The sequence below is a fragment of the Zalophus californianus genome, chromosome 12 (genome assembly GCF_009762305.2).
Source record: "Zalophus californianus isolate mZalCal1 chromosome 12, mZalCal1.pri.v2, whole genome shotgun sequence".
Taxonomy (NCBI): Eukaryota; Metazoa; Chordata; class Mammalia; order Carnivora; family Otariidae; genus Zalophus; species Zalophus californianus.
In genome coordinates, this window is record NC_045606.1 from 102,097,477 (window position 1) to 102,157,489 (window position 60,013).

The 60,013-nt window shown below is 40.7% G+C and overlaps 1 protein-coding gene across 2 annotated transcripts; it reads right to left on the reverse strand.

Annotated features, from left to right (window-relative positions):
• Window positions 1–14,959: 14,959 nt before the first annotated feature.
• XRCC2 (X-ray repair cross complementing 2) lies at window positions 14,960–40,783 on the reverse strand. Of its 2 annotated transcripts, none has more exons than XM_027573884.2 (3): window positions 40,649–40,783; window positions 27,130–27,211; window positions 14,960–16,953 (listed from the first exon to the last, which is right to left on the reverse strand). In XM_027573884.2, the coding sequence occupies exons 1-3, from the start codon at window positions 40,685–40,687 to the stop codon at window positions 16,232–16,234; spliced, it is 843 nt and encodes a 280-aa protein (XP_027429685.1). In that variant the 5' UTR covers window positions 40,688–40,783; the 3' UTR covers window positions 14,960–16,231. The 2 variants fall into 2 exon arrangements, with proteins under 2 accessions (XP_027429685.1, XP_027429686.1); XM_027573885.2 differs by having other exon boundaries at window positions 40,296–40,768.
• Window positions 40,784–60,013: the final 19,230 nt, after the last annotated feature.

Below are 60,013 nucleotides of genomic sequence, written 5' to 3' on the forward strand. Positions count from 1 at the left end.
TCCCGCATCGGGCTCCTTGCTCAGTGGGGAGCCTGCTTCTCCCTCTGCCTCTCTCTCTCTCTCTCTGTCTCTCATAAATAAATAAATAAAATCTAAAAACAACAACAACAACAAAAAAAAACAGAACCACGTTATGGACAATTCACAAAAGAAACAGAAATGGCCAATGAATGTCTGAAACTGTATTTGATCCTCTAAATAATCAAAGAAATGCAAAGTAAAATGAGATGCCATTTTGCACAGAGCAGCATAGCAAAGATTAGAGAGAAGATAATACTCTGGGTCAGCAAGTGCATAAAGAAACAAGTGCTCTCGGGGCGCCTGGGTGGCTCAGTCGGTTAAGCATCTGCCTTCAGCTCAGATCCTGATCCCAGGGTCCTGGGATCAAGTCCCACATCAGGCTCCTTGCTCAGTGGGAATCTGCTTCTCCCTCTCCCTCTGCCCCTCTCCCTGCTTGTGCTCTCTCTCAAATAAATAAATAAATGAATGAATAAATAAATAAATAAATAAAATCTTTAAAAAATAAATTAAAAAAAGAAACGAGTGTTTTCATATACTGTTACTAGTTAAACTGGAACACTTCCTTTAGAAATGAATTTCCACTCTGAAAACCCTATCACAAAAGTAGACAGCAATACGAAGATTGCATCTATATGAATGTCTTCGAAACACTGAAATAATCTTTAAAAGGACAAAGCAAAGAAAGAAACATCCAACAATTGAAAATGACAATCTCTGGAATCAACCAGTAAATAATTGTTTTTAACTATTATAATGCTTAAGAAAATCTGAAAGATGTGCAGTATACCGATAAAGTTTAATATAGCTTTTAATTTTCTTTATAAAATGTCTGCAATAAACATTACTTTAAAATCAGAATATCAATTATTTACAAACTTATTTTTATTTATTTTTTAAAAAGATTTTATTTCTTTCTTTCTTTATTTATTTGAGGGGGGGCATGAGAGTGGGGTGAGGGGCAGAGGGAGAAGCAGACTCCCCGCTGAGCAGGGAGCCCAACGCAGGGCTCGATCCCAGGACTCCAGGATCTTGACCTGAGCCAACGGCAGACACTTAACTGACTGAGCCACCCCAAAATAGTCTTATTTGATATTTTTAATTTAATTTTTTAAAAAAGATTTTATTTATTTGACAGAGAGAGACACAGTGAGACAGGGAACACAAGCAGGGGGAGTGGGAGAGGGAGAAGCAGGTTCCTCGCTGAGCAAGGAGCCCGATGCGGGGCTCGATCCCAGGACCCTGGGATCATGACCTGAGCCGAAGGCAGACAATGACTGAGCCACCCAGGTGCCCCCAAATGGTCTTATTTTAAATAGCAATAACACTTTTATGAATTTAGTCTAAAGAATTAACCACAGATAACACAGAAAAATCTATGTGCTGGCACTATGTTAGCCCATGTCTATGAGATAAAGCTTACAGGCTAACACTTTATTAGAGAGGGGAACGGGAAGTCCGAAGAGTATATACAAGGGTGCACCCCAAGCCTGGTCTCACAGGATATCTTCAGTGCATTCACAGGAAGTCCTGTACCGAGGAGCAGTCCATTTTTGGGGAGAAGGAGAAAATAAGTTCTATGCTAGTCCCCTTCCCTTCGTGAACTATCATCAGAGTCAGCCCCAGAAGGCATTAAAGCCTAAATTTCCAGACTGTATTACCTGGCCTCTTTAGGCAGTTAGTGGGGAAGCCAGTAGGCAGGCACAGTAGATGGTCTTTCACGGTAGGTCGGTGCTGGGGGCTCCTTCATTTGTACGGCTATGGTAGCAGCAGCTATGAGCTGGGTCTACAAACACAGGAGTAATATGAGCCATTGCTAGTGATGCTCCTGTCTAGAAGGTAAGTGGCCAAGGGGTGTGTGTGTGGGGGGGGTGAAGTAGGCATGGCCATGTGGATTGTGGTATCGTGGACGATACAAAACGGCATGGCACAGCCAACCCCTTGCAACATGTGGATCTACTCATATCCTCTTATGATAGCCAGATCTCATATGAAAATAAGATGCCCTCACTTCTCCACAGGAAGAAATGAAAATTAATCTAGTTTAAAGATTTTATTTATTTGACACAGAGAGAGAGAGAGAGAGAGAGCACAAGCAGGGGGAGCGGCAGGCAGAGGGAGAATCAGGCTCCCGCTGAGCAGGAAGCCCGATGCGGGGCTTGATCCCAGGACCCTGGGATCATGACCTGAGCTGATGGCAGCGCTTAACCGACTGAGTCACCCAGGCGCCCACAGTTACTTCTATTTCAAACGCACTATTCACATATAATCCTATGTATGAATATTCTTGTATAGTCAAGAATCCTCTGTAATAAAAAAATACCTGTATCTCTGGCATCAGTTAGATTTTCATACAATGAACTTGAACAGACAAATCTGTATTTGGTAATGTAGTTAGAATTTTAAGTGAGATGAGGCGTATCACCCTATAAATAATTAGTACACTAAGATGGACTTAGAGGTAGGAGAGACCTCAGAGGTCAACTGGTCAGAAAAAACCAAAAGAATAAACTAAGTCACAGTGAAGAAAACTGTCCCCAAACAGACTTCAGGAAATTCTGGGCCATATTTGAGATGTAAAGACATGAATTATGTGACTATCCGTAAATATTTCTTAATCTTTTAAAAGAGATCCTTTAAGAAACTTGAAAATAAATTAATGGAATCTAATAATTTAAAACTCAAGTGCTGTTATTTCTACAAGATCTTGGATTATACATTCATTTGTTCATTGGAAGAAAAATCACATTTTCATTTCTTATATTTTATTTATATTAGCAAGCACTTCAATATTAATTCAAATATCTATCCATTAAATGCAAAAATGTTAATGCAATATTAAAAATGAAATTTAAATGGAAGCAAGGGACTATCACATTAAGGTTCCCATGGCAACTCTCACTACACTTTCCAGCTTCTGAATTGTAATATGGTCATTTATTACAGGCTCATATCAAATATAATTTTGCAAATATTTAAAGATGTATAGGTTAATTCATGTTGATTCAAGACTTCAGATGCAATGTAATATATCAGGCTACAGCTACTCTAAATATTAACCCATATTCTCAATTTAGACATAGCTACATAAAATAGGTGCAAACTTCCTAAATTTTGAGTGATTTGTTAGCACTCACAGGAAGCACAGCATTTTGCTATCCCCATCACAGTTGAAATCTGAACTTTGTGTTACTTAAATACTAATATAGGTATGGTCAAGTGCCTTCCTCTTTAGCTTAGCAAGAGTTTGAAATTACAGATTAATAATCTTGCTGTACTAGGCAAAATGTAAGTTCATTAGTTCACACAAATTAGAAGTCCAGGAACCAAATAATGCAGATCAAATGATACTGCCAAAGCCTCACCTTTATGATCAGCTCTACTGTTTCCCACAACCTTCAGCAGGACATGTTAATACACTGAAAACTCAAAAAAGTAAACATCCTTTAACCTAGCAATATCTCTTTATTTACCTAAAGGAAAGAACTGGACCCCTACAAAGCTAGTATGTATAAGGATTTAGAAAAACATATAAACAATCTAAATGTCCATCAATAGGAGTGGGTTAAGCAAGCAATGACACACAGAGCTTTGGAAATGATTAGATCAATATGTACTGATGTGGAAAGGTGTCCACAGCATGCTGTTAACAAGTATAAAATCCTATATGTACAGCAAAGAAAAAAAAATGAACAAAGCAAAAACAAGAGCCAAAACACTATCTCAAAAACAATGTGAATACATGCATAGAGACCGGTCCAGGATAGTCCAGAATATTAATAATAGAGATCATTGGATGGTGGGATTATGACTGATTTCTTGTTCAGATGAATATAATCAGAAAATAACATATAAAATGTAAATACATATTGCCTGTTGTTATGGTGTGAGATGCCTAGATCGTCCTCCACCCAAGGCAGGAGTATAAATTGGTATATACCTTCTTGAGACATTTGATAACATGATAACATTGTGGCAAATACATTTCTATGTTGTTTTAAAAAAATAACTGGAGGGCGCCTGGGTGGCTCAGTTGGTTAAGCGACTGCCTTCGGCTCAGGTCATGATCCTGGAGTCCTGGGATCGAGTCCCACATCGGGCTCCCTGCTTGGCAGGGAGTCTGCTTCTCCCTCTGACCCTCCCCCCTCTCATGTGCTCTCTCTCTCTCTCTCTCAAATAAATAAATAAAATCTTAAAAAAAAAATAAAAAAATAACTGGAAAGTGTCTAGGTGGCTCAGTCGGTTGAGCATCTGACTCTTGCACTCAGCTCAGGTCTTGCTCTCAGGGTTGTGAGTTCAAGTACCATGCTGGGCTCCTCACTGGGTGTAGAGCCTACTTAAAAATAAATAAATAATTGGCACATTGGAAACCTACCAATTCAAGAATGATTAGTAAACATCTGCAAAAGGGAACGCCATGTAGCCTTTACATCTCATACCGTAGAATATTGTTATGGGAAAATACTATTGATAACATGTCAGATCAAGATACTCTTAGCTACAAATAGTAAACCTCGACTCAGTTTAAATTATAAAATTTCTGGATAATCACGGCTGTTGAACCTATCTATTCACCTCTTAATTCCTCCTGAAATGTGGCTGAACTGTCAGAAAAGGCGGTGAAGTCAAAACCCGGAAGGATAAAGCAAGGAGAAAAGACAACAGGAACGTGATCTCCGATCCCCGAAGCTAGAAGGCTGGTGACTGGGGGAGGTCTGTGGACCCAATAAACAGAGGACATGGAAGCCTCAGCAGGCAGCCCACAGACATGCTGATTTTCCCATCAGAACTCAAAAACTGCTCAAGAATGGACACGTTTGGAAAGTGGGAGTACAGTGGAAGAATTCAGTGCGAAATGAGAACCCAGGTCTCCCTAAGAATTGAAACCTACTTGCAGATTTTAGAGGCCAGAGACCCTCCCACAATCACCAAACTTTTACAAAACGTGGAGGCCAAAGCACTCTTTCCAGCTGCGCCTTTGTGTGTATGTTATGATTACTGTAATGTACAATAATGAGCTGAGGCATATTAAAAATGAACCTTAATGAACTGGATAGAACATCAACAAATCTCATTCTGCTGCTTCCTTCCTTTTCTTTCTAATCTTAGCATATACTGTTTAGGTTTGCTTATCTTTGAACCTTATTTTAAAAAGAATGTCCACATTAAAACTTTTGAGTGTTCACAGCAGCATCATTCATAATAGCCCCAAACTGGAAGCAACCCAAATGTCCATACTGATGAATGGATTTTTAAAAAGTGGCATATTCTCACAACGGAATACTATAAGGCAATACAAAGTAACAGAGTACTGACTCATGTTGCAACATGGTTGAATCCTGAAAACATGATGCTTTGTGAAAGAAGCCCACAAAAGACTACATATTGTGTGATTCTATTTATATGAGAGGCCCAGAATAGGGAAATGCATGGAGACAGAAAAGTAGATTAGTGGTTGCTAGGGGCTGAGGAGAGAGGGTACGAGTTTTTTTGGGGGCAGTGATGAAAATTTTCTAAAATTAAACAGTTGCACAACTCTGGATCTCTGGATATACTAAAAACCACCAAAGTGCAAATTATATTTCAATAAAGCTATAAAAAAACAGGTATTATAGTGAATATGTTCTTTGGTAGTATTTTAAGAAAATTCAACGTTATACTTAAAAATTTATCCAGGGGCGCCTGAGTGGCTCAGTCTGCTGAATGGCCAACTCTTGGTTTTGGCTTAGGTTGTGACCTCATGGTCTTGGGATCAAGCCATGTTAGGCTCAGTGTTCAGCGGGGAGTTTGCTTAAAGACTCTCTCCCTCTGCCCCTCTCGCACCCACATGTGTGTGTTTATGTGACCAAAATAAATAAATCTTTAAAAAACATATTTATCTAATGTGTATGTACTTCGCAGTAGTGCATTCAATTTTAACACTGCTGAGTGCTGCACGGTACGAATAAACTATCACCTGTTTATCCATACTATGGTGAATGGATGTTTTAGTGGATTCTGGCTTTTGCTGTTAAAAACAATGCTAAGTATTTATACATCTTTCCTGATGCATATAAACAAGAACTTCTCCAGGACATATACCAGAATAAAGGGTGTAGGTGTTTAGCTTGATGAAATAATGGCAAATTAGTTTCCCAAGTGCTGCACCATCACAGGCTCACATTGCCACCAGCACTTAAGTCTGCTGCACACCTTCACTGCTTCCTACTGTCGGCCTTTTAAATTTCTGTCCTCCAACTAGGGAAGAAATGACATCTGACTGAGATCTTCATTTGTATTCCAAATGCACAATGAGACTGAACCTCATTTTATGTTTTTTGATCATTCCCATTTCTTCTGTGAAATGCCCTCAAATCAGTTTTGCCCATTTTTCTTTTCATTAAATTTTCCTTATTGATTTGTGTGTATACCATATATTCATACAGTATCATACACATGTAAAACAAATTAGAAAAGTTAATGAGTAGAAAAATATATATAACGTATTTGTATATATTCATATGATGCATATATGCAGTTTGTTTTGGATACTGAGCATGTTCACATGGATTGCAAATATACTTTGTAGCTTGTTACTTTATCTTTTGACGCATAAAAAGTTTTAATGTCAAATTTATTTATTTATTTTTAAGATTTTACTTATTTTTTGACAGAGACGATGAAAGAGGGAACACAAGCAGGGGGAATGGGAGAGGGAGAAGCAGGCTTCCCACCGAGCAGGGCGCCCGATATGGGACTCGATCCCAGGACCCTGGGATCATGACCTGAGCTGAAGGCAGATGCCTAATGACTGAGCCACCCAGGCGCCCCTCAAATTTATTTTTTTGCATTAGTTATTTTTTTGTCTGTTTGAAGTACTTCCCTACAATATCACAAATATATTCTCATAGTCTCCTGTGGTTTTTAATCTTATTTTTTTTTTAAAGATTTTATTTATTTGAGAGAGAGAATGAGAGACAGAGAGCACGAGAGGGAGGAGGGTCAGAGGGAGAAGCAGACTCTCTGCCGAGCAGGGAGCCCGATGTGGGACTCGATCCTGGGACTCCAGGATCATGACCTGAGCCGAAGGCAGTCGCTCAACCAACTGAGCCACCCAGGCGCCCGGTGTTTAATCTTTTGCCTTTACATTTATGTCTTTAATCACTGAAATGGATTCTTTTAATATTATATAAGGATCCAGGTTTTTTCCATATGTATCATCTATTCGTGCTACAATTTGAATAGTCCATCTTTTCCACAATGATTTGCTCCTTTTGATATGTATCAAGCTCCATTCCTGGGTGGGTTTGTTCGGGAGCTCTTTCTGGTCTACTTGTTTATCTCCGTACCAATAACATTACTTCAATTAATTTAGCTATAGAATATCTTTCCATATAATAGGGTAAGTCTCCCTACCTCAGTCTTAGTTTGGAACACAGAGCAGCCTTGGAAGGGCAGTGTTCAGACCCCCCTTTGAGAGGGGATATGCCACCACTGGTGGAGTTGACAGCCTCCAGCTAAAGCACCTTCTGGATCTGCTGCAGCATTTGAGCTGAGGTAATGCTCTTCCCAGGCAAGTAGCCAAGGCCTGGCCATTTCTGCCCGACAAGGGACTCCTCTACCATCTCTGTACTGGGGCTCCCTGTTGATCAGGCCAAGACTTTCTCAGAGCTCTGCTGCCAGGCTGAAGTTCCTGCCGCCAATTCTCCTTCCTTCCCCCGTCTGCCCACCAGTGTCATACCTGCATCGCAGCCTGACGACTTTCCCCACCTAATCCTCCTCTCTTCCGTCTTTCTTTCACATTTTATACTTCTAACCACATTTTGGCCTCTGTCTCCTTAAGACCTGAACTGATACAAGGGTCTTGACTAGTTTTGATGCCTTGCTCTATTCGATTCAAGAATCAGATTGCCAAGTTCCAAAATGAAGACAAAAACAAAAATACTTTGTTGGGATTTTGACAGGAATAACACAGGATGGCTTTATCCACTGCAGAACTGATATCTCAAAAATACGGAGTCTATGTATGAACCTGGTCTCTCTCGCCACTTATTTAGGTTTTCTTTAAAGCTTCTTTAAATATAGCATTATAATTTTCTCAGGGTCTTGTGAATTTCTGTGAGATTTTTAGGGATCTCATATTTCTAGTTATGACTGAAATTGTGTATTTTTAAACTATTTTTCTAATTCTGCTGCTATTTAGAAAAAATTAATTTTTTTTTTTTTTTTTTTTTTTTGAGAGAGAGAGAGAGAGAGAGTGAGTGCTGGGGCCGGGGGGCTGGGTAGGAAGAGAGGGAGAAACAGAATCCTGAGCAGGCTCCTTGCCCAGCGCTGAGCCCGACATGGGGCCCAGTCTCACAACCCTGAGATCATGACCTAAGGTGAAACCAAGAGTTTGATCCTCAACCAAATGAGCCATCCAGGTGCCCAGAAAAATTTAATCCTTTAACTAGCAAATTTGCTAAACTATTAATTCTAACAGGTTTATAGACAATTTTAGGTTTCCATATTACACAATTGTACAATTGAGTTTTGTTTCTCCCTTACGCCTTTTATTCATTTTCCTTGCCTTGCTGTGCTGACACTTTCAGTACAATGTTGAGTATGAGTGATAGCAGGCACTCTTGTTTTGTTGATTTTAAAGGGAATCCTCTATTTCACTATTTAATAATGTTTACTATGGGATTTTTGCAGACACTTTTTATCTGCTCAAGGAAATGATCTTCTATTCTATGGTCAGAATATCATGAAAAGATGTTGTATTTTATTAAAAGTTTTTTTTTAAGATTTTATTTATTTGACAGACAAGCGACAGCGAGAGAGGGAACACAAGCAGGGGGAGTGGGAGAGGGAGAAGCAGGCCTCCCGCCGAGCAGGGAGCCCGATGCGGGGCTCGATCCCAGGACCCTGGGATCACGACCTGAGCCGAAGGCAGACGTGTAGCGACTGAGCCACCCAGGCGCCCTATTAAAAGCTTTTTGTGTCTGAAATAATCACACTGTTTTTTTACTTTTAATCTGTGAAATTTACATTGATATATTACCACGAAGATACTGAATCCTATAAAATACTTTTCTACATTGTTTGAGATCTTGTTTTTCCCTTTAATCCAGTTTATGTGGTAAATTATACTAATTGATTTTCAAATGCTAAACCAATCTGTGTTTCTGGGATAAATCCAACTTGGTCATGATGTAGTATCCGATTTCTATTTCACTGAATTGTTTGTTGATTGTCTTCAGTATTTTTGCATATACGTCCTTCAGTAAGAAGGGCTTGTAATTTCCCCCTCATATGTCTGTCCAGTTTTGGCATCAAAGTGTTGGGAGCCTGATTAAATGAATTGGAATCTGACCCTGACCCTTTTTTCTTCTATTCTCTGAAAGAGTTCACAAAAAATTGATACCATTCTCCCTTCAAATGCTTGATAACTCATTGGAAAAACCGTCAAAGCCTGGAGTTTCCTTAGGTCTTTTATTTCCGATCCAATTTCTTTAATAGTTAAAGACTAGTCAGGCTTTTACAATGTCTCCTGTGTAGGCTTTAATAAGCTGTATTTTTCTATTAATTTGCCCATTTTACCACTTATCAAAAATCTTGAACACAAAATAATTACTAATAACTTATCTTTTGAAGGTCAGTAGAATCTGCAGAGTGTCTCCTTTTTCATTTCTGGTAACTGGTTATTTGTGCCTAGCCAGGGGGTTACCAATTTGATTAGCCATTTCAAAGAAATAACCATTGCCTTTGTTGATCCTTTATTACATTTCCCATTTTATTAATTCCTGCTTTTATTATTACATTTCTTCTACACAGGGAAGGGGATTTAATTTGCTGTTCATTTTCAAGTAAACTGTTTTTTACTTTTAATCTGTGAAATTTACATTGATATATTACCATGAAGATACTGAATCCTATAAAATACTTTTCTACATTTCTAAATGCTTATTTAGCTCATTTTTTAGACTTTCTTCTGATCTAACATAAGGATTTAAGGCTGTAAATCTCCCCCTAAATATTGTCAATGGGAGAACTTACTCTGTGATTTCAATCCTGTGAGCTCTGTTGACAGATTTATGGCCAGTATAAGGTCACTAAAAAATGTTATAAGCATGCTAGAAAATAATGTATTCTGCACTTGGTGGGTGGTACATGTGTTGACTGTGCTGTTCAGTATTCAGTATGCTTATTGCTTTTGTTTGCTCCTTGTATCAAACACTAGGGTGTTAAAATCTACCCATGATTCTGAATGGACTCCTTTACACTTCTGTAAACTTCTTATTATCCTGGTGAACTAAAAGATTTATCAATTTTGTTACTAATCTTTAGCTCTAGTAAAGATACTTTCCAGCTTAATATCTTTTGATATTAATATACATAGATCAGTCTTCCCTTGACTCATGTTTGAGGATCTTTTTTCCATTCCCTTAATATCATTTCTTGTATTCTTATGTCTAGAGGTCTCTTTAAAATAGCAAATACGTATTTTTAAAATCCAGTCTGAAAATGTATGTTAAACCAGTGGACTTAGTCAGTTTAAATATAACTATTGGCATACATGGACCCAGAGTCTGAGCACTAACTCCACTGGCCCCCACTCCCACACCCCATGTTGCTCTTCCTGAGTGCTCTCGGTCTGTACGGGTCGTGCACGTGTGCGTTTTGGATAGTGCACTTGAGAATATGCACTTTTAGAAATAATCTGAAGCCTCAGATGATATTATCAACCTCCTCAGAAAACTTGTGTTTTGGTTGGGAAATGGGGGCACTAAAAATCTGAGACCACTTTAACCTACCCTCCACCCAGACTTGTTACCAACACTGTGCCATTCTTGGTTCTTCTATACCCCCTGGTTCAAATTTTTTAAAACAGATTTTGAGAAATTATCTTTCAAGGCTTGTGATTTTTCAAACCACCCAGATGATGAGAGGCCAAGATGTGGCCTGTGCAAGGCTGGTCTACTTCAATTTCACCCTTAATCCTCGGGCTCCACCAAGCAGGGTTCCTAGTGAGGGAAGTGCTTTACTAAGGTTCCCCGGCAAAGTGACACCAAGGAAGTACAGTGCACTCTCAGACCCTTCAACTGACATCGGGATGTCCTTCCTCTTCTGAATCTTCATCTGGTAATTCCTCACTAACTGGTTGGCTCTTTGATACCTTAAATATAAATGTGTATTTTATCCAGTTGTTTTTGTTTGGTTTGTTTTACATGTTCTGCTAGTACTGGAAGTAACTCTAACTGGGAGAGTTCAAATTACTATTCAAGTCTTACAATGATTATGGTATTTTTCAGTTTCTCTTTTTTTTTTTTGAGTGTTTTGGTAAGAGGTGTCCATTGTCTGTTTTCAAATTTATTGATACAAAGTTGTTAATATGCTAAAAAAAAATCTCTGCTCTATTGTTATGTTCTTATTCATTCCTAAAAACTGAGCTCTTGCTCATTTGACTTTGTTGTTTCTATTTCATTAATTTCTACTGTTTTCGTCTGTCCTTTGAGTTTACCCTGTTTTTTTTTTTTAAGGTTTTATTTCTTTGACAGACACAGCGAGAGAGGGAACACAAGCAGGGGGAGTGGGAGAGGGAAAAGCAGGCCTTCCGAGGAGCAGGGAGCCTGATGTGGGGCTCGACCCCAGGACCCTGGGATCATGACTTAAGCCAAAGGCAGACACCTAACGACTGAGCCACCCAGGCGCCCCATCCTGTTTTTCTAACTTAAGCTGTATGTTAGTAGTTTCTAATTGGGATATGACCTTTTATTTGACCTACTGATTTAGAAATTTAAACATTCTTTTCCTCTATTTGGAGACTTCTAGCATCCTTCTGTTAACTTCTGACAATTCCATTATAATCAAGAAAAATAATCTCCATGATATGGATTCTTCGAAATTTGATGTCTTCTCACAGCACAAGATCACTTTATTCATAAATTTCCCTTTTGCGTTTAAAATATACATTATTGGGGCGCCTGGGTGGATCAGTCATTAAGCGTCTGCTTTCAGCTCAGGTCATGATCCTGGGGTCCTGGGATCGAGCCCCGTGTGGCATCAGGCTCCCTGCTCAGCGGGGAGTGTTTCTCCCTCTGCCTCTCTCTCAAATAAATAAATAAATCTTTAATAAAAAATAACGATTTTTACTTATTTGACAGAGAGAAAAGAGTACAAGCAGGGGGAGCGGCAGACACTTAACCAACTGAGCCACCCAGGCGCCCCTTCAACCGATTTTAATTGCTTGATCTCCCAGGTATATTAAAACAACTACCGAGATGGTGACTTTGCCAATTTCTCCTTGTAGTTCTATAAATTTTGCTTTATAGTTTTGTTAGTTATCTTACTGAAGACACATAAACTTAAAGGATAAATCAAACCTTCTATCTTCATGTAATGATCTTCATTAAAACAAAATGTTACCATAGTTAGAGTCTACTTACACAGCTACAGAGCTTCCTTTGATCTTTCTTAGGCCTTTTTTATCTTTTGGCTCTGGGTATTTCAGTATCTTTGTTTTAGATGCATTTCTTTAAAAAGCATATTGCAGATTATTGAAAATCTAATGACCAAGATTTTTTGCAGAAGCGCTCAATCCATTTACAATTGGATTTCTCTCTACCAATTATTTGGTGCTTATTTGTCCTAACCAATTTTCCTATGTGTATTTATTTGTTTCTTGTTTTTCTCCTTTCCCTTTGCCTCCTCAACAGATACCGCTGGAGCATATACTGATCTGTTTCTTCCAGAGGCAGCTCTTCATCTTGTCAAGTTCATACCTAAGTCTAAAGTGGGTCCATATCTTTACTCTCCTTAACAATAACACCAGATATTTAGATTGATATAATTTCAATTACCAACTTCACATGAATTAGGCTTACAAGCAACAAGATACCTAGACTTTTTACTTGATATCACTTTTTCCTCCGACAAATTTGATATTACTTACACTATCAATATTTCTTTAGATTTACTCAAGTGCTTACTATTTTTTTTTTAAGATTTTATTTATTTATTTGACAGACACAGCGAGAGAGGGAACACAAGCAGGGGGAGTGGGAGAGGGAGAAGCAGGCTTCCCGCTGAGCAGGGAGCCCGACGCGGGGCTCGATCCCAGGACCCCGGGATCATGACCTGAGCCGAAGGCAGACGCTTAACGACTGAGCCACCCGGGCGTCCCTCAAGTGCTTACTATTTTCTTTACTCACTATTACTTCTTACGTCTCAGACCTTCTGTGATAATATTCCTCCTCCTTGAAGTTTATCTTTTAGAAGTTCCTTTACTGAAGCAATTTTGGTGGAAAATTCTGTTTTTGTTCATCTGAAAATGTCGGTCTTTTACCCTCATTCTTAATCCATAAAGCAGAGTGTCTGCATCAAAATTTCCTGGAATGGTATTAATACTACAGCATTTGATCGTCGAAGGCTGAAAACTGTATACAAAGGAAGCAATAAGGTAAGGACGATCTTAGTTTTGTATTGCATTTATCACAGGAATGTCTGGAATACCTTTCATATGCAATTTTCTTTCACTAGATTCTCACAATGATTCCAAGAAGTTCACCCCCCTTTTTTACAGGTAAATGGAACACTCTTTAGATTTGTAACCCCTCACTCCACTATTCTGGTTCTAATCAGCACCCCTGTATCTGCTATCTGTATACCTTAGGATATGCCATTTCTCTTTCCCTGTAAGTCTCATTCTTTTTATAAGTATTAAATTTTCTGTAGTGTTCAAGAAATCCTATTGGTATAAGTTTTAGTTTAAAAGAATTTTTTATTAACCAGGATTCTTAATTCCTTCCAACATGTCAGATAACAAATCTTTTTAAGATAACGAAGTCTTCGGTCTGACACATTAATATATAATTGATAATTTAAGTTAATATAAAAGTTCATTATTTTTAATCATGTTCCCTAAGAATAAGTTATAAATCTGTGAATAACAGTCCATTAAGTTAATATTTCATTTATATAGATGAGAAATGGAAACAAGGATAGAATTCTAAGAGTTGCTTAGTTTTTCATATATGCGTGTTAACGCATATACCCAGAGCTAGACCAGGGAAGGTAATGGAATTTTCTTATCTTTTCCAAACAGCTAAAAAGAGATGGAACTTAGAGCAGACCAAGAGATTTATCTTATTTTTTAAGATTTTATTTATTTGAGTGTGTGTGCATATACACACTCCAACTGAGCAGGGAGCCTAGGGGGTGGGGGTGAATCCCAGACCCCAGGATAATGACCTGAGCCCACGGCAGACGCTCAACTGAGCGAGCCCCCCAGGCGCCCGAGAGAGTCTCAATCTTACTGATCACACACTTATCCAGGGGGAAACCAGCCTATTCCTCCAACATACAAATATTTATACATTACTTACACGTAACGTAATAAAAACCACAAAATACAAAGTGAAAAAGGATGAACTAGGGATAAAATAGGTCATATTCTTAAATATTTTAAAGTTTATCAGTGGCAAAATAAAATTTGTTGAGGGCATATGGGTGTGAGAGTGTGAATGACAGAAATGTGATCTAGCGTAACTTGACTTGATTGCCCTTGGGACCACCATTGTTCTAAATTTCACGATGTGGCCAAAAAGCAAACACTGGGCCTAGGAGGGCTGTTTGACAATTTCTTATTGTCTACTGACAGTCTGGCTCCCCCTGGACCCACAACAGAAGTAGCTCCTACCCCAGGACTTGTCCTTCATTAGGGTGACAATCCCAGGAGGCCCCATGAGGGTGAAGTGAGACAGAAGGACAGAAGACAGTATGCAGTGTGTTAATAAATGGATTGCTGCTGTTAAGCAATGGGAACCAATCCTCCTGGGGCCACTCTTGAGAGAACCTCAGTGTCCTCTGAGCTGAGGGGTAAGGAAGCTGGAGTGTTTACACACCAAATCCTGCCCTTCACTGGTTAAGGACTGCCCGGCCTGGCCCACATGCAGCCCAGCAGACTCGGGCAGCCAGCCAGCAGACACCTCCAGAAGCCCGTGGGTTTTGGAAACTGCAGGTAAGCTAGAGGCGGCACAGGGTCCGTGAGCAGGGCACAGATAGCATATGCCACCTCTGCTGTCCCTGCATTATGAAGAATATTAACTTCAATCTTAATTTCTTTGCAGGATCCTTTCTAAGCCCTTAAAAAGAATCTTTGTTAGGTAGGTTAATACAGTTAGTTTTAACTAAATTGGTAATATATGAATGAACATATGAACACAAAAACATCACAGTCAATTCTTTCCACTTTCCCCACAGGATACTTCAGATATGAATGCGACAGATGACGACCCGACACACGGATCAACGAGTGCACCAGAGTCAACTGAATATCAAATACTGATGCAATTTCATCTTTTCTTAGATTAAAATGTATAAATAGAAGTTCTGAGATTTTCTTCCTCTCCACAATACATTACCTTGCGTACCTCTCGAGGTGCATGCTCCCCATCCGGGCCACCCCTTGGCCAAAGTACACAGAGCCTTGCCCAGCTCTCAGCTGGAAATAATTTGATTCATTTCATGGTATGGCTGGACTATTCTAAATGGCTAAGAACATACTAGTAACTTACAGTTCTAATACAGTTTTAGCATGTGTCTATCACTTAATGAGGAGACGAAAATTTCAAAATAATCTTCACAGAATTCCTTGAACGGGTATATTACTTCCCTGTGTTAAAAAAATGATACAAAGACCCAACCAGAATGCAACTCCATCTTGGACTCATTCTAACTCAGATCAGAATGCTCTGACTTTCCAGTCTTTCGTGTGAAAGGCAGATGGGCAGGCTCCTTGTTTTCATCCCCTCTGCAGAAACAACCGCTCTACAGAACACTTTCCAAAGTCACAGCTTCCTAAAGGAGTTACATATGAGAAAACGGAAATTCATTTAAACTTTCCTAAACAATTAAGTACTTAACCAAATTCCAGAAATGTGACACAAAGTTATAAAAAAGTTCGTTTTATTTAGGCTGCAATGTGTAGATTATTTAGTTTTAAAACAAGCTTAATATACAGTTTAATTATTACCACCAGTTTGATTTATCTTCAACAACCTAAGAAGAGAATAAAGTTCTACTGTACTAGTGTAAGAAATCTGTTCTGGAAAAAAAAAAAAAATCCATTCTGTGTAGAAACATTTATATTAATTCTCCCAGAGTTTAAAGCTTTATAATCAAATCATTTTAGCCCATTAAGGACTTTTAAAATTTTGCATAATATCCTGAAAAACACTATTTTATGATACTATCAACAAAACTCAATGCCACTTTCTCCAATAATAAAAATATGCTTTTGTAAACTGTTACTTTTTAAATGACGTGAAACCAAAGAAAACTGGTTGCTGGTTTTAAAATCCTCTTGTTTGGAGAAAAATATTCTATGCCTTACTACTTGTTGCCATGCCTTACAGAGATAGGGTCTATAGTCCGCATCTGCCTCACTCGGATGGTTCAAGGCAGAAGAAGGCCCTTCTGTCCAGTTTGAGGTTTTCTGCATTATACTTTGTGTTGTTGCAAAAAGAACCAAGCGATACTCATTTACGAGCTTCTCTAAGAACTGAGCACATTTCTTCAGGGTATACTCCTGTAGGTTAACACTTTCTCCTCCACTGACGCGGTCTATCCAGTAAAAAGCGGACAGGCTATCCAAGATCAGAAGGCAGAGGGAAGGGCGGCTGCAAACCATGCTTTCTAGTGAGTACAGCGTGAGGAGCAGCTGGGTGTTACTACTGCAGTTCACCAGAAGCAACCTTCCGAGGCAGCATTTTACCATTTCTTCAGAACTCTGGGATAGTCTATGTTCGAGAATTGTAACCAGCCGAAGCATATCAAAGTGATAATCTGTGTCAATAAATAAGACTTCTACTTCCAGTCCCCCTTCCGATTTTGGGAGTATACATCGTGCTGTTAAATGATAAAGCATTTCTGTTTTTCCTGTTCCCTCTGGACCATGAAATTCAAGAATATCACCTGCGTAAAATGTAAAAATGTCAGTCAAAATGGAGCAGCACAGTAACGGCAGGCTACAAAACGAGAAGTCTGCAACAATGTGTAAAAACACATTTACCGGAATGTCAAAGAAAAATCTAAATCCATTTGCCAAAATGGATCCATATAAGCAAATACAAATAAATAAGGAAATTAAACCATTAAGTTTCACCTCTGAGCAAGGAGCTGGCTATTAATTAGCATCAAGAAAATGTGAAAAACAGAATGGCAAGGTTGAAAGGCACCCAAGGAAGTCTCCTGGGGAGGGGTCCACATGCACTCACACTGAAACTGGCGATAAGCTAAGAATAAAGTGCCAGACCTCTGGTCTTCCAAAAATCTACTGATTACTATGGTACACAGCATTTCTGGTACCTGATTACCCACTATACATTCTCTCCTTTTCCTTAAGTATAAAACCTCAATTTGGGGGTGGGGGAAAGCAGTGCATCCAGCTGAAAAACTATTTTTCTCCGTATCCCTTGCAGAGAGGGGTCAGCAGGTATCATGGTTGTAGCCAATGAGACACGAGTAGATTTCTGTTGGGGGTTGCTAAGTTTCGCTTTCCTGGTACAGGGGCCACTTCTGCTCTGCCACGCCCCACTCTGGAGTGAGTATAAGAAGGACACCCTAAGTAGGGTGGGCCCTAAGAATGTGGAGCAGGAAGACAAGAGGTGCCCAGGACTTTGATGACACTATGGGAACCCCACACAGTTATGCGGGGCCTGCCTCTATACACTTGTGAGGTGAGGAAAATAAGTCTCTATCAGGAAAGCCCCTAGGCTGGACTTCCGCGACATGCAGTTGAAACAATCCCTAATTAGGGTTTCTCGTGTTACTGGCATTACAGGCAGAACAATGCTTGGTTGTGCAGTTTCGTACGTACAGAGCCTCAGGAGTCCACAGCTCTCAGGCCTAAATGCCAACAGCATCCCTCAACTGAAAACACCCCTCCACATTTCCAATATGCTATCACTTATTCTTTGCTATAAAAATTTCTTGAAATTGTGCCCAGCTGGAATGACATCTGCACTGTAAGTTATTTTCCTAGCATTATAAGTGTAAGTAAACCACTCTGAACTTCAAAGACTCCAAATTTTTTTCTATAGATGACTCTCTTCCAGTGAGGACAACGCAAATTAAACACCTGGGTAAACTGTTCCGACTCCGGAGTTCTTCAAAATCCACTCTGGACAGTGGCTTTCCAATTCTTGCTAGTTTGTTTCCATTTAATTTATGGCTGAACCACATAATTGGAAACACTGTTAAAATGCAGATTCTTAGGCCCCAAGCAAATTACAGTCTGAGAATCCAGTTACTTTATTTCCTGTTACTACTAACAAACCATTGTAAACTGGAACGCTCACAAAGAATGTGTAAAAAATCTAGCATGTTACCACTATACCATATTTAAAGTACTGTAAAACTTCAGTTTCTACCATAATCTTACATGCAATTTGCAATTCAAAATTTAAATAAAAATGATCACCCCACACCCCTCCCCCAAAAGATTTGAGACTCAAGAAGTAAATCTATTTTCACAATAACAATTGTTCACTGATGCTCTTGCTGAAAGTTAACATAGTAACTAAAAAACTATTCAAGCCAGATGTTATTCTCTCCCACTACATGACTAAGGAGCTAAACTGAAATCAACCCTTTACCTACAAATAAGACTTTTACTTCCCTATATTAGAGAAGGAGAATAAACTACATGCATTAGATGAAACATTAACATAGAACAGATATCGATGGTAGTGAAGGAAAGCTGAAAACACAGTTTAGCAAGACTAATCTGAAGTTTGCAGGACAGTGAACCACGCAGAAACACAGTATCAACAGACTGCACCAGACCTCCCCTTTTTTCCCCAGAAAGAGGCCTATCAATAGCAACTAAGTTTTCTATTACACTTTACAAATGAAAAGGGACAACTTGATGATATCTCATTTGATCCTAATAACAACACTCTGAGGTAAGAAAGCAAACTTTATCATGTTCCATCATCACAGTTATCATGCTTTATATTTTTTTAAAGATTTTATTTATTTATTTATTTGACAGAGAGAGAGAGAGAGAGAGAGAGAGAACACAAGCAGGGGTAGCAGCAGAGGAAGAGGGAGAAGCAGGCTCACCAAGCAGGGAGCCCGATATGGGGCTCAATCCCAGGACCTTGGGATAATGACCTGAGCCGAAGGCAGACGCTTAACAACTGAGCCACCCAGGCGCCCTCATGCTATATAATTTTTTAAAGATTTTTTATTTTTAATTAATCTCTACACCCAACATGGGGCTCAAACTTACAACCTTAAGATCAAGAGCCACACACTCCACTGACCAAGCCAGCCGAGCGCCCCTCATGCTATATGATTTCTGACTATTTCATTATATTTCCTGTATGCTGCTTTCAGGTTGGCACTTTACTATTCTATCTCCAGCACAAAACACAGTATCTTTCGAATGCACTTCATCAGATTACTTTGAGAACTTCTTGAGAGACATCTAAAAAATGAAAATTAAGTCCTATCTGGTGAGGGGTAAAGGCCCCAAAGTGAACTCTGAACATCGCATTTCAAAGATTCTATTTATTTATTTATTTATTTGAGAGAGAGAGAGAGAGAGAGAATGAGAGAGAGAGAGAGCACACGAGAAGGGGGAGGGTCAGAGGGAGAAGCAGACTCCCTGCCGAGCAGAGAGCCAATGCGGGACTTGATCCCGGGACTCCAGGATCATGACCTGAGCCGAAGGCAGTCGCTTAACCAACTGAGCCACCCAGGCGCCCGTGAACATCTCATTTTGAAAGGAAGCAAGTCAGATAGGGGAATCACAGGTAGGGGGTGTGGCACTGGTCACAGAGTCCAGCAGGTGCAAAGGCCCAGGACCAAGGCTGGAAATAAGAGACTGACACAGGAGATAAGCCAGAACAGGAACAAAGTGCCCAGTGTGAGTCCAGTGCCCTGCCCACGGCCCCTGGCCCAAGGGGTGCTGACACTTCGGTTCTGTCAGCTCTTCAGTCCCTTCACATATTCAGAAGGTGAGGGTAAAGCTAAGGTAGTGATGTAAAGGTTCTATTCAGAGACAGGGTTGGAAGTACCCATGCAAATCATATACTTAAGGAAAGCAGGGATTTTTAATTCACATTATCACATAAATATCCTAACAAGAATTTAGCTTTCAAAATACTATGTTAGCTAGATGTCACAAAATAAAAATGTCTTATAACACTAGGATTTAAGATTCAAGACAGTTAATAAAAGTGCAGACATAATGATCTGAGAGTAAGCTACACAGAAACAGAGAACAGAAAGCTCAATTTGGTGAGTGAGAGTGAACAAAAAATTAAGAATAGAGGCCAAAAACTCACCTCTTGGAATGCATCCATGTTAGAGGAGTCGGCATGAAGACATATAAAAACAGAAATTTAATATAAAAATTAGGAGGAAAATGGCACAGAACATGAAAGGTTTCAAGAAAATGAAACAGGACTAAAAAACATTAAATGCAGCACAAAATTTCTAAAAGTAAAAAAATGGCCGGGGAGAGTTTGGGAACAGATCACTGAATTGGTCCTGGATAGTACCTTACAGCAGTAAATGTGTAGTTTGCAAAACCACCTTTTTCTTTTTTTTTAAAGATTTTATTTATTTCTTTGACAGAGAGCGACACAGCGAGAGAGGGAACACAAGCAGGGGGAGTGGGAGAGGGAGAAGCAGGCTTCCCACTGAGCAGGGAGCCTGATGCCGGGCTTGATCCCAGGACCCTGGGACCATGACCTGAGCCAAAGGCAGATGCTTAATGACTGAGCCACCCAGGCACCCCCAGCAAAAACCACATTTAATATAAATATTATTTTTATGAACCAAACTTCAAAATCAGATACTCGGAAAAGAGATGGAAGGGCTCTCCAGGGAGCCCTCAGCATTCTTCCAAGAATCAGGCTGCAGGGAAGGCAGGGGGCACACAAGGAATTAGGGGAAAAATATGATGGTCTACATTCATTTAAAAAGTAAAAATATTCAACAGCAGTTTTGTGAGGCTGGAGTCAAATGAAGACAACCAAAGGTAGGAGAAAGGCAACATATTCTGAAGTAAAAGGGAAGAGACTCCACAGGGAGACAGAAATACATGACACTGGCCAGAGTTAAGTGTGAGCTATCTCTGGATATTTCTGGAATCCTCAGAATAGGAAAAAAATGAAAACCTAGCCAAATATTTTCTTGGAGAGAAGGTGGTGCTCATAAACATCTTTCAGCATAACTCAAAAAAGTCTCGAGCACTTGCTTACATGGTTTAACAAGGTTTGCTAAATCCATACATTACTAAGAAATAGATTACGTAGTATATGGATTCCTCACATTCTTGGTTTGGCATGATTGAGATGAGGCAAAGCTTAAGGTGAAATCCCTGGTTAGGAGATGATTAAGGGGTATATAAAAATACTCTTTTCCTTTTACAGATTAATAGCAAAGCAGTAAAAAGGTCATTTGTAACAACTGGGGAAATAAAATATGCAAACTTGCAAATTACACATAAATATTATCATTAAGGTCCCAGATTCTCTACAAATATGTTTAATGATCAACTGAAGTCAGTTTTGCCGATTTTATAAACATTTACTGTTTAATCATCACGTCAAAAATCATATTCAAACATGATGTTCTACAGAGGGGCACAGTCCTTTTAGGGGTATTTGAAGTCACTATCTTAAATGTTTCTGAGAGCTGTTACAAAAGAAATCATACCCTTGTCCACTCAAAGTATTGGGTATGACAACTTGCAGTAAAAAAAACAACAACCCCCACCACCACCACTAAACACACATACACACGCACATACCCCAAAAAACACCTCTACAGTTTGGCACTTGACAAATTAAACTAAATCAGAAAATCTGGATGGTTTGGCCTTGATAGTTGCTCTCACAAATAGAATGCTGTAAGGGATCTGGGTAACAGATTGTCAGAGTGAGTTTATGAATCTGAAGATCCTTCAAAATAAGGATAAAAAAGAAAAGCCAAAAAATACATCATCTTGGTACCAACCTACTAATTGTGTAACAATATGTTGAATTTGCAGATTACAATCATTACAGTATGGAAGAGGTAATGAGTTGGTATATACTACTGAGTAACTACTACAAAAAAGCACTTAAGAGATGTTTACAATGGTGTTAGAGCTTTCTATAATCCCTGAATGTCGTACTGCTTCAGTGTGAGCTTCCCCAGTTTCTGATAAACTACTGTTGTTGATAAACAGTCCTTCTAATACCAGTCTTCAGTCTACTGCTCCCGGGAACACCCATCTAACTGGATTTACAGCTAAAATATCGACAGTATTTATTAAATATTGAAATTAAAATGGTGTTAATCCAAACTAAGTAAACTTTTTTGTTAGTGACTGAGCATGATGGTGTTTTTGCAGTTTCTACAAATGTAATATTCAAATGTATAAGTGGTGCTGTGAAACCATGTTTTTGTGTCAGTTTCATAAGGTCCAACTTAATAATATCCTTTCTGATAGAACAGAAAGTTCAATCTTTTGTCTAACATGTTTGGCAAAAGTTGTCTTTATTACTGATAGTTCAGAAAATTGTTTGCTAACAGATCTGCTTTATAAAAAATAGTACAGGGAATCTTCTAGGCTGCATGAAAGGATAGTAGAGAGTTACTTGAACCAAATGAGTTAATAAAAACCACAGGTAAATGCAACTACATAGGTAAATATGAAAGACCGTATATATTTATATTTGTAACTTTTTTCACTCATCTGACTTAAACAAATGAATTGAGTAATAATTTTTTGTTATAATACATTTTCTTTCCTGTAATGGCTTTTTAATTCTTGCATTAAGTCAATTTTAGAAGTGTTTATGGACATACAATGCATAGATACATAATTTGTAACAACACAAAGGAAGGGGGAGGAAATGGAGCTACCCAGTAGCCAAGTATTTAGAAAATATTGAAATTAAGATGGTATTAATCCAAATTAGATTATTTTAAATTAAGATATTAATTGTGTGGGGTGGCTGGGTGATAGACATTGGGGAGGGTACGTGCTATGGTGAGTGCTGTGAATTGTGCAAGACTGTTGAATCACAGATCTGTACCTCCGAAACAAATAATGCAATATATGTTAAGAAAAAAAAAAAGATAGCAGGAGGGGAAGAATGAAGGGGGGAAATAGGAGGGGGAAACGAACCATGAGAGACGATGGACTCTGAAAAACAAACTGAGGGTTCTAGAGGGAAGGGGGGTGGGGGGATGGGTTAGCCTGGTGATGGGTGTTGGGGAGGGCACGTTCTGCGTGGAGCACTGGGTGTTATGCACAAACAATGAATCATGGAACACTACATCAAGAACTAAGGATGTAATGTATGGTGATTAACTTAACAATAAAAATTAAAAAAACCTAATGATGTAATGTATGGTGATTAACATAATAAAAATTAACAAAAAAGATATTAATTGTGACCCTCAGAGCAACCATTAGGAAAATAACTCAAGGGTGCCTGGGTGGCTCAGCCGGTTAAGTGTTTGCCTTCAGCTCAGGTCATGATCTCAGGGTCCTGGGATAGAGCCCCGTATCGGGCTCCCTGCTCCATGCATGGAGCCTGCTTCTCCCTCTCCCTCTGCTGCTCCCCACTGCTTGTAGTCTCTCTCTCTCTGTCAAATAAATCCTTTTTTTTTTTTAAAGGAAAATAACTCAAAAAAATAAAGTAAAAGCAATGACCAGGAATAAAAACGGTACACTAGGAGCACCTGGGTGGCTCACTTGGTTAACTCTTGCCTCCTGATTTCAGCTCAGGTCAAGATATCAGTGTTGTGAGATCAAGCCCATGTCGGGTGGGGCTCCGTGCTGGGTGTGGAGTCTGCTTAAGATTCTCTCTCCTTCTCCTTCTGCCTTCCCCCAACCCTTTAACAAAATGGTACACTAGAAAATATTTATTTAACACAAAAGAAGACAGTAAAGGAGGAAGAGAGAAACAAAAAAGATATAAAATGTATATAAAAGAGCAAAAGACAGTCATAAACTCTATCTTATCAGTAATTTATTTAACTAGTAAGTGCCTTCAACAGTCCAAACAAAAGGCAGAGATTGGCAAAATGGAATAAAAACACATGCTTCAACTACAGGCCATCTACCATAGACACACTTTACCAAGCCACAAATAAGACTGGTAACAAAAGGATAGAAAAGATATGCCATGCAGACAGTAACCAAAATATAGCTGGTGTGGTTATACTATTACCAAAGTATACTTTAAGACAACAACTGTTATTAAGAGAGGAAGAAGGACATTTTTGTTTTCCATGGTGCTAACAGATGGCATAAAAGTTACCATTTTTAAGTGTACAGTTCAGTAGTGTTAAGTTACATTCACATTGTTGTAAAACATCTCCAGAACTTTTCTATCATGCAAAACTGAAACTCTATACCCATCAAACAACAACTCCCCTTTCACCTTTCTCCCCCAGCCCTGGCTACTACCATTCTACTTTCTGTTTCTATGAATTTGTCCGCTGTAGATTCCTCGTAAGTGCAATCACAGTATTTTCCTTTTTGTGACTGGTTCATTTCACTTAGCACGTCCTCCCAGTTTATCCATGTAGTAGCATGACAGGATTTCCTTCCTTTTTAAGGCTGAATAATATTCCCTTGTCTGCATATACCACATTTGGTTTATGCATTCATCTGTCGATGAACGTCTGGGTTGCCCCCATCTCTTAGCTATTGTGAGTACTGCTGCTATGAACATAGGAACGCAAATACCTCTTCAATACTCTCCTTTCAATTCTTCTGGAGATCTTCCCAGAAGTAGAATTGTTGGATCATACGGCAGTTTTTTTTTTTTTTTTAAGATTTTATTTATTTTGAGAGTGAGCGAGCAAGTGCACGCACGAGTAGGGGCAGGAACAGAGGGAGAAGGAAAGAATCTCAAGCAGACTCTGCACCAAACCCAGAGCCCAACCTGGGGCTCGATCTCATGACCCTGAGAGCATGACCTGAGCTGAAATCAAGAGTCAGATGCTAAACCGACTGCGCCATCCAGATGCCCCAATCATATGGTAGTTCTGTTTTTGATTTTTTGAGGAAACTTCATACTGTTTTTCATAGTGGCACCATTTTATATTCACATTAACAGTGCACAAGGGTTCTAATTTCTCTACAACCTCACCAACACTTGTTATTTTGTTTTTTACTGTTTCCATCCTAATGGGTGTTAGGTGACAAAGAAGGACATTTTATAATAATAAATCAATCAATCCATCAATAAGGTAAAATAATAAACTTGTACATGCCCAACAGTGCATGAAGCCCCAAAATATATGAAGCAAAACTGAGAAATAAAGGGAGAAATAAACAATTCAATAGTAATTGATGGAAACTTCAATACCCACTTTCAATACCAGATAGAACATTAGGTTAAAAGATCCAACAAGGACAGGAGACTTAATGCTAAAAATCAACCAGAACTACAAAACATCAAGAAAACACTCAATCCAACTAGAGCAGAATATACATTCTTCTCAAGTGCACATGGAACATTCTTCAAAATAGACCTTACATTCAGAAATAAAACAAATCTCAATCAATTAAAAAGGTTGAATCACAGAAGACTGCTCTCTGATCAGAAAAGAATGAAAGCCGTAAATCTTGACCTTGGATTAGCCAATGGCCTCCTAGCTATGATACCAAAAGCCCGAGCAATAAAAGATAAAACAGATAAATTGGACTTCATCAAAATTAATAACTTTGTGCTTCAAGGGACACTATCAAGATAATGAAAAGACAACCTATAGAACGGGAGAAAGTATTTTCAAATACTTTGAAAGAAAGTATTATCAAATATGTTTGATAAGGGACTTGTATCTAGAATATATAAAGGACTCTTACAACTCAGTAAGAAAAACACAACCCATTTTTTTAAATGGGCAAAAGATATGACATTTCTCCAAATTACATATACAAATTGCCAACAAGCACACGCAAAGATGCCTAATGTCATTAGCCATCAGGGAATGTAAATCAAAACCACAATGAGATATCATTTCATACTCACTAGGAAGGCTATAATCAAAAACACAGACAATGACATTTGTTTGCAGGATGTGGGAAAATTGGAACTATTCTACACTTCACCCCTGGTGGCAAGTAAAATGTGTAGCTGCTGAGGGAAACAGTCTAGCAGTTCCACAAAAGGTTAAACACAGTTGCCGAACAAACCTAACAGTCCCTCTCGTGGGTATTACCCATGAGAACTGAAAACATCTATCCACAGAAAAGCTTGTACACAAATAATCACAGCAGCGTTATCCGTAACAGCAAAAAGTAGAAACCCAAATGTCCATCAGCTGATGAATGGATAAACAAAAAAGAGAGTATTACTCAACAAGAAACAGAACTATGCCACAACAGAAAACTTGAAGATTATGCAAAGTAATAGAAGCCAGTCACAGAAGACCACATACTGTATAATTCAATTATATGAAATATACAGACAAGGCTATAGAGTCATCAAGTAGATTAGTGGCTGCCTAGAGCTGAGGGAGGTGGGAGCAAATGGGGAGTGACTGCTAATAGGCACGGCTTTCTTTTGGGGTGATGAAAATGTTCTAAAATCACTTGTGGTGATAGATGCATAAATGTGAATACTACAAATCATGAAATTGCACACTTAAATGGGTGAATTATATCCCTACAGAGCTCTTCCACTAAAGAATAGAAACACAATGCCAGCACAGTACCTTTCTTTAAGTTTTCCTTAGTGTAGAAGCACTGCGGGGAACAAGTGGGCATGTCCTCTCCCTTCTACGTAAGTATTAACAGACAACGGGATACCTAAGGACTTTCTTGTGATTCTCAAACTTCTAAAGAATTAAAAAATAAATTATAGTAACAAACTCCCTCAAAAATACTGTGTCAGGATAAGAGAGGTATTTAATCTATTTACTGCAGATGAGCCAAACTTTATCTCATCTGACACAGATAATGAAGACTTAAAAGTGTTATGATCTATTTCTCACTTTTTAATTTTACAGGTTAATCCATATAGCCGTTTGCTACGAGTATGTACATATAAATGAGTATGTCAGAAAAAAACGTGTTTTATAAGCCTTAATGTATGACACTGTATTTTGGTTTGAGATTGTTTTTACCATGTACAGATGAATCTTCATCAGCAAACAGATATGGTTCTATTTCTTTCAAGGAACTTCTACCTTCAAGTCGGCCAAGGAGCTTGCAAAAGAAAAAAAGAAGAAAAACTCATTACTTAAAAATATAAAATCTTAGAAATCTATATTTACACAATTTTCCAAAAGTCTATAAAAAAGACTAATTTAGTCTTGAGGATTTGGAGGAAATTATGAAACAGGAAAAATTATGTTCGTTTATTCAGAAAATATTTCCTTTTTTGTTTATGCGTCAAATACTGATGGCATAAAATGAGTTCCTGCCCTCAGAAGAATTGATAGTATAGTTTGGGAGATAGGACCAAACTGCTAATTACAAAGTATTTACCTTTCTTATGTGCCCCAATTTTCTCTCACTATACTTAATACACTTGTTATACATATACCAGCTTTTAATCTGTCTGCTTATTATATTGTCAATTCCTTATCTAGTAGTGGGAGGGGACAAAGGAAGAGTGGAGAAAAACTGCCCTTGAAGAGCTCCCGCCGGGATTTGTTCGGTGAACAGAGCACAGGTGTGACCATAGCCAGGGTGCAGAGGCTGTTACGCCGCATGTAGGTGAACCGTAAGCAGATTCACCTGCTAGAGCTTCTAGCACAAAACAGGAGATACAGAAGTGCTAAGAGCGGAAGTCAGATCACAGAAGGCCCTACATGCCATGTTTAGGGGTTTATTCTCTGGTTTGTAGACAAAAGCAAGGGATTGTAAGCTATGTAGTGAGAAGCAGTCTAGAATAGTTACAGTAGACAGTTGGGACTTCAGAACCAGACCTACTAGCTCCCTCCTCTGGGCCTCAGGTCTCTCATCATTCAAGTGATAACAAACAGAATCTCCCCTCCCGCAGTTGTTGAGGATTCAGGGTATTAAAAAAAGTGCTTGACATAGAGTAAGCACTGTTAAGTACAGCACAAGCTAGCATCATCTGCATTTCAAACAGATTATCTTGGTGGCTAGCAGGGAATGTATCTGAAAGTAAAACCAGATATGCAGAGTAAGCTGGAGTCTGTCACACTAATCTGGAGGATGAATGCCCGCACCTAGACAAAAGTAGTTAGGATGACAGCGAGCAGAACTGCATGACTGATTTAAATGTCAATGAGGGACATGTAATCAAAGATATCAAAGCTGATTCTCAAGTGTCTGAGAAATCAGCACAGATTTGACCACTCTTCCATACAACAAAAGAGAAAAGAGGGAACAAAAGCAGTCACTCTACTGTTTTTTTTTTTCTAACTGAAGCGAAGGTTTTGAAAAGATTTCCTGAAGTGATGAAAGGGTACTATACATTAATTTAGCAAATGTTTATCGAGTTTCTGTTACATACAATGCACCATGGCAGGTAAAATGCAGACTACAAAAGATGAAGACAACCTACCCTCAAAGAACTTGCTGTAACCGTCCTCTGGGAGATGATATTTTATTACAAAAGAATGTAAAGCACTGCTCACTACACCAGAGACACAGCGCGCCGAGTTAGCGCAGATTGGGCAGGCATATCCGAGGTTAAAACTCTCCTCCTAAGTATTCAGACACGATCGTTCTCGCTGAGTTGACACCTGCACTGACCGTGGACCAGTGGAGGCGGGTGAAAATGCTGGCCCAACCGCACAAGTGGCACCAAACTGTCCCAGCACACACGGCGTTCCTCACCACTCACAGAAAAAACGCAAAACCAGCAAAACTAGTTTTTCATAAGAATGCCTTTGATGAGGCGGCTAAAAGTATTAGTTCTCTTAAATCATGACCCCTGAGTACTTTAAATCATTGTGATGACACAGGCTACATACTACCAGTAAAGAATTTAACCTTGATCAGAGAGGTCTGGACTTTGCCCTTGGCCCCTGGGAGGTCATCTCCAAGTCTCCTGGAATATCCTGCCTGATCAAAGTATCTTTGTTTACCAGGGAACCTTCCGCCACACCAGACAGTCTAACAGTGTGACTTAGGGTTGGGGCTTTGGATCAATTTGACCTCTGGTCTCAGGGGCGCCAGAGAGTGAGCTGTGTCTACATGAGAGAGCCCCAAGAAGATGCTGGACACCAAAGTTCAGGGGATCTTCTGTGGTTGGCAGAACATCACAAACTGTTGCTGGGAGAACTGAGCACCATCCACAACTCCACCAGGAGAGGACGACTGGAAGGTCTGCATTTGGAATTCTCCTGGACTTTGATCCATTACATCTCCTCCTCTGGCTGCTTTTAAATCTGCATCCTTTCCCTGCAGTAAACCATAACTATGAATACAACTGCTTTCAATGAGTTCTGTGAGTCCTACTGAATTGCTATACCTGAAGGTGGTCCTGGGGACCCCCCCCAACTTGCAATTAATATCAGAGTTGAGTATAGTCCTAGGTATCTAACTCTGTGTCTGAGGTAAAGTCAGCTCTGGGGGACGTCCCCAACTTCACACACAGATGAAGGACTTCTCCAAAATGAAATGCAATCATTTTGTTTTGCTTTGTTTTGTTTTCTCTAGTAAAAGCACTTGTGTTGAATATTTGAGTTGGATGCTTTTTTCAGTCGGCTACCCTTTTATTTGAAAGAACAACTAAAAGACAAACTTTGATTATACAGACTTTGGTATGTGGCATTTTGTTGAAAACAAAGAAAGTAAGCTTGTCACTTCAAGAAAACTGACAGTATTTGTTGCCAATGATAACATCTGAATTTTGGAAAACTCATCCACCACTGTGACCTTGACAGCTTTCCAAAACTTAAGGTCCTTTTTGGTGAAGTCACCAGTGTTTTAATGAATGTGATTTTTTTAAATAATTATTTAACAAAACACGCCAATACTTGAAAGATCTGTGTAATTCAGTGAACCAGTGTCTCCAAATGACCAATGCATGATGTTAAATCGGTCCTGGTTAAAATATTCACTCCAAGTGTTAGACCAATCAATGATTTTAACATATGAAAAAAAAGTCACTGATGTAATTTTATAGTCTATGTTGCAATTAACTTTTAGGAAACTACTATCTTGTCAAGTTTTGGTACAGAATCAAAGAAAACCCACAATTATCTAAAAAGACCTTCAAATACTCCTACTTTTTCCAACTATATGTATCTGTGAAAGCCCAGAGAGTCTTCATGTACTTCAACCAGAACATACAGTAATAGACTGGATGTAGAAGAGATGAGAACCCAGTCAAGTTCCATTCAACCAGACATTAAAGAGATCTGCAAATATGTAAAACAGTGTCACTCCTCACATTTTTTGTTTAGGGAAATAACTATTTTTCATTAAAATACTTATGATAATACTCAAAGGGATTATAATTTGTCACTTGCATATGAATGTAAATATTTAAAATTCTAATTTCTCATGCGGCTCTCTCTCTGGAGCTCGCCCGCTCTGGAGATCTTGTGAGTGTATTTTTCGCTTTAATAAACCTTCTCGCTTCTGCCTTTCAATAAATAGATATAACCCACATAAACAAAAGCTCTTGGTGACAAATACTAACTGCACTTATTGTGGTGATCACTTAGCAACATAAACATCAAATCATGATGTACACCTGAAACTAATATAATGTTTTAACTATTATACCACGAAAAAAAAAAACTCCACAAAAAAATGCACAGAAGCTCTTTAAAATCCTCAATAATTTTTAAATGTGTAATGCACTCCTAAAGCCAAAAAGTATGAGAACCACTGAGTTAGAAGATGGAGTCCAGCTTGAAGGACAAGAAGGAAACTTGCAGGGACAAGATGGAACACATACAATGACTTTATATGTTTTAAAAAGCATGTATACAAATAACTATCCTCATCAGAATGATTAACTTAGGAAGTTACTCCAACTGTTTACTCTTATTGTCACTCCTCAAGATATTTTAGAATTCTCTACGTGAGAATTCCTGGTAAGAAAAGTATTCAAGAAAGCTTTATATTGGCATGACATCTGGACAGAGATGGTATTACCCCTCTTACCAAACTGGCTAACTGCATCTGATTTTCCACTCTTATTAAAAAATCAAATTCATTTTCAAAGGATGAAAACTTTCCACCATTGAGAATATTCAAAATAATGTTTTACAATGCCAAAGCAGTCTGTTTCTCTTTCAAATAAATAAATAGTAAAATCTTAAAAAAAAAAGAAAAAAAGGGGGCGCCGGGGTGGCTCAAGTAGTTAAGCGTCTGCCTTCGGCTCAGGTCATGATCCCAGAGTCCTGGGATCGAGCCCCGCATCGGGCTCCCTGCTCTGCGGGAGGCCTGCTTCTCCCTCTCCCACTCACCCTGCTTGTGTTCCCTCTCTCGCTGTGTCTCTCTCGGTCAAATAAATAAAATCTTAAAAAAAGAAAGAAAATACTCTAAAAATCTGACATAACCTATTATAGAAATTAAAATTAATGATGTCCAGATTTAAGGAATGAACGGAAAGAAGCCAGGTATAATCAATCTGGAGTTTCTGAAGGGCAGAAAAGAGTTTGTTAAAAGGAACCCAAGTTCTGCTAGACAAGACACTAACCCTTTTAGGGAAGATTAACAATCTGAGCTTGGTGAGGGATTTCTCTTGATTCTCTCAGCAATCTTTCTGAGGCCAAATTTCCTATTTTGAAAAGAAGGCACAGTGGACACAACAATTTTAGCCTATTTGGCAGTTTCACTAATATTGTTAATAGATTTTACATTTGGTTTGTAAATGAGTATCTGCTAGGTTTTATCATAACAATAGCCATCAACTAATAGCTACTATTTGTGCTTACTGTGGTTATCAGCAGTACATAATTTATATACATTATATCTTTTAGTTGTTACACTAGCTCTATTTGTTATCATTCTGTTTTTCAGATGAGAAAATTAGTGGATGCCAGAGCCAAGATTTAAGAGATCTCTTATGGCTCCCAAAGCCTGGAGAGTTCTGTGCTCCACTACCTCAGAGTCAGTATCACCGAGACTAATCAAGTCTGAGTACAGAGATGAAATGGTTTTTGGACCTACTAAGCTGACGATCAAACCGGTCCAAGATCCCGTCCAGGCAATTACCTGGTCTCTTTCAACCATCTCTGTTAGTACTCCCTCCAACAGCAACAAGGAGCCCTAAATGTTTCAACAGCAGCATTACTGCCATAGTAAGTATATAATCTGCAAAGGGGGTAATACTCTATTGTATAGATATCCACTGGTAAACATTTCAGCCAAGTCAAGTGTATCCCAGGAACTGAGATGCTAGGGCTACACAGATGTAGCGGACACAGTTTCTATCTTCAAAGAATTTAAGAGGGGAGAGTCAGAAGGTTACAAAAATGCAATCAAGTACTGAAGCTGCTACAAGAGAAATCAGGCAGGGTGCTGCGAAGGTGTGGGAAACTAACGCCATCTTGGACAAATCACCTTGGACAAATCACCCCGAGGACCAGTCAGTGACCTGGGACCTCCTGGAGCACAGCACCCCTCCCAACATTCTTTCCTTTTGTTTAGCCACACCCTTAAGTACACCCTTAGGGCATAACATCCTTGACCTGCCCTGGAGCTCTGACTATGACACACAGCCATTAAACATTCTCCTCTTGGGTGGTCCCACAGCAGTACTTCCAACCTCCTCCGGGCAAGAAAAGCCCTGTCTTGTCTTAAGGGAGGTGGGATTGAGATTTACTCATCTTGAGGCTGCCCGGAGACAGGCTCAGTCAGCAAGTCCCCTTACAAGCCATTTCACTTCAAGCTGGACTTGTCAGCCTTTCTGTTCAGTCTCACGGTCAGTTCTAATTTGTGGGAGGCACCCTTAATTTTGAATGAGAGATTTCGTATATAGTTCTTTTAAATACATTCAAAATGTGCCTTGATAGAGAAATGCTTTTTTTCTTTCTACAGGGAATATCCTTTGCCTAGTCTCTCATTTAAATTTCTAAGGCCAAGACTACTAAACAAACAATACTATACATTCTTCAAGGCCACCTCCTTCCATGAAACTATTATTGTACTTAACACATTACATCCCTCATCTGGATGTAAAAGCTCAAAAGGAAAAGAATCTTATCTTGGCTCACAATGGACTCCCAAAACGCTTTTGTTTGGCAGAAACTCAGTAGCTCCCTGTTAAATTAAAGGAAGGGCATAGGTAGGCAGGCTTGGGAAGGATGGAGAGTGTAAAGAACCTCAAACTATTTTGATTTTCTTGTTTGGACAGTCTGCAAACTTCTACCAAACAAAAGTCCATGAGTATTCATGTCCTCGAAGTTCTTCATACTAACAAAAGTCCATTTCCAATGCAACTGTATACCTTCAACACTTAGTAAGTAGAATACCTACCATACAGATGTTTTTAAAGACCATTTAGTTATGGAAAAGCTTACACAAGAGCAGAAAGAAGAACTTAAAGATCAAACCAACCAGAAATGAATGGCATTAAGGTAAATATATACACATACATATATATAGCTCATTTGGATAAAGGCTCATTTCCCCTGACCTTTTGTAAATAAATCTGTCTGCAGATGGACCCCAGCAGCAGGGTTGCAAACCGCTTAAGTATAAAAGGCTACTCAAAGGGGCTTCTGGGTGCTTCAGTTAAGCGTCTACCTTTGGCTTGGATCATGATCCCAGGGTCCTGGGATGGAGCCCCCATATCAGGCTCCCCGCTCAGCTTCTCCCTCTGCTTCTCCCCTCAGTTTGTGCTCTCAAATAAATAAATAAAATCTTAAAAAAAAAAAAAAGCTACCTAAAGAAGCAAACATTCTAAACCAAATATTCCCACCCCTGCCCCATAACAAGCCTGGATTTCCCACCTACAAAATGAATACAATTCTTAGTTTTACTACTCATATGTAGAGGAAATTCAGGCAAAAACATGTTAACTATAACACAGGGAACAGAAGCGAGGAGCTGGAATAAGGAAGCAAGGGAAAGCAGCAGCTAGGTGAATATGTGTGTGATTGATGTAAAATTTGGATCTCATGGTAGTTCCATAAATTAGAGGGCCAATTCCCCTTCACATGGGAAATGAGGCTCCTCTGCCACTTTAGAAAAATTCAACTGTCCCTTCAGGGCAGAGTACTGGGCCTGGCTCTTCAATCAAGCTTGAAGAACTAATGCTTTTATAAAAGCAATCATCCTGTAAGAGGAAAAGGAAAAATAAAGTAAAGCAAAAACTACTATATATACACCTGACAATTTAAGCAGCATGAATTTCTTTTTTTAAAGTTTTCAATTCCAGTTAACATATAGTGTTATATTAGCTTCAGGTGTACAATATAGTAACTCAACACTTCCACACATCACCCGGTGCTCATCAGGACAAGTGCCCTCCTTCATCCCCATCGCCTGTTTCACCCATCCCCCTCCCTCCTCCCCTCTGGTAAGCATCAAGTTTGTTCCCTATAGTTAAAGAGTCTGTGTCTTGGTTTGTCTCGCTCTTATTTTTTTCCCCTTTAAGATTTTATTCATTTGAGAGAAAGAGAGCATGAGCTGGGGGCTGGGGAGGGAGAGAGGACAAGCAGACTCCCCAGGGAGCAGGGAGCCCGATGTGGGGCTCGATCCCAGGACCCTGGGATCAAGACCTGAGCTGAAGTCAGACGCTTAACGACTGAGCCACCCAGATGCCCGTTTGTTTTACTTCTTAAATTCTTAAATGAATGAAATCATATGGTATTTGTTTTTCTCTGACTTATTTCTCTAGCTCCATCCATATCACTGCAAATGGCAAGATTTCATTCTTTTTTATGGCTGAATAATATTCCATTGTACGTATATACCCCCTCTTCTTTCTCCATTCATCTATTGATGGATATCTGGGTTGCTTCAATTATCTTGGCTACTGTAAATAATGCTGCTATAAACACTGTATCCCTTTGAATTAGTGTTCTTGTGCTCTTTGGGTAAAATACTCAGAAGTGCAACTGCTAGATCTTAAGGTAGCTCTAGTGTTTTTTGTGTTTTTTTTTTTTAAGATTTTATTTATTTGACAGAGAGACACAGCAAGAGATGGAACACAAGCAGGGGGAGTGGGAGAGGGAGAAGCAGGCTTCCCGCTGAGCAGAGAGCCCGATATGGGGCTTGATCCCAGGACCCTGGGACCATGACCTGAGCCGAAGGCCGACGCTTAACGACTGAGCCACCCAGGCGCCCCTAAGGTAGCTCTAGTTTTAACTTTTTAAGGACCCTCCATGCTGTTTTCCATAGGGGCTGCACCAATTTGCATTCCCACCAACAGTGCACAAAGGTTCCTTTTTCTCCACATCCTGGTCAACACCAGTTGTTTTTTGTATTGCTCATTTTTGCCATTCTGAAGGTGTATAAGCAGCACTAATTTCTAGCAGAATTTGTAAGGTCTAAATTTTAAATTTATGATATCCCACAAATGAGTAATTCCATTAAATGCATTCTTCAGATTTCATCAGGAAGTTATATCAAACTGCTTCAAATTTTCATTTAGATAAAACAAATATAGGGGCACCCGGGTGGCTCAGTTGATTAAGTGTCCAACTCTTGATTTCGGCTCAGATCATAATCTCAGGGTCGTGAGATCAAGCCCCACATCGGGCTCCAATGGAGTCAGCTTGAGATTCTCTCCCTCTGCCCCCCTCCCCACTCGCACGCTCTCCCTCTCAAATAAACACAATCTTTAAAAAAAATGAAATATATGCACAGTCCCAGAAAGAAACAGTAAAGCACAAAATCAAAATTACAGGAGCTTAATGGTGGCAGAACACTTATTCTCACCTTGCATGTGAGGATCTCTGCTGGAGAAATACTTTGGCATATTCTCCTACCCTCTCATTCTCTCTTCCCCAGGGAAGACCTTCTAATGGGTTATTTTAAGAGCAGGTACTACACACCCATGGATCATCCCCTTCCTCCCTCCCAACGGCTTTCCTACAGAAGTATACTTTCTGCTGTGTTCCTATACTTCAGTCTAAAAGGAGAGCACTCAGGAATGAGCATTTGGCAACAAAAGTTGGCTGATAACCTAGACCAGAGAACTTTTAGTGGTACAGTGGGAGACCGAAGCCTAATCACCATGGGCTAAAGAATGAATGGGAGATAAGAAAGTGAGGCACAGAGCACAAACTGCAGTGCTGAGGAGTAAAGGAATGGGGCTGGGTGGGGCGTTGACATCTAGGGAGGTTTTCTGCTTTGCAGTTATTGTTTTATGTTAGGATACCAATGGAAATGACTGGTGGAAAAGAAGACTAAAAATGCAGAAACAGGGACATGTGGGTGGCTCAGTCAGTTAAGGGTGCTGGGATCAAGTCCTGTGTTGGGCTCCTTGCTCAGCAAGTAGCCTGCTTCTCCCTCAGTTTGCTGCTCCCCCTGTTTGTGCTCTGACAAATCAAAAAAAAAAAAATGCAAAAGACAGAAAAATGACCATAGGAGTGGGAACATCTGTAGCAGTGAAGTCTTTGAGAAGGAATGGGATGGAAAAAATCTAAGTGGAGAAGTTGCCCTTTTTTTTTTTTTTTTTTTAAGATTTTATTTGAGAGAGAGCCCCCGCCTGAGAGCCCCCGCTGGGGGAAGAGTAGAGGGAGGGAGGAAGAATCCCAAGCTGACTCCAGCTGCGCACAGAGCCCAAGGCGCCCAAGGTGGGCGTGGGCCCCCCCTTCAGCCCCCTCCAGCTCCCCGCGCCTCCCCTCGATCTCACGATCCTGAGATCATGACCTGAGCCAAAACCAAGAGTCAGATGCTTAACCGACTGAGCCACCCAGTCACCTCGAAGTTGCAGTTTCTTTTCTTTTCTTTTTTAAAAGATTTTATTTCAGAGAGAGATTGAGAGAGAGAGCGCGAGCATGAGGAGGGCGGGCCAGAGGGAGAAGCAGACGCCCCACTCCCCACTGACCAATCCCGGGACTCCAGGGTCATGACCTGAGCCGAAGGCAGTCGCTCAACTGACTGAGCCACCCAGGCGCCCTCGAAGTTGCAGTTTCTTCGAAGCAAAAATATTTACTCTGTTTTAAGGAGGAAATTCAGAGAAAAATCAGTGCATATATTATCAAGATAGACTTTATGAAAAAGCAAGAATTGCGATATTAATATCTGATAAAGCATACTTCAGAGGAAAGAAAATTCCTAGAGACAAAGAGGTACATTACAGAATGAATAATAAAAGGATCAATCCACCAAAAAAGACGTATGATCCTAAATGTGTACATATCAATCAGAGCCTCAAAATACAAGAAGCAAAACTAATTAATACAGGTGAAAGGAGAAATAAACCAACCCACAATTTTAGCTGGGACTTAACAGTCACCACTCTGCAATGGATAGACTTACAAACAGAAAATCATTAAGGATACAGAAGATCTGAACACACAAGATCTGACTCATGTATATAAAACACTGTACCCAACAACAGCAGAATATACATTTTTTTCAAGTGCCCATGGAACATTCATCAAGACAGATCACATCCTGGGCCATAAGACCTCAACAAATTCAAAAGAACTGAAATCATACAGAGTATGTTCTCTGACAATGATGGACACAAAGCAGAAATGAGTAACAGAAAGACAACAGGAGGGGCACCTGGGTGGCTCGGTTGTTAAGCATCTGCCTTCAGCTCAGGTCATGGTCCCAGGGTCCTGGGATGGAGCCCCGCCCGCATCGGGCTCCCTGCTTGGCGGGAAGCCTGTTTCTCCCTCTCCCACTCCCCCTGCTTGTGTTCCCTCTCTCGCTGTGTTTCTCTGTCAAGTAAATAAATAAAATCTTAAAAAAAAAAAAGAAGAAAGACAACAGGAAAATTTAAGGGAGTTCCCGTGAAATTTTTTTTTCAATGACGCATGAAGCAAGGCAAACGAGGGGAGAGGGAAGAGAAGATATTAAATTTATCCACTAAAGAAACAATTACTGAGTGCCTACTGTGGGCTAAATATTGTTCTAATCACTGGCACTAAAGGAGTAAACTCAACGGACAACAAAGTCTGCTCTCATGACCTTTAAATCAATATAAACTGTCAGTTGTGCTAAGAAGAATAAACTGGATAAAAGAATAAAGATTAACAGTAGGCAAGGTAAAAAAAAAAAAACAGGTTATTTTATTGTAAACTGTAGTCAAATGCTGGTCTTTAAATCAAGGGTTCATTATTAAGTTTTCCACTTGCTACCTGGCCTACCGTAATTCCACCTCTAGAATAGGTTAAAATATTTTTTGCAACTTTATTTTCTTGGAAGACCCTGTATGAAATGTCTTTTCCCTACTACTCACAAAACGTGGGAATGGTTAGCTGCTTTTTAAAGTTGTAATTCTCATGAATTAAAAATTTAAAGTAGTTTGTTTCTTGGGCTAGTTTTTGACTTCAGGTATCTTCCTCAACACAATGCCTCCAAGTAGAATCCATAAAGTACTGTAGCATAATGTGCAAAGGAAGAAAATTGTGTCCAAACAAATGAAGCACTAGCCATTGAGCGCCCAAAGCACTTAAAGGAAGAGTTTCACTTAGCTGGTTTTCTTAACAAAAAGAAGAAAGAATAAAGTAGCACTTATTGCCCAGCTTCCTGTTCCCCTCCAACCCTCTGTACTCCAAAGCAGTATGAGCCAGGCAATCTGGCTTAGGGTCTCCATGCAGACACGGCAGGCCAAGGATATGTGGCTAAATTTTTTGTTCAATGATGGGGCTGTGCTAGGCTCTCATTATTTTTTTTAAAGATTTTATTTACCTATTAGAGAAAGAGAGTGCGCAAGCAGGGGGAGCGGCAGGCAGAGGGATACACACACACCCACCCCTGGCAGAGAGCCCGACCGGGGCTTGATCCCAGGAACCTGGGATCATGACCTGAGCCTAAGGTAGACACTTAACCGGCTGAGCCACCCAGGGACCCCAGGGCTCCCATTTTTTTAGATACTAGGCTTGTTCTGACTGCAAAAGTCATTTATGTTTAACCTTGGTTTCAAACGATCATCTAAATAAGTAAGGTTTTAACTGTAGTGGCTCTTATACATGCAGTAGCTCTACTCTTAAGGAGCAAGGGTTGGTAAACTATGGCCAGCAGGTCAAATCCGAAGTTTAAAAATAATTGAACACAGCCATGCTGATTTGTTCACCTCTCTGTGGATGCCTTCACATTGTAACTGCAAGGTTAAGGAGTTCTGACAGAGAACCCCTGGCCTGCAATGCCTAAGTACTATCCCGCCCCTCACAGGAAAAGTTCGTTGACTTATGGCTCAGTCGGTTGGGCATCTGCCTTCCGCTCAGGTCATGATCCCAGATCCCTGGGATAGAGCCCCATGTCAGGCTCCCTGCTCAGTGGGGAGCCTGCTTCTCCCTCTGCCTCTCCCCTCCACTTGTTCCCTCTCTTAAATAAATAAAATCTTATTAAAAAAAAAACAAAAACAAAGAGTATTGCTTCTCTCCCTCATCTGTGTAAGAGATCCTTCCTAATCCACCCCGGCCTATTTCTCAGTACTCACTGCCCAACTCCACTCTCCCTCACTAGCTTTGTTCCAACTATTCAGCAGTACCTGCAGTTCCCCTAAATAAGCCGTGCTCTTAAGGCAAGAACCCACGTTAACTGCTATTCTCTTTGACTGCCACCCCCTCCTTGCCAAACCGATTTCACATGGTTCTTTTAAAAACTCAGTCATCTGGGCGCCTGGGTGGCTCAGTTGGTTAAGCGACTGCCTTCGGCTCAGGTCATGATCCTGGAGTCCCGGGATCGAGTCCCGCATCGGGCTCCCTGCTCAGCAGGGAGTCTGCTTCTCCCTCTTGACCCTCTTCCCTCTCGTGCTATCTCTTATTCTCTCTCTCTCAAATAAATAAAATCTTTAAAAAAATAAAATAAAATAAAAACTCAGTCATCTGCTCCTCCTAACTAGATGCCTGCCCCTCTATTGGGCAGCATGCTTTCCTACATATACTGCAATTTTTAAGTCGGACTACCTTACTAGTTCTTCAATGGCAGAAGTTGTTTCTTTTGTTTCTTACTCCAATTCCTTAACCAGTGGCTGACACGTTGTAAGTCCTCGAAACTTCCTGGTTCAATTCCTGAATAAATTCTTGCAGGATGTCAAATAGCTGGCGTGTTTTTTGAGATACTCAAGCTGGGAGAGCGAGGGCTTGATGCCATAAGCAGAGATGTAGAGAGCAGAGGGAGAAGGGGAGGCAACCTACCCAAACATTGCCTGTCCTGGCTAAACGTCTATAAATTCTCCAGCTGACGATCCCTCCCTCTTCCTCGCTTCTGTTGCCTGGCTTACCATTTCTGACCGCAGTTAACGTGGGACAGACTCGGACCGTCAGCCTAGCGAGCAGATATCAGGATTGCACACCTATCTGTGCACGCGGTGGGGGTGCCTTCCTCCGCCTCCGCTCGAAGCGCGCGCGTCAGCCTGCCCTTCTCAGAAAACTCCCAGGTACCGGGGGCCGGCTCCGGGTGCGAAGGCGGGGGGGGTCGGCCGGGGGGCTGCAGTCCAGGGCGGCTCGCCCTCCCTCCGCCGAGCGCCCCGCGCGCCGGCACGCGCCCCGCCTCCCGCGCTCTCCCGGCTCCCTCGGCCGCCCACCGCCCTCTTCTCCTCTCTCTCGCTCCCGTCCCAGACTCGGCGGCTCTCACCTCCGTCCCAGACTCGGCCCTGCGAAAGTCACTACACATCGCCCCGGAGGCTGGGCTAACCAGACACTCAACTTTCCCGCCACTAGCGCCATTTACCGCGAACGGAGGAAGTCCCGCAGCCAGTCAAACGCGCTGACCCGTGAACCGGGCGCGAGCATGCGCATTGCGCCCGCCCTGAGCCAGGGAGGCGGCGGGCATGCGCAGTAGTGTGTACTGGCGTCCCTCGCCCAAGTGACGTCAGACTCCGTCTCCTAGGAGACCCAGAGGCAGCTGGTGATTTTTTTTTTTCTCTCATAAGCTTCAGTTCGTTTTTATTAGGTAAAACTAGCAGCATGTACTTTTTTTTTTACTATAAAAAAGCAGTTACTGAGTACGCAGGGCTTTTTGTCTGTTGTGGGTTAAAAGCCTCTGGCTGGTTATACATGTGATTCATGGTTAATTCTGAAAACAAAGAATTACACTAAGTTTGAAAGAATCTATGTAATTAAGAAATAATTATTATAATAATAGTAATTACAGCTAACACTTACAGTGCTTAGTATGTGTCCTTAGTGCTTTATTTATAATAATTCATTTAATCCGCACAGTCCTATGAGGTAGCTACTGTTATCCCCATTTTACAGACGAGGAAACTGAGGCACAATTTTGGCACACATGACCAGAGTGTAGTGTAGTCAGCACATTAAAGGGAAGTAGGAAAGGAAGAGCATGAATACAAACAGTTCTTCAAAGAAACTTGGTTGTGAAGGAAGGAGATAATATAGTACCAAGAAAAATCAAGGAAGAGTCTTTCAAGAAGGCAAAGCCTGGGACATGTTTAAATGCTGACAGGGAAGAGCTGTGGTAACTTACCGGTTAAAGAAAGAGAAAGAAAACCTGATGGAGTCAGGACCTAGAGACAACGGAGGGTGTAGGTATAAAAGTTCGCTTTAGCTGTGGGAGGGTATCTCTTTCGCTGTGAGTAGAGACAAGGGTTGAGAATGGGTGCAGATGCAGATAAATTTGGGGATGAGAAGCTCAAAGAGCTTGAGGAAGTTCGAGTCTGAGGTAGAAAGCAAGGTAGTAGAAATCCAGGACTCCTCTTGTGAAAGTTAATTCCTCTTGTGAAAGTTGAACTCCTCTTGTGAAAGTAAAGTGTGTGCCTAAGTTGACTGCCTGAATTAATGTTACCATCTACAGGCTCTGCCAAAAACCTTCCTCTGAAATCCGTTCTTGGTTCATTCTGTACACAGAGCAGCAGGGACTGACCTAAGTGCTCTATGACAGTAATTATTTTAACCAGGATAATTTTCCTTAACACTTACTGTCTACAATCACATTTAATACACAACATATATTAGTACTATTCTTTCATTGCACAGGGCTTTTCTCCCTGAGTTACAATTTTCTTGAATTTCAAGATAAATTTTCTGAAATCATCATGGATCTTGATGTCAGATACACCTGGAATTTTAAATCTGGTTCTGTCACTTATTACCATGATACACATCACTTACCACCCTGGACCTTAGTTATTGTTGTGTTGTCGTGATGAAACTATGTACTTAAAAGAGCTAGCACAGCACCTAGCACAAAATATTGATTCCCTTCCTACCTCCCTATCTTTCTTAGATCATATCTTAACATAGTGCCAAAGATACAATAAATATTCAATACCCATCTCCTGTTTACCATGATGGCAGTGATTAGGGCCAGATTAAGAGATGAGCCTGTCTGGCAGTTGTCCAGGGTGATACATTATAAAAGCTGCTAAAACTTCTCTATGTATTAAAATATCACAGGAATATGAGATGGAAAAAACGATTTTTAATTGCAATTCTTTTCAAACAGGATACTGTATGTGGTTGGGAAGAAAAGACACTTGGAAAGATGGTAAAACAGGCACCATGAAAGACAACGCTTGAGTAACAGAGAGTTACTATGCGTAGGTTTAACTGATTGGGATAGAAGGTAAGGTGAACGCAACCAACATTCATTCACCTACCCTGCCTTCTCCCCACCCACTCCCACACAAGGAAGCAGGACTGTGAATCTCCAAAAATATGTCGGCAAATATTGTAAATGCATCCTTTAGAAGATGTGCCAACTTATTTGCTCCCCGAGGCAAGTCTGCAAATCTTAATATAATTCTGATAGTATTGATGATAGTGATGGCTTGTGCTATAACCCCTTTTGAACTGGGGTCCTGGATTTTCCTAACTTAGAAATGTGAAGTCTAGTTTTTCTAATTCTGCAAACTATCCAAGATATTTGTGTAATGAACAGCTCTGGAAGATAGATCCAGTGTCTCCCTCAGGAGCAAAGTCCTGCTTATTGTCCATTAGAAAAGATTTGTGTTCCCTGAGCTGAAATGTCCTCTCCTAGAATGCAACCCACTCCACGTGCAGGTGTTACCTTACCCTCTTCACATTCTCTGTGCTTACTGGGGCTCTTGGAACCAGTGTACCGAGATGCTGATATTCTGGCTGCTGGTGTGGACTCTTGTGTCTTTTTTTTTTTTTTTAAGATTTATTTATTTCAAAGAGTGAGAGAGAGAGCGTGTGTGTGTGTGTGTGTGTGTGTGTGTGTGTGTGTGTGTGTGTGTGCGCGCGCGCGCGCGCGCGCGCGCGCACACGCAAGCAGGGGGAGGGGCAGAGGGAGAGGGAGAAGGAGAGAGAGAGGGAATCTCATGCACATCCCTGCTGAGCATGGAGCCCGACACAGGACTTGATCCCTGGGCTCTGAGATCACGGTCTGAGCTGAAATCAAGAGTTGGATGCTTAACGCACTGAGCCACCTTGGTGCCCCGTGACTCTTGTGTCTTTTATCAGCATCCAGAAAATTGTGGTTGACTAACTCATTAGCTTACAGGAAGAGTAAAATCTCAGACTCTGTGTAGTTCTTGATGACCCACACTAAGCAATCTATAACAAGATAAATTAAAGATTTTGAGTGAGCAAAGAAGTTCAGAGAAGCAGGAATGTAATTGTAATTGAGAAAGGCAGGATTTAGCCAAAATAGATGAACGTGTCTTTCATTCTGACCGAAAGGTTTTTTTATGCCTTGTTAAGCTTTCTTGATAAAGTTTTGGGCCTAATCTCTAGGATTTGAGAAACTAGAAATTTAGTCCTGGTAATAGTAATGCCCACTTTTGGGTTCTAAGAGGCAAGAATCTGGAACTAATAATATTAGCCATTAATATCAAAGGGGAAAAACTGGAATGAAAAAGTTTCATGAGGGGCACCTGTGTGGCTCAGTCATTAGGTGTCTGCCTTCGGCTCAGGTCATGGTCCCAGGGTCCTGGGATCGAGTCCCAAGTCAGGCTCCCTGCTCCGCAGGAAGCCTGCTTCTCCCTCTCCCACTCTCCCTGTTTGTGTTCCCTCTCTTGCTGTGTTTCTCTCTGTCAAATAAATAAATAAAATATTTAAAAAAAAGTTTCACGAAAAGACATATTTTCACCCATCTATTCTTTAAAAAGCTGATGTGATATCATATACTTATGAAATAATTCTCATAGCTAATACTAAAATTGCTCATGGTATAAACTGGAATGTTTTTGGTTACAAGTCACAGAACACTCAACTCTTATTGGTTTATATAATAAATGAGAGGGGTGCTTGGCTGGCTCAGTCAGTACAGCATGCAGCTCTTGATCTTAGGGTTGTGAGTTCAAGCCCCATGTTGGGGGTAGAGATTACTTAAAAATAAAAATAATAAATACATAAATAAATAAAGAAGTTTATTGGGTCACACAGATGAAAGTCCAGAGGTAAGACAGGCTTCAAGGGTAGTTTATTGAGAGGTTGAATTAGGCCAACAAGTACCTCGTTTCTTTTTTTTCTTGTCAGATTCATATTCTCTACCTTGGCCCTTATAGGGCTATGTGTCTGCACCAGAAACATTAATACATTCAGGGAATAAGGTTGGGCTGGTTAGTAGGGGCCTGAGCTACATGCTCCACCCCAGATCCAGGGTTGGAAGTGTATTCTTTCAAAGTGTATGGGCTTTGTGTAAGGTGTAGGTAACAGTAAATAACAATGGCACAACAACAACCCAGTACTTAGGAGAAGTGGGAGTGGGTGCTGGGGAGGCACCCTCCCTCTCATTATATCCTTCATAATGAGGACACATATGTACAAAGCCACATATCTAGGTCATCTCCTCTTCCATTCTGTTCACGTCTCTACAAAGAAGTTCTTTCCTTACATGTAAGAAAATCAATATTTGAGAAAGAAGCCTTTACAATTGAATAGCCGCCCTGGACTGATTGAGCTTCTTGGTCCTCACACTGTTCCTAATGAAGGTTATGTGTCAGCTGAACAAGCTAAGTTCATTAAGTGCACACCTGTTTGTATGAGCCATCTTGCACAACATGGTTTTGAAATTCAGTTTCAATGTTCTAGAGATATCACTTCTCTTTTAAAAGACTGTTCAAGGTGTTCTCATAACTTGCTGGTGGAAATGCAAACATGTGCACTCTTTATGGAAGGGAGTTTGCCGGTTCCTAACAAAACTACACATTCATTGACTTTTTAACACAGTAATCCTACTTCTAGGAATTTATGCTAAGGTCCTACCTCCAATTCCACATGGAAATTTAAAATGCATCATCAACTCTGCCGTATGTCTGTGATGCTCGGTACGCCTCTAACTTACAGGAGATGGTAGCCTCCACTTCTTTCCCTGGGAAATGAGGGATTTGGAGAAGATGATAGCTCCCATTTATCAAAAGTCAACTCTGTTGCAGACACTCTGCCTTTTGTTCTATGGTATGATTCCCAACCCTTTCTTGCAAGGTATTTATTATTCCCCCATTTTATAGGTGAGGACTTGGAGGCTCAGAGAGGTTTAATCATCACACAGTCCTCCAGCTAGTAAACCCAGGTTTACCTGACTATAAAGCCTGAGGTCTTCCTAACACATTAAGTTGCTTGCAGAAGATGCGAAGGGTCTAAGGCCTTTTATAACTCTAGGTTCTGTGATTCTCTATGATTAAGAAAGGAATCAGCAGGGACACCTGGGTGGCTCAGCCGGTTAAGTGTCTGCCTTTGGCTCAGGTCATGATCCCAGAGTTCTAGGATCAAGTCCCGCATTGGGCTCCTGGCTCAGTGGGGAGCCTGCTTCTCCCTCTGCCTGCCACTCCCCTGCTTGTGTTCTCTCTCTCTCTCTCTCTCTCTCTCTCTCTGACAAATAAATAAATAAAATCTTTAAAAAAAGAAAGAAATCAACATGTCTGCCGAGGTACTAATAATTCATAACCTAAGCATTCAATCCCTTTTCCTGTGGGAATTAACCAGCATCGAAGGAGTATCAAGTTCGCTTACCCTAAAGTCATTGGTCACCTTAACCTCTTCCTTTCTTATATACTCAGGGTAGTTCATTGTACTTTTTTGGCTTGTGACCAGCTCTCTGCTCCAGCAAAGCCCTGCTCTGGTTTCATTTATTTGTTTATTCCCTTTTAGTCCCACTTCTTACTCTTTATCTCATCCCTGCCTGGGCAATGACTCTAAATGTTCTATGTGTACTTGCGTTTGTAGGTTCCTTACAAAATAAGTAGTTTTGTTTGAGTAGGTATGTATTTGTGATTCACAGAGAGAAGTGTACTCATTCTTTGTCCTGGCCGGAATCTGAGACTCTCAAATCCATTTCTTGTTCTTTCCCTGCTCTGCTTTACATCACAGGGCGGTGCAGGGTGCAGTGGGGCACGGTGGGAGCTGAGCTTTGCAAGCTGCATTTCCAGGTTCCCTAGTCAGCTCCTAGATGCGTTTAGCCAGTGGGAGGCACTAGTGGGAGATAGGAGGATGGAGGAATGGAGAAGCTGGTGCGTGCTCCTTCTCTGTCTTTTTTAGGATCTCCTGCAGCAACCGAGTCTTCTCCAGAGCTCCAGTTCCCATGGAACAACCCTGCCATAGTTCCAGCTCTTACAGGGTGACCTCAGCCCCTGGACTTAGGTCACATCACTCCCCGCCCTTGTGCCTCCCACCTCTAGTGGCAGAGAGGGCTCCCTGCTGTCACAAAAGCCTAGGCTTCATCTGTCCCCTGTTTGGTTTCCTAACTGTTTTGTCATCTGTCATCTGTCATCAATTTCTCATATTAAATTCTCTCTGTCTTAAAATACTTAATGTGTTATCTGTTTTCTGGGGCGCCTGGGTGGCTCAGACGTTAAGCGTCTGCCTTCGGCTCGGGTCATGATCCCGGGGTCCTGGGATCGAGCCCCGCGTCGGGCTCCCTGCTCCGCGGGAAGCCTGCTTCTCCCTCTCCCACTCCCCCTGCTTGTGTTCCCTCTCTCGCTTTGTCTCTCTCTGTCAAATAAATAAAATCTTTTAAAAAAAATGTGTTATCTGTTTTCCTAGTTAATTCTCAGCAGATACACTCAGTTTTCCCCTTGTTTTGAGGTCCAGCTCTGTTCCTGTTTGTCTGTGTCCCTCTCTGACTGCTGCATGATGGTCTACACTGCGTACCCACCACCTGTGCTTGTCTAGTCATCTGCGTCCCCCATAACGAGAGTGTCTCCAACTCTGGCTCCCACACACAGCACTCTGATGGACATCCGCTATTTATGTACCCTCACAGATCTTTTGTGAGAATTTTTCTGCAATATATCCTTGGCATGGGGTGGCTGGGTCATGAACACATCAACTCAACTCAGTTCTGCTGGGTTGGTGGACACAATTTCCTCTTTCCCCATATCGTCAACTCTTGGCATCCAATTTTTTGCCTTACCTATTAAATTTCACAATAATATTATTTAATAGCAGGATTGACTAACAATTTTTGAATGCTGTACCAAACGCCAACGACTTTACATAGTTTCTCCTTTAGTTCTATGGGTTAAGTGCCAGGTGAAGGAACAAAGGATCAGAGGGGTTAAGTACCTTGCCCAAGGCCACATAGCTAAGAAGTTGCAGAGCTGGATTTCAATCCCGGCCGATCCATTCTAGAGCTCGAATCTCTGACCCTTATGGCATACTGCTTTTACTTCAGTGGTGATAGCCCTGCTTTATACCTGAAGAACTGAGACTGGAGAGGTGACATCAGTTACCTGATGACATTTGTGTAGCTGGTTAGAGTTGGGGATTATTTTGACCTTGGGTCTGACCCAAAGCCAGTGCTCTTGACTTCACACACCATCCAACAGGCACAATGTTTGGGACAACAGAGAACCCAGGGCCGTGAACTTGTGACTGCCAGTGAGACTTCTGAATTCTCTAGGTCACGCCGGCAGAATACCAGCAGATAATCGGGTTCACAAAAAGACCTGCAGAGGTAAAATTGCCCTAAATCAAATTTAATTGCTTTAGGAGGTGAAAAGATTGAGATTGGCATCCATGTTAGAGTAAGGGTTTTGAGGAGCCTGGGCATCTAAAGCCCAAGGGACTGGAGTTCACCAGTTGACAACATTGATTTCCCAGTTAAAAGGCTTTTGACCAATCAAAACCATAATGAGATGCCACTTCACAACCACCAGGATGGCTAGAATAATATAAGCAAATAAATAAATAACTAGGATTGGTGAAGATCTGGAGAAATTGGAATCTTTGTGTATTGCTGGAGGGAACATAAAATGGCTCAGCTTCTGTGGAAAACAGTCTGGCCATCCCTCAAAATCTTAAATGTAGAGTTCCCATATGACCTAGCACGTCCTCTCCTGGGTCTATTCCCAGAGAACTGAAAACCGTTGTGCACACAAACACTTGTATACAAATGTTCATAGCAACATTTTTCATAACAGCCACAAAGTAGAAACCACCCAAATATCCATCAACCGATGGGTGAATAAATAAAATGTGGTATATTCATACAATGGAATATTATTTGTCAATAAAAAGAAATAAAATGCTGATTTGTATTGCAACCTGTACAAACCTTGAAAACATTATGCTAAGTGTTAGAAGCCAGTCACAATGGACATATACTGTATGATTCCATGTATTTGAAATGTCCAGAATAGGAGAACGTAGAGAAAGAAAATAGATTATTTGTTGCCCAGTGCTAGAGGGTATGGGGGTGTGTTGGTGGGTAATGGCTAATGGGTACAGGGTTTCTTTTTGGAATAATGAAAATGTTCCAAAATTGATGGTGTGATGGATGCACAACTCTTGAATAAGCTAAAAGCCATTGAACTGTACACTTTCATAGATGAACTGTATGCATGTGAGTTTTTCAGGAAAGCTGTTGAAAAAGGCTATGAGATTAAGACTTTTAGAGAAATGGATGTTGGGAATGGACTAAGACGACATTATCTTCTTTATTTACAAAACTGGCATTTTATTATTTTTGCACACAATTAATTATACAGACCTCAGCTCATTCCAGAAGAAATTTTTACTTCTCGTTTAACTGAAAGACTGCTCTTTTACCCATCTGTATGTCTCTTTTGGGTCTTAAAGGATAGGGTTCCCAATTCCCTCTCTCTTTTTCCTTTTCATTTGTATTTGTAGACATATATGAAAAGAGTTGTTATAATAAAAACCTGTTATATAGGTGAAGATGGAAATAGTAGATAGAATTCTCCCACCTTTTTAGGTAAAAAAAAAAAATTTCAAGAAAACTATCCAGACTGAATTTGAATAATCATTTAAGGGCAGCAGCTCTCAGAATTTTGGGGCTCAGGAGCACTTTACACTCTTAAAAATTATTAAGGACCCCAAAGAACTTTTGTTTATGTGGGTCATATCTAATGATATTTACTGTATTACAAACGAAAGTGAGAAATTAAAAAATATATATATGTAACCAACCTTTTACATGTCAACATATTTTATTTAAAAAAGTATTTTCTAAAATAAAAAAACTGGTGAGGGGTGCCCGGCTGGCTCAGTCAGTAGAGCATGCAACTCTTGGTCTTGGGGTTGTGAGTTCGAGCCCCCCGTTTGGTGTAGAGACTACTTAACAAAAACAAAATCTTTTTTTTAAAAAGGTTTTATTTATTTATCTGAGAGGGAGAGAGAGAGAGCATCGGGGTGGGGGCAGAGGGAGAAGGAGAAGCAGACTCCCTGCTGAGCAGGGAGCCCGACGCGGGGCTTGATCCCAGGACCTTGGGACCACGACCTGAGCCGAAGGCAGATGCTTAACAGACTAAGCCACCCAGGTGCCCCAGCAAAAATAAAATCTTAAAAAAAATTAATTAAATTAAATAAAAAATTGGTGAAAAGAATAGCATCGTTTTACATTTTTTGCAAATCTCTTTAATGGTTGGCTTAATCGGATGACAGCTAGAATCTTCTATCTGCTTCTGAATTCAGTCTGTTGTAATGTCAGCACAGGGCAAATGCCAACACAAAGAGAAAGGAAAATAACATCTTAGTATTTTTATGAACGCAGTTTTGATCTCATGAACCCCCTGAAAGGTCTTGGCGATCCTAGGATCCTTAGCTCGTAGCACGCCAACCACTGGTTTAGTACTTGCTGAAATTCCTACTAGTAGTTCCTTTGACTACGTTTCACATTTCATTTTAACAGAATTGTTATTTAATAATCACATTTCAAAATATGTGCACAGATACCTAGGTATATGTACAAAAATTATTTAATTAAGCACGTGCCGCACAACTGAACGTTTACTTTTGCTCTGTGAAAATATAGAAACCAGGGGCGCCTGGGTGGCTCAGTCGGTTAAGCGGCCAACTCTTGACTTCAGCTCAGGTCATGATCTCAGGGCCGTGGGTTTGCTCTGCACTGAGCACGGAGTCTGTTTATCCCCCTCCCTCTGCTCTTTCCCCTGCTCTCTGTCTCTAAAATAAATAAACAAATAAGTAAAAGAAACCATTTTAATAACAGAAGAAGAATGGCTAGCAGAAAAAGGAAATCCCTCACGACGACATGATGGTCTTACAGCTGATGACTCCAAATGCAGAGCACATTGGTCCTGAACTTGAGGTACACTTTTTAGTAATCACATCTGCTGAAAAGCCCAGAAGGAAGCTAGAATGTGTCACCAGTGGTTTTGAAGCCTTGGGTGAGGACCTGGGAGAACAGCAGGAAAGGAGCAGGTTTCAGTCCAGGCCAGAGCAGATGTCCGTAACACAGGAGTGAGAACAGTGGTAACACGGGTCCCGGTAATTCTGGGGGTGATGATACAACAGGGTCTAAACAAACCCGTATTGCTGCAACAGTTGGTATGGCCATGTACAGAGCCTGGGTACTAAACAAATAGATGGATATGGAAAATGATCTTATCAAAGCCACTGAAAATCAGGGACATAAAATAGGCTATGAATAAGGAAGTGAGGGGCTACACTCTTGTTTCAAAGAACCACGTATATTAAAACAGAGGGGTAACTGGCACTCTCCCCGAAACATGTACACCTGCTGTGGAAATACACATACCAGCAGGGAAGATGGCGGGAAGCATTCGGGAAAGCAGAAATGGGGGGGAGGATGCTGGGGCTTTGTTGGTAGGAGAGGAGACCACAGAGCACCAGGCCACACAGAGAAAATGAGTCATGTTTTCTCAACACGAGATGCAAAACCAGCAGAGGAAACAGGAAGAGGCCTGAACTGTCTGTTCACTGATGGAAGCCTCATTCTGTGGAAAGCAGAGCTTCAGATATGTCCTTTATGTCCTTTGTTGGAGATTAAAGTGTTCTCATTTAAATGTTAAATGAGAGGAACCGTTGTGTAGAACTTCACTCTGACCACGCGGAAAGCAGCAGCGGAAAATGACCATATTTTAGAGGAAACATGGGTCTAGTCAGATATGTCCCAGACCTAAGAATAGTAGAATTTCAGAGGAGGAAAAAAAAAAGCTATAACCCTGTGGGTAGACATTTTAAAAGTGAGTTGGGCCAAAGGAAGATGGCTCTAAAAATAAGTAAGTCTCTTATAGAGTGGAATTATCTTTTTTTAAAGATCTTATTTATTTATCTGAGAGAGAGAGAGAGAGAGAGAGAGAGAGCACGAGAAGGGGGAGGGGCAGAGAGAGAAGCAGACTCCCCGCTGAGCCGGGAGCCCGAGGCATGGCTTGATCCCAGGACCCTGAGATCATGACCTGAGCTGAAGGCATACACTTAACCAACTGAGCCACCCAGGTGCCCCTAGAATGGAATTATCTTAAATATGATATATTTTGATTAAACCAAGCATTTAATAGTTTATGAATAACGTGGAAAAATAAGAGTGGACAGATAAAATCTTCACTACTGTGAAATCTTTTTTTTTTTTAAGATTTTATTTATTTGAGAGAAAGACAGAGACAGCGAGAGAGCATGAGTGGGGAGGAGAGGGAGAAGCAGACACCCCACTGAGCCGGGAGCCCAATGCGGGGCTTGATCCCAGGACCCTGGGATCATGACCTGAGCCAAAGGCAGATGCTTAACCAACTGAGCCACCCAGGTTTCCCTACTGTGAAATCTTTATTTCTAAAAGGTTTAAAAGAGTACAACCAATACCCCCGGACTTATCAGTTCCCCTCCAAGAAGCCATCCCTTGGAAAGACAGTCCAGGTACATAAAGAAATATGTCCCAGGATAAGTGTTGAGGCTTTGCTTGTAAAATAATACCAATGTCTATAAATAGGTGATTGGTTTAATAATTATGATATTCCACATCTTGGACCATTTCATAGCACTCGCTGCAGCAGGGAGCTGTCTATAGGGACATGGAAAAGATAGGAGCACAATACCGTTGGGGTGAAAAGCAAGAGGCAGAGCCTGGTGTGGTCCGAGGCTGTGAGCGTGTAGGGGTAGTAGCCTGTGAGCACAGAGGGAGAGTCCCACGGGGCCACAGGGCGGGCTGGCCACAGAGCGGAGCCTGAGACAGAGCCCAGCACCACTGAAGGCAGAGAGGTGGAAAGAAAGCAAAAGACAAAACAGGAGGCAAGTGTTAATATTGGTTTATCACATGTAACAAATATACCGTACCACCTTAAGATGGTAATCATTGTGGAAACCAGGTGTCAGGTACATGGGTACGTGGGTCCAGGTACCTTTTGTTCAATTTTATCAATTTTCCTGTAAATGTAACAGTAGTTTTTAAATAATAAAGCCTAGTCAAAAACGTGTGTGTAGGGGCGCCTGGGTGGCTCAGTCGTTAAGCGTCTGCCTTCGGCTCAGGTCATGGTCCCAGGGTCCTGGGATCGAGGCCCGCATCCGGCTCCCTGCTCGGCGGGAGGTCTGCTTCTCCCTCTCCCACTCCCCCTGCTTGTGTTCTCTCTCTCGCTGTGTCTCTCTCTGTCAAATAAATAAAATCTTTAAAAGAAAAGTGTGTGTACAAGGGTGAGAGGTTTGTAGATAGAAAGATGCACTTTGAAGTGGCAACTTAGTATATTTTATCACCTTTGTATTAAAACTAAAGTGAGGGGTAAAGTGTGACAAATATCACAATATGTTTACTAGTTACATTAGAAAATCCCAGTAACTCAGTGGTGAGAGACTGAAACATTTCATACAAATTACACCTTCCTCATAATTTATAAATTAATGTTTAACTACTGGTAGCAAAGGAGTACTCTTTGCCTTGTTTTAGATAAAGTACAACTGAAGTGGGAAGCTCATTTTTACCCACTGTAGACTCAAACGTATTTTGTTCCTTCTGGTCTCCCAAAACCTCCTGTCAAGCTTGAATATATAACCTTTCTTCATTTTTGATCTCAGCATTTGTAAGGGATAAATAATTGATTAGCGCAGGAATTCTGGGAATATATTCAGCTTATGCTCAGCACTAAACTATTTCTAAATGTCCTTAGGCCTCAACCCAAAATGTGCATCACAGAGATGTCAGCTGGAGCTGGGAAGTCAGTGACAGTATGGATTAGAGTCATGAAATGTGAAGTGCAACCAGAGGAATAATAGACATCAGTTTCATTGCTAGCTCAACAGTCAGTGTACTTGTCTGTGTAAAAAATTCCCCTAAATGTCTCTCCACTAAGACTATAACCTCTTTGAGGGTAGAATCTTCCCTTCTAATTTTAACAAAATCTGGTTGAAAGGAGAAACTTCAAAATGCATTGAAGAAAAAGTATAATTTAAATGTTTTTTTTATTTTATTATGATAAAACAACATGAGATCTACTCTCTTAAATGTTTAAGTGTACAGTGTTGTACAGCAGAGTTCTAGAATTTATGCATCTTACATAATTCACTTTTTATGCCATTGATTTTTTTTTTAAGATTTTATTTATTTATTCATGAGAGACAGAGAGACAGAGAGAGACAGAGAGGGAGAAGCAGGCTCCCAAGGAGCAGGGAGCCCGATGCGGGACTCGATCCCAGGACTCCAGGATCATGACCTGAGCTAAAGGCAGACGCTCAACCATCTGAGCCACCCACGTGCCCTTATGCCATTGATTAACATCTGCCCATTTCCCCCTCCCTGTAGCCTCCGGCAACCACCATTCTGTCTGACTCTTATGAGTTTGACTATTTTATTTTGCTTTATTTTATTTTATTTTTATTTTTTTAAAGATTTTTTATTTATTTATTTGACAGAGGCAGAGATAGCAAGAGCAGGAACACAAGCAGGGGGAGTGGGAGAGGGAGAAGCAGGCTTCCCACGGAGCAGGGAGCCCGACGCGGGGCTCAATCCCAGGACCCTGGGACCATGACCTGAGCTGAAGGCAGACGCCCAACGACTGAGCCACCCAGGCGCCCCTATTTTATTTTATTTTAAGAGAGGGAGTGGGGGGAGGAGCAGAGGAACAGGGAGAGAGGATCTCAAGCAGACTCCCCACTGAGTGCAGAGCCTGAAGTGGGGCTCGATCTTATGACCCTGAGATCGTGACCTGAGCTGAAACCAAGAGTCAGATGCTTAACTGACTGAGCCATCCAGGTGCCCCTAAAAATAAAATCTTAAAAAAAAATTCCATTGTATGTACATGCCACATTTTATCTACTCATCTACCAATGGGTGTTGAGTTTGTTTCTACATCTTGACTCTTGTGAATAATACTGCTGTGAACATTGGAGGGCTAATACCTCTTTGAAGTCCTGATTTCAAATTTTTCCTATAAATACCTGGAAGTGGGATTGCTGGATCAGATGGTAGTTCCATTTTTAATTTTTTGAGGCATCTCCATGTTGTTTTCCAGAGTGGCTGTGCTATTTTGCATTCCTGCCAACAGAGTATAAGAGTTCCCTTTCTCCACATCCCAGCCAACATTTATTATCTTTGGGTTTTTTTTTTTTTTAAGATTTTTAAATTTATTTGTCGGAGAGAGAGAGCACAAAGCAGGGAGAGTGGCAGGCAGAGGGAGAAGCAGGCTCCCCGCTGAGCAGGGAGCCTGACTCCGGGGCTCAATCCCAGGGCAGTGGGATCATGACCTGAGCCGAAGGCCGATGCTTAACCCACTGAGCCGCCCGGGCATCCCTCTTTTGGCTTGTTTTTGTTTTTGTTTTTTTGTTTTATTTTTTATAACAGCCATTCTGACATGTGTAAGGTGGTATCTCATTGTGATTTTGATTTGTATTTCCCTGATGATGAGTGATATCGAGCATCTTTTCATGTATCTGTTGGCTCTTTGTATATCTTCTTTGAAGAAATGTCTATTCAAGTCTTTAGCCCATTTTTTAAAAGCTTCCTGACGTTGGTCTTGGCAGTGATTTCTTGGATATGACACCAAAAGCACGGGCAACAAAAACAAAATTAGAGAAGTAGGATAATATCAAACGAAAAATTTTCCACCCCACAAAGAAAACGACCAACGAAATGAAAAGTCAACCTAAAGAATTCAAGAAAAGATCTGCAAACCATCACGTAACAGGTATATTTCCAAAATGGATTTTAAAAACTCATAAAATTCAAGAGCAAAAAAGTTAATAAGCCAATTTAAAAAGGATGATGTTTACAACTTGATTTTCTACACATGTGTAAAAGGGTAATCTTGGTCTGAACATTTTTCATGCCTAAAATTGTCACTTTTTTATTTAGTGCCAAAGGTCCCAGGCCCTGCTTAGGGTATAACAGAAGAACACCGTGAATGCCGTAAATAGGATGAGCCTCGGTTTTCACACATGCTCGGAAAATAACTCGGCCTCTTTTATCCCTTCCCCCTACTCCCCAAGGCATTTCTGGGATCCACTAGGGTTGTGTCATATCCTCAGAAATGGGTCCAGTTAGGTTCTTCTGCCCAGCTTTCTTGCTGAGGATCTTGCCTTGACCTGCCACTGGCGCCCTAGTTGAATGACGACTTGACTGGATCCAGCTGTCCTGCACAGGTGGTTACACTGAACCCTCAGAGGGCAAGTGTGCAGACTGTAGTGGATGGACTTCCCACCAATTTTGTGTTGTAGTCCCTCACCTGTCCTCAGCACCACACAGCTGTCAGCCAGAGTCTTACCAGACAGAGCCTTTGGGGGATACATCTCTTCCGCTTTGAGACCCTACCCCTCAGTTAATAGCAGCTGGGGACATATGCCTGGCCATCCTCCCTCTTTACCTCATTTCACCCATTCTGTCCAGGCATCCATGCACGCCATACCATATCCTCCCAGCCCCACACACCAAGATCTCTGTTCAGACCAACTCATGCTTATAGGGCATCTGGGGGAATTCTGCCCATGACCATCTCTTATACTCTAAATTCTAGTTTGAGTTTACCAAAGATCTGTTATGTACTCCTAAAGCAAAGTCTTACTTTCCAGATATGCTGGGGGAAGGGAAGCTTGACTAACTCATATCATTGACCTGCATTCATCAATTATTAAGAATATACTTAGCCTACCATATGCAATATTTAATTGAAGGCATAGAAAAGAATATGAAAAGGACTATATTATCCAATCATGTTTGTATTACTGGCCTCATCTCTTGCGCCAAACTAGTCATATCATAAGTGAGTGTCTGACCAAATCAGGAGTTTTAGAATTGGCATCCGTAAGACCGTCACTCAGTCCCTGTGTATGGCTGGGCCACAAACCATAAATTCAGGACCTAGGGGGTGGCTACAGTTGGCCTTGTTACTGGAAAAGAGAAATCCAGGCTTCAGAAGGATAGCCAAATGAATGCAGAAGGTAGAGAGAAAAGGGGAGAGACAGTACTTCTTGAGTTTCTAATAATTTTCTTCATTCCATTTGGATCCTTTCCTGTGGCCCTTAAGTTCCTTGATATATGCCTGTGCCTTTGGAAAAATCCCACCTTTTTTGCTTAATTGACATAAAGTTGGGTTCTGGCACTTGTAATCAAATAGCCAATATTTACTAAGCAGTTACTTAATATTCCAAGCATTGTATGGTACTAAATGTTTTGCGTATACTCACTTAATCTTTACAGCAACATTGTGAGACATGGAGGGGCTCTACAGTCTGATTTCAGAAATCATGCTCCTACTATTCTGCTTCCCAAAGAATATTAAGTGATAAACACAGTGCTGTAATTAGTGATTTCTCTTGGCTGTCTCTCCCATTGACTATAAGCATCTCGAGGTCAGGAAATAGGATTTATTTATCTTTGTACTTACAGCACGATGTTCAATGATTGGAAAATTAATTGATTATGGCTTTACTATATTACAGTGCAAATGTTTGCACCTTCTCTCCCAACGCATCTCAAGTCCTTCAGGGGATTAGGGGGAGTGTCATATTATTTGGGAGATGTTTTTAAAATGACACACATCTTCAAGTTCCGGTGTATACCCTTGAATCCCACCTTCTTCAAGTTGCTCTGTAAGGAACCCACTGTTAGTGATGGGAGTATGTCATATAGCTCAAGTGTGCAAAGCTGTTTAGTGAAGTGTTGAGTACCATTACTGAGCTTCTTGATGTAAGGAATGTGCTTTTTCATTGCTAAATGCCCATTGTCTAACAGAGTGCCTGGCACACAATGGATGCACAATATGTACTGGCTGAATGAATTAATAAGGTTGCTTTTTATCAGGCAGTTTCTAATTCTGTTTTTTTTTTTCCCACCACTTTAAAGATATTTCATATCTTCTGGATTCCATTGTTTCTGTTGAGAATTCTGTTGCCAGTGTTAGTGTTGTTCTTTGGAAAGCTTTTTCCCCTCTGGCTGCACTTAATATTTTTCTCTTTGTTTTTGGTTTCCAAGAAGTTCTACTGTGATATATCTAAGTGGGAATTTTTCTTTGTATTTATCTTGTTTGGGGCTCATAGGAATGATTGTATCTGTAGCTTCATATCTTTCATCAATTTTGGAAAATTCTCTACCCTTATCTCTTCAAATATTGCTTCATCCCCATTCTCTCTTTTCTCTCCTTGGTACTCCACTTACATGTCTTTTAGTCCCTTCAACCTCTTGCTTTCTCTTCTGTGGTTTCTGTCCTTTTGTCTCTCAATGCTTTATGCTAGATATTTTTTTCCTAACCTAGCTTCTGATTTATTCTCTTGTTAGCTGTGTCTAATACGAGGTTAAACCCATACCATATACGGAGTTCTTAATTTTGGTTATTATTTCTTTTAATCCTATAACTTTCCTTCAGTTCTGTCTTACGGTTTCCAGTTCTTTTTTGAATTGTCTTTAATCTCCTGGAACATATTCAGCATAGTTATTTTAACACCTTTGAGTAGGAAGAACTCCATTATTTTGATCCCTTATGGGTATATTTCTATTGTTTTTTGTTTCTCCAGATTTCAGCTGACTTGACTCCTCATAAACCCATTTATTTTTTATTGTGTACAAGACATTGCATACTAATTATTAGAGAAATAATTTGAATCTAATATAATGTTATCTTTTGCTAGAGAAGATTTGTATTTGCTTTTGGCAGTTGGCTAGGGACACTAGCAATTCCAGATCAGATTAATTCAATAGAGGCTTTAAGATAATGGGAAGCTGAGCTTTAGTTCATCCTGATTCCTACGATCTGGCCCTTGAATTTCCCAACCCAGTGTGTGTGTGTGTGTGTGTGTGTGTGTGTGTGTGTGTGTGTGTGTATGTTTCTCTAGAGCTCCCCCTCACTGAGATCTCCCTCGCAAGGCTATTAAAATATCTGTTCAGCTTTTCAGTCTTTCAGTTACTTTTTTAGGAATTGGTAGATGCCCTGGGACAACAGTAGACCCATCGCTGGATGCCACTCCTTGGGTTTAATTCTTCTCTAGATCCCAGCCCTATAATTATTTTGTGTTGTTAGTTCCCCTAATGCCTTCAAACAAAGTCTTTTTATATTTTGAGCAGCTTTTCTAATTGTTCTCAGTGAAAGAGTTGTTCCCCATTATCTAGTCTGCCATTTGTAGAAGGTATCTAATTCAATCCTTATTAAAATTTTATCCTTACCAGATAAGCTAATAGTAAAAACAAAACAAAAGCTTTTATTTTTCTAAATGTCATTTACTGTTTCTCTACTCATTGGTGGAAATGCTATTAAAGCACTTTCTAAATAACTAAGAAGCAAGGCAGGTGGCCAAACGAGATAAAGGAAAAGATCTGGTTGATTCCCAAACTGTATCGTTAGCCTGAACAATGGAGATAAGAGAAACATTTACCAAATTAGGTTGGGCAGACATTCTCCTTTTTAAAAGGCAATCCCATTCTCAGCGTTTATGTGTTATGTGTTACCTGAAGCAAAGTTCTCTTTATGCAAAGCATAAAGTAATCAGGTATTTCATCAAATAGGACCGAACTTGTTTTTTCTTCCTCAATGACCTGGGGTTGTATGCACCATATGACACACTGGGTTAAAGGTGCAAGCAAGGAGATGACCTCTTAAGAAAGGTTATAGCAAAGTCAGGGATCAATACTAAGTATGTCAGCCAAAGCCTGGGCCAGGCCGGGCTGGAGTGAACAGGAGCGAAGGAGGCAAGATGGCGCTGCAGTCAACAGGCCACAGTGCCCGAGGGAGGCCACCAGACCTGGATATAGGGCAGTCACAGCTGGAAGGATCCAGTGAGGCATTGTAACTGGGGCAGGTCTGCTTTTATTTTCTTCTTGTCCAGAGCCAGCCTCATTCTCAATGGGACTGGCCCGGAGGAATGCAAGGGAAGAGAATTTCACTCTGGTTTCTGGGGCAGAGGGAAGTGGGGTTTTATACCTCTCCTGACAGAAGCAATTACAGCCTATAGGAGCAAAACCCAGGTGGTATTTCCCTAGAGTTGATCCTATTTCTCTCCTGTGTTGACAACTACCTCAGGACAGGGATAATGGTTATTGATACTATCTGCCACTGTGCTGATTTGAAACTAAAAGAGAGATTAAATATACAAGCAGAAAAGCATAAGCAAAAAAAATCAAGACTAGGTTGCAAGCTTCCCTCTGCCTCTGATAACCACCACTGATTCTGCATTGGTGTGCACCTGGGAAGCTAACACCCCTTCTCTCTTGGAGTCTGGAAGGAAATGTAGTGGATGAGGACCTCCCCGCTTCCGCCGGCTCGCCTGCCTCATCTACCTCCACCACACTAAGCTGCTCATAGATCTCTAAATCAGAAGGGAACTTGGGATTCTGTCATGAAATGGTCCTCACCCAAAGCGGGAATTCTTTTTAAAGCAATCTTATGTA

Excerpts from the sequence above, each read along its gene's own strand:
- XRCC2 (XM_027573884.2), bottom strand. The coding sequence starts at position 40,687 with ATGTGTAGTGACTTTCGCAGGGCCGAGTCTGGGACGGAG. Across the intron at positions 27,212-40,648 it reads GGGCCGAGTCTGGGACGGAG|CTCCTTGGCCGACTTGAAGG; the intron begins GTGAGAGCCGCC and ends TTCTTTTGCAAG. Across the intron at positions 16,954-27,129 it reads TGAAGATTCATCTGTACATG|GTGATATTCTTGAATTTCAT; the intron begins GTAAAAACAATC and ends CATTTTACGCAG.